Genomic DNA, 72,089 nt, shown 5'->3' on the forward strand with positions numbered 1-72,089 from the left:
ATATATGGAATGTAACAAATGCATTGGTCACTTTTAAGATATATATTGAATGTAACAAACGCATTGGTAACTTTTAAGATATATATGGAATGTAACAAACGCATTGGTCACTTTTAAGATATAGATGGAATGTAACAAATGCATTGGTCACTTTTAAGATATATATGGAATGTAACAAATGCATTGGTCACTTTTAAGATATATATGGAATGTAACAAATGCATTGGTCACTTTTAAGATATATATGGAATGTAACAAATGCATTGGTCACTTTTAAGATATATATGGAATGTAACAAACGCATTGGTCACTTTTAAAATATATATGGAATGTAACAAATGCATTGGTCACTTTTAAGATATATATTGAATGTAACAAATGCATTTGTCACTTTTAAGATATAGATGGAATGTAACAAATGCATTGGTCACTTTTAAGATATATATGGAATGTAACAAATGCATTGGTCACTTTTAAGATATATATGGAATGTAACAAATGCATTGGTCACTTTTAAGATATATATGGAATGTAACAAACGCATTGGTCACTTTTAAAATATATATGGAATGTAACAAATGCATTGGTCACTTTTAAGATATATATGGAATGTAACAAATGCATTGGTCATTAGGGCGTTGGGGTAGCCTAGTGGTTTAAGCGTTCGCTCGTGACGCTGAAGACTAGATTAATTTTAAATCAAGTTACACATTCCTCATTATAAAGACATGCTTTAAGAGTACAGAAACAGCATGGATTATATCAGGATTTTCAGAGTTGAGCAGATTCATCATTAACTGACGGTCTTTAAAATACCTTGCAACATGGGGAGAAATTTATACCTTAAACGGGAATACGTTTCAGATATAAGTAAGACATGGTATTCATCCTCTACTTCTCCGGATGAACAGTTTGTACAAATAGAGTTCACAATATCACCGTCTTTGGACCTGCGACATACATTAACATTAAAATTGCGCAATAAAATTCTAAGTTTACAATAAGTTCTGATTAAACTTTTATCATTTAAACAAGTTAAATATCTTTCAGTTTGTAACACTGATTTTACTTTGCTGTAATTGCTAGGACAAAGTGATTCAGAAATACTTTAGTGCCACTGTTGACAAAATATATCCTTTAGTCTTTGCTAAAATGAATATAAAAATAACTGTGGATCTCCCACATCTTGAGAAATCCATACATATGAAAAGCCACCAACAAATAATAGATTTCTCACATCTGAAACCCAATTATTTTTGCCATTATCATCAAGTCCCTTTAACATTTTGTAACACTGATATGGGTATCTATCAGGCATCATTCTAAGTAACTTAATCCAATACTTAATTACCCTTTATTGGCTGGCTACGAACAATATTACTACGGCCTGGACACTTAGAAAACATTTGAAATAAAAAGTGTGAACTTTTTCAATTGCAGCGTAATACTTAGCACCCCATATTTCAGAACCATACAAAAGAATAGGCATAATTTTGCCTTCAAAAATGGTACATTCTGTGACACACACAACTATTTTTCCTGAATACATTGTAAAGAAGCATAATGGCTTTCGACGCCTGAACAGCTAATTGCTTACATGCCATAGACCATGACAATCTAGAAGAGAACATAAGACCTAAATATATATAGTAAGTGACTACACTCAAGGCAGACGAACCAAGAAACCACTTTTCAGGTTTTGCGACAATACCACCTTTTCTGAAAACTACAACATTGGTTTTATTCAGATTTACTTCAAGGCTCCATTTTGAACAGTAACTCTGTAACAGATTTAACTGTTTTTGCAAGCCATTTACAGAATAGGAAAAAATTACAACAACATCAGCAAAGAGAAGGAGCATAATGTCCATTATTTCTTGTGTTACACATATCCCATGTTGGCAACTATTTTGCAGTTCATTTATGAAAAATATAAACAACAACGGACTTAAAACACAACCTTGTCGTACACCGGAGGATGTTGTAGGGCAGTCCGTACGTTCGTTATTGTTCTTTATACATGCGCTGACTGATGCATACATGTTTTTCAAAAGTACAGACATTTTACCATGACATCCTTTAGTGATAAGTATATCATGAGCATGTGTTTATGAATCACCATGATAGTGATGATACCAGGTGTTCGCATAAAGTTGAACGTACCCTCCCCTACCGGTGGTACCAGTCACAAACACACGCAAAGGGAAGTCAAAACGCCTTCATTACAACAGAGATGTATTTTGAACGGACCACATTTCTTTCCATTTTCTTCATACATCATATTATAACATTAGGTAATCGTAGGTGACATTGCCTTTTAAGCAGTTTTTGCCCATTACGTTAGAAGTCGTAAACGCTCAAATATGTTAAGCCGTACTCGTCCACATTCGCCGTAAACCATGACATTTGTTATTTTTTGTTTTGTCTGTTTAATGTTGACGCCGCACTCAGTAATATTCCAGCTATATGACGGCGGTCTGTAAATGACCGAGTCTTGACCAGACAATCCAGTGATTGACCTCATGAGCATCGATCCACGCAATTGGGATACGATGACATGATTCAACCAAGTCTGACCACCCGATCCCGTTAGTCGCCTCTTACGACAAGCATAGTCGCCTTTTAAGGCAAGCTTTGGTTGCTGAAGGCCCATTCTAACCCGGATCTTCACGGATCTTATCACATTTGACGTACATTGTTTGACACAAAGAAATATTAAGGTGCATATAAGTGAACCATTTCAGAATACCCTGTTCTCGGGTCAGCAGGTTACACAATAAATCCTCAAATAGCGCACACCGTTCTTGCACTTCATCCGAACAGATAGCTCTGAACGTTTCTGCCAAGACTAAGATTATGATTTTAAGAAAAATGATGACCTATTGCTTTGAGATAAGAGTGGACATTTATAGGTGATTATTCGAATGTTGTCCGGGAATATAAATACTGACAAGTACATTAAATATGAGTAAATCGGTAAAATGTATCAACAAGAGCAAAGAAAGCATCCTTTCAATTGCAGTCTAATTAATAAACGTGTTTCAATAAACTTGGCGTTGTTACATCTTACCTCACCTCAACTGTATGGTTATCAAATGGGTGTCTAAAGTTTTATTCTATATAACAAGTTTAACTGTTCGCCTGTAAAAGATTGTTTAGTGTTGGCAACTCCAAGTAATATGGTAAATGGTGAATATGGAAGGTGGCGACTATATATAACATCTTATACTCGATGCCTTCGCTATTGGCTGAAGTTATTAATTAATTATTATCTATTATTAATTATTATCTATTATTAATTATTATCTATTATTAATTATTATCTACTAATGACTTCGTATGTCTGCTGACAAACAAAAATCATAACTGACGTCAGTTGTTATTGTCTTGATACCACACTATTTGTTAACATACCCGTACGTCTATGTGGTTGAGTAAGTTGGTTTTAACGCTGCTTTGAACAGTATTCCAGTCATATCACGGCGAGTCAGCTTAATGTGGAAGGAAAGCCCGAAGTGATACAGGTCTCACTTGCGTGAAAACCATTAGCCCGGGTATGGTGCTGACATGCCTAGGAACATAATCAGGGTAAACCGGGATTCGAACCCACAATCATAGGTTCCTGGAGTGTGCAAGGGACGCAATTCTGCACAGCGAATTACGGCGCGTTAGACTGGGCAACCAGTGCTCCCCTGAATGTTTTCGTAACCCCGCTTAAAACTGGTCCGATGGGCTTCCATACAATAAAGCATTGAATTGAATTGAATAGAAGTGGACTGCATTCAAACAGTATTACAAACACACGCCTTAATGTTAAACACCTAGAAAATCACCGACCGTATCCAGTAATACAATGTTGAGGTGACATCTGGGTCTGTGACAGTAGCAACACGACCAGCAACAAGAAGGGAGTCACCACATAACCCAGTCCAGAAGACTTGTTTATGACGTGTTTCCCCCCATCCTCTGTACCATTGGATTATAACAGGAACACTGTTAACTGCTGACACAACTCCACCTTACGGCTAAGCCTTTTAGCTTCGCCTACAGCATCCTAATAGCTTCACGTCACAGACTTGAGATAAGACGTAAGATATTCGATATGCTCCTTGTACCTTTGCTGGGGATCTTTCTGCCTGCTGTGGTCGTCGGCTTCAGCCTCACCATCCTGCACACCAACGACATCCACGCCAGATTCGAACAGACCAACAAATACAGTGGCCAGTGCCAAACCGATGATGTGGCAGAGGGGAAATGTTTTGGTGGGACAGCGCGACTTGTGACCAAAGTCCGTGAACAGCGCTCCCTCCATTCCAACACCATCCTCATGTCGGCAGGGGACGAATATTCGGGGACGCTGTGGTTCTACAAGTACCAAGGTGTTATTGTGGCTAGATTCATGAACCTGTTGCAGTATGACGTCATGGTGAGTATATCAGTCTACGCCATAGCGAGTATATGAACATGTTGTAATGTGACGTCACTGCGAGTATATGAACTTGTAATGTGACGCCATGGCGAGTATATGAACTTATTGCAATGTGAATGTATGGCGAGTATATAAACATGTTGCAGTTTGACGCCATAATGAGTACAATTATGTGTTTCCGCTTAACAATCCTCATATTCAGAACAAGGCTAATCCCTTACGATGGAATCATTATTGAATATAATGTAATCAAACTTTAGGGTTATGTTTGTATTCATAATGCAGTTTTACGCTGGGGTCTTGAGTCACTATTAACTCTACTCTCATCACATTCCAACAACGAGGTCTAAAGGGATCCTGTCATTTCACACAGAGGTCTCAGAAGAGCGTTAGGTTCTCCTCCACTCATGATATAACGGACAGGCAGAGACAGGAAGTGATGGCCCCACCTTCCCAACACTAAGCTGGCAGTCAAGCATGACAGGCATTTCAGATGCAAATGCAATCTTTGTCCCCTGGCAATACCGGCAACACACTTTCACTGGTGTATATTGTTCACGACAGGAGAGGTTGACTACACGTCCGGGAGTATGACAAAACCCATGAACGTCCTACTTAAATAACAAAAAGGACATTGTTATGTAAACTTGCACAGAAAATACAGCATATGTGGCTGTACCTACTGTGAGACACTGTCAGAACAGAGCTTGTGTTCATTTCAGACCTCGTACAACGGCACATGAAGTACAGCATCATTTAATAGAACATTACGGAATGTCAACACAGAGGTAGAGTTTAGGTTTCCACAGAGTATTTAGAGCTTTTAATTAGAAGTCATCCGAAAACGCTAAGCTTTCTAAAAACGCTGGCTTTTCTACTATTAAAAAGATTACTAAATTTACAAATATTTGGCTTGTTGCGAAACTGATTTGATGTATAATAGCATGTGGTTAATAAATGGGTTCAATGAGAGACAGCCCGATGGTCATTTCCTATTTCATCGAGGTGACTTGGATTGCAGTTTCTTTCTGTGGGTGGGACACATGTGTCAAATACTGCCCGTGTGAGTACAAATATTGTGAAATGTACGGTGTGTGAGATACTGCCATTGTGAGTACAAATATTGTGTAATGTAAGGTGTGTGAGATACCGTCAGTGTTGGTAAAAATATTGTGTAATGTACGGTGTTTGACAAACTGCCCGTGTGAGTACTAATATTGTGTAATGTACGGTGTTTGAGATACCGTCAGTGTTGGAAAAAATATTGTGTAATGTACGCTGCGTGTGAGATACTGCCAGAGTGTTTATAATTATTGTTTAATATACGGTGTGTGTGATATACTGCCAGTGTGAGTTAAAAATATTGTATAATGTAGGGTGAGTGAGATACTGCCAGTGTGAGTACAGATATTGTATAATGTAGGGTGTGTGAGATACTGTCAGTGTGAGTACAATATTGTATAATGTAGGGTGTGTGAGATACTGCCAGTGTGAGTACAGATATTGTATAATGTAGGGTGTGTGAGATACTGCCAGTGTGAGTACAATATTGTATAATGTAGGGTGTGTGAGATACTGCCAGTGTGAGTACAATATTGTATAATGTAGGGTGTGTGAGATACTGCCAGTGTGAGTACAATATTTTATAATGTAGGGTGTGTGAGATACTGCCAGTGTGAGTACAGATATTGTATAATGTAGGGTGTGTGAGATACTGCCAGTGTGAGTACAATATTGTATAATGTACGGTGAGTGAGATACTGCCAGTGTGAGTACAATATTGTATAATGTAGGGTGTGTGAGATACTGCCAGTGTGAGTACAGATATTGTATAATGTACGGTGAGTGAGATGCAGTCAGTGTGAGTACAATATTGTATAATGAACGGTGAGTGAGATGCAGTCAGTGTGAGTACAATATTGTATAATGTACTGTGAGTGAGATACTGCCAATGTGAGTACAGATATTGTGTAATATACGGTGTGTTTGAGATACTGCCAGTGTGAGTACAGATATTGTGTTATATACAGTGTGTGTGAGATACTGCCAGTGTGAGTACAGATATTGTGTAATAAACGGTGTGTGTGAGATACTGCCAGTGTGAGTACATATATTGTGTAATCTAATGTGTGTGTTACTGCCCATGTGGGGGTAGATATTGTGTAATATATTGCTTATGTGAAGTACTGCTTGTTTGAGAAGATCTGTGTTGTGTTCTGCCTGATTAAGAGCAAATATTTTGATGCATAGCGTGTGTAATGCACATATCATGCGATTAACTGCTTAATGCCCAATGTACTGCTTGGGTGAGGGCAGATGTTGCGTGATGCATTACCTGTCCGCGGGTGATGTGCGATATTTAGGGCAAATATTGTGTAAAGCACTGCTTTTTTGTGGCAAATGTTGTATGACGCATCGCTTGATCGAGGGGAACATTGTGTTAGATTTCGACTCATCTATATAACTCAATATTATATAGCACCACCATTTGTGCCTATTTTCTAAATCTAGACACAACATACTATTCTCAGATGACATTTACTTTCATTTTTGACAAATTGTCCTGAACCTTCGAAGATAGAGATGTAACTATATCTATGGTCACAACGTTTTGTGACAAATGCCCCATGGACTAAGGAATGAAGTCTTGCCTTAAGTTTGTCCCGTGGGATGGTTGTGTTACAAAGGTGAAACATCTTGGTTCTTTTCTGAAATTGAATCAGATCCTTTGCGTTTTTGAGAAACCACATGGTTCTCATTCCACTTGTATCATATACCTTCTGTTAATATAAAGAAAGAACTTCCTTGATTGTATGAAGGATTATAGTTTATCTTTTAATACAGGATTTGGTTATGCATTTCCTGGAATATCTCTCTCTTTGAACGGATGTTTATTTAGCTTTGGAATGCCTTACAAAAGAGGACTGGCCATGTCTTCAGGTTTTAAGTCAAACGTTAATTGTACTTATGCGTGGTTTACATATTGGCTAGATTAACATATACATTAACATATGTGGCATTATTTGATGTGACACTTAAAAATTATACATTGTTCTGTAACCAAACAATTAACTGAGTGATGATTACATATACTGGCTCTGTGTTTTGAGGCCTTGTAAGTGGAACCAACTACTTACTGTTCATGTAAGCCTGCCAGGCTTTGGATGGCAGGTGGCTGGGACAGACTGTTTGTTTTAAAATTTTGTTTCCTCTTATTTAGTGTGTGCATTCTACCAATGACAACATCACGCACTGATTTAACCCACTTTGAAAGACATTCAGCAGTTTCCTCTTATTTAGTGTGTGCATTCTACCAATGAAAACATCACGCACTGATTTAACCCACTCTGAAAGACATTCAGCAGTTTCCTCTTATTTAGTGTGTGCATTCTAACAAGGACAACATTACGCACCGATTTAACCCACTCTGAAAGACATTCAGCAGTTTCCTCTTATTTAGTGTGTGCATTCTACCAATGACAACATCACGCACTGATTTAACCCACTCTGAAAGACATTCAGCAGTTTCCTCTTATTTAGTGTGTGCATTCTACCAATGAAAACATCACGCACTGATTTAACCCACTCTAAAAGACATTCAACAGTTTCCTCTTATTTAGTGTGTGCATTCTACCAATGACAGCATTACGCACTGATTTAACCCACTCTGAAAGACATTCAGCAGTTTCCTCTTATTTAGTATGTGCATTCTACCAATGACAACATTACGCTCTGATTTAACCCGCTCTGAAAGACATTCAGCAGTTTCCTCTTATTTAGTGTGTGCATTCTACCAATGACAACATCACACACTGATTTAACCCGCTCTGAAAGACATTCAGCAGTTTCCTCTTATTTAGTGTGTGCATTGTACCAATGCGAACATCACGCACTGATTTAACCCGCTCTGAAAGACATTCAGCAGTTTCCTCTTATTTAGTGTGTGCATTCTACCAATGACAACATCACGCTCTGATTTAACCCGCTCTGAAAGACATTCAGCAGTTTCCTCTTATTTAGTGTGTGCATTCTACCAATGGCAACATCACGCACTGATTTAACCCGCTCTGAAAGACATTCAACAGTTTCCTCTTATTTAGTGTGTGCATTCTACCAATGACAACATCACGCACTGATTTAACACACTCTGAAAGACATTCAGCAGTTTCCTCTTATTTAGTGTGTGCATTCTACCAATGACAACATCACGCACTGATTTAACACACTCTGAAAGACATTCAACAGTTTCCTCTTATTTAGTGTGTGCATTCTACCAATGACAACATCACGCACTGATTTAACCCACTCTGAAAGACATTCAACAGTTTACTCTTATTTAGTGTGTGCATTCTACCAATGACAACATCACGCACTGATTTAACCCGCTCTGAAAGACATTCAGCAGTTTCCTCTTATTTAGTGTGTGCATTCTACCAATGACAACATCACGCACTGATTTAACCCGCTCTGAAAGACATTCAGCAGTTTCCTCTTATTTAGTGTGTGCATTCTACTAATGACAACATCACGCACTTATTTAACCCGCTCTGAAAGACATTCGGCAGTTTCCTCTTATTTAGTGTGTGCATTCTACCAATGACAACATCACGCACTGATTTAACCCGCTCGGAAAGACATTCAGCAGTTTCCTCTTATTTAGTGTGTGCATTCTACCAATGACAACATCACGCACTGATTTAACCGACTCTGAAAGACATTCAGCAGTTTCCTCTTATTTAGTGTGTGCATTCTACCAATGACAACTTCACGCACCGATTTAACCCACTCTGAAAGACATTCAGCAGTTTCCTCTTATTTAGTGTGTGCATTCTACCAATGACAACATCACGCACTGATTTAACCCGCTCTGAAAGACATTCAGCAGTTTCCTCTTATTTAGTGTGTGCATTCTACCAATGACAACATCACGCACTGATTTAACCCACTCTGAAAGACATTCAGCAGTTTCCTCGTATTTAGTGTGTGCATTCTACCAATGACAACATCACGCACTGATTTAACCCACTCTGAAAGACATTCAGCAGTTTCCTCTTATTTAGTGTGTGCATTCTACCAATGACAACTTCACGCACCGATTTAACCCACTCTGAAAGACATTCAGCAGTTTCCTCTTATTTAGTGTGTGCATTCTACCAATGACAACATCACACACTGATTTAACCCACTCTGAAAGACATTCAGCAGTTTCCTCTTATTTAGTGTGTGCATTCTACCAATGACAACATCACGCACTGATTTAACCCACTCTGAAAGACATTCAGCAGTTTCCTCTTATTTAGTGTGTGCATTCTACCAATGAAAACATCACGCACTGATTTAACCCACTCTGAAAGACATTCAGCAGTTTCCTCTTATTTAGTGTGTGCATTCTACCAATGACAACATCACGCACTGATTTAACCCACTCTGAAAGACATTCAGCAGTTTCCTCTTATTTAGTGTGTGCATTCTACCAATGACAACATCACGCACTGGTTTAACCGACTCTGAAAGACATTCAGCAGTTTCCTCTTATTTAGTGTGTGCATTCTACCATTGACAACATCACGCACTGGTTTAACCGACTCTGAAAGACATTCAGCAGTTTCCTCTTATTTAGTGTGTGCATTCTACCAATGACAACATCACACACTGATTTAACCCGCTCTGAAAGACATTCAGCAGTTTCCTCTTATTTAGTGTGTGCATTCTACCAATGACAACTTCACGCACCGATTTAACCCACTCTGAAAGACATTCAGCAGTTTCCTCTTATTTAGTGTGTGCATTCTACCAATGACAACATCACGCACTGATTTAACCCGCTCTGAAAGACATTCAGCAGTTTCCTCTTATTTAGTGTGTGCATTCTACCAATGACAACATCACGCACTGATTTAACCCACTCTGAAAGACATTCAGCAGTTTCCTCTTATTTAGTGTGTGCATTCTACTAATGACAACATCACGCACTGATTTAACCCACTCTGAAAGACATTCAGCAGTTTCCTCTTATTTAGTGTGTGCATTCTACCAATGACAACTTCACGCACCGATTTAACCCACTCTGAAAGACATTCAGCAGTTTCTTCTTATTTAGTGTGTGCATTCTACCAATGACAACATCACACACTGATTTAACCCACTCTGAAAGACATTCAGCAGTTTCCTCTTATTTAGTGTGTGCATTCTACCAATGACAACATCACGCACTGATTTAACCCACTCTGAAAGACATTCAACAGTTTCCTCTTATTTAGTGTGTGCATTCTACCAATGACAACATCACGCACTGATTTAACCCACTCTGAAAGACATTCAGCAGTTTCCTCTTATTTAGTGTGTGCATTCTACCAATGACAACATCACGCACTGATTTAACCCACTCTGAAAGACATTCAGCAGTTTCCTCTTATTTAGTGTGTGCATTCTACCAATGACAACATCACGCACTGGTTTAACCGACTCTGAAAGACATTCAGCAGTTTCCTCTTATTTAGTGTGTGCATTCTACCATTGACAACATCACGCACTGGTTTAACCGACTCTGAAAGACATTCAGCAGTTTCCTCTTATTTAGTGTGTGCATTCTACCAATGACAACATCACACACTGATTTAACCCGCTCTGAAAGACATTCAGCAGTTTCCTCTTATTTAGTGTGTGCATTCTACCAATGACAACATCACGCACTGATTTAACCGACTCTGAAAGACATTCAGCAGTTTCCTCTTATTTAGTGTGTGCATTCTACCAATGACAACATCACGCACTGATTTAACCCACTCTGAAAGACATTCAGCAGTTTCCTCTTATTTAGTGTGTGCATTCTACCAATGACAACTTCACGCACTGATTTAACCCGCTCTGAAAGACATTCAGCAGTTTCCTCTTATTTAGTGTGTGCATTCTACCAATGACAACTTCACGCACTGATTTAACCCGCTCTGAAAGACATTCAGCAGTTTCCTCTTATTTAGTGTGTGCATTCTACCAATGACAACATCACGCACTGATTTAACCCACTCTGAAAGACATTCAGCAGTTTCCTCTTATTTAGTGTGTGCATTCTACCAATGACAACATCACGCACTGATTTAACCCGCTCTGAAAGACATTCAGCAGTTTCCTCTTATTTAGTGTGTGCATTCTACCAATGACAACATCACGCACTGATTTAACCCACTCTGAAAGACATTCAGCAGTTTCCTCTTATTTAGTGTGTGCATTCTACCAATGACAACTTCACGCACCGATTTAACACACTCTGAAAGACATTCGGCAGTTTCCTCTGATATAGTGTGTGCATTCTACCAATGACAACATCACGCACTGATTTAACCCGCTCTGAAAGACATTCAGCAGTTTCCTCTTATTTAGTGTGTGCATTCTACCAATGACAACATCACGCACTGATTTAACCCACTCTGAAAGACATTCAGCAGTTTCCTCTTATTTAGTGTGTGCATTCTACCAATGACAACATCACGCACTGATTTAACCCGCTCGGAAAGACATTCAGCAGTTTCCTCTTATTTAGTGTGTGCATTCTACCAATGACAACATCACGCACTGATTTAACCGACTCTGAAAGACATTCAGCAGTTTCCTCTTATTTAGTGTGTGCATTCTACCAATGACAACTTCACGCACCGATTTAACCCACTCTGAAAGACATTCAGCAGTTTCCTCTTATTTAGTGTGTGCATTCTACCAATGACAACATCACGCACTTATTTAACCCGCTCTGAAAGACATTCGGCAGTTTCCTCTTATTTAGTGTGTGCATTCTACCAATGACAACATCACGCACTGATTTAACCCACTCGGAAAGACATTCAACAGTTTCCTCTTATTTAGTGTGTGCATTCTACCAATGACAACATCACGCACTGATTTAACCCACTCTGAAAGACATTCAACAGTTTCCTCTTATTTAGTGTGTGCATTCTACCAATGACAACTTTACGCACCGATTTAACCCACTCTGAAAGACATTCAGCAGTTTCCTCTTATTTAGTGTGTGCATTCTACCAATGACAACATCACACACTGATTTAACCCGCTCTGAAAGACATTCAGCAGTTTCCTCTTATTCAGTGTGTGCATTCTACCAATGACAACATCACGCACTGATTTAACCCACTCTGAAAGACATTCAGCAGTTTCCTCTTATTTAGTGTGTGCATTCTACCAATGACAACTTCACGCACCGATTTAACACACTCTGAAAGACATTCGGCAGTTTCCTCTTATATAGTGTGTGCATTCTACCAATGACAACATCACGCACTGATTTAACCCGCTCTGAAAGACATTCAGCAGTTTCCTCTTATTCAGTGTGTGCATTCTACCAATGACAACATCACGCACCGATTTAACCCACTCTGAAAGACATTCAGCAGTTTCCTCTTATTTAGTGTGTGCATTCTACCAATGACAACATCACGCACTTATTTAACCTGCTCTGAAAGACATTCAGCAGTTTCCTCTTATTTAGTGTGTGCATTCTACCAATGACAACATCACGCACTGATTTAACCGACTCTGAAAGACATTCAGCAGTTTCCTCTTATTTAGTGTGTGCATTCTACCAATGACAACTTCACGCACCGATTTAACCCACTCTGAAAGACATTCAGCAGTTTCCTCTTATTTAGTGTGTGCATTCTACCAATGACAACATCACGCACTTATTTAACCCGCTCTGAAAGACATTCGGCAGTTTCCTCTTATTTAGTGTGTGCATTCTACCAATGACAACATCACGCACTGATTTAACCCACTCGGAAAGACATTCAACAGTTTCCTCTTATTTAGTGTGTGCATTCTACCAATGACAACATCACGCACTGATTTAACCCACTCTGAAAGACATTCAACAGTTTCCTCTTATTTAGTGTGTGCATTCTACCAATGACAACTTTACGCACCGATTTAACCCACTCTGAAAGACATTCAGCAGTTTCCTCTTATTTAGTGTGTGCATTCTACCAATGACAACATCACACACTGATTTAACCCGCTCTGAAAGACATTCAGCAGTTTCCTCTTATTCAGTGTGTGCATTCTACCAATGACAACATCACGCACTGATTTAACCCACTCTGAAAGACATTCAGCAGTTTCCTCTTATTTAGTGTGTGCATTCTACCAATGACAACTTCACGCACCGATTTAACACACTCTGAAAGACATTCGGCAGTTTCCTCTTATATAGTGTGTGCATTCTACCAATGACAACATCACGCACTGATTTAACCCGCTCTGAAAGACATTCAGCAGTTTCCTCTTATTCAGTGTGTGCATTCTACCAATGACAACATCACGCACCGATTTAACCCACTTTGAAAGACATTCAGCAGTTTCCTCTTATTTAGTGTGTGCATTCTACCAATGACAACATCACGCACTTATTTAACCCGCTCTGAAAGACATTCAGCAGTTTCCTCTTATTTAGTGTGTGCATTCTACCAATGACAACATCACACACTGATTTAACCCGCTCTGAAAGACATTCAGCAGTTTCCTCTTATTTAGTATGTGCATTCTACCAATGACATCATCACGCACTGATTTAACCCACTCTGAAAGACATTCAGCAGTTTCCTCTTATTTAGTGTGTGCATTCTACCAATGACAACATCACGCACTGATTTAACCCGCTCTGAAAGACATTCAGCAGTTTCCTCTTATTCAGTGTGTGCATTCTACCAATGACAACATCACGCACTGATTTAACACACTCTGAAAGACATTCAGCAGTTTCCTCTTATTTAGTGTGTGCATTCTACCAATGACAACATCACGCACTGATTTAACCCACTCTGAAAGACATTCAACAGTTTCCTCTTATTTAGTGTGTGCATTCTACCAATGACAACATCACGCACTGATTTAACCCACTCTGAAAGACATTCAACAGTTTCCTCTTATTTAGTGTGTGCATTCTACCAATGACAACATCACGCACTGGTTTAACCCGCTCTAAAAGACATTCAGCAGTTTCCTCTTATTTAGTGTGTGCATTCTACCAATGACAACATCACGCACCGATTTAACCCACTCTGAAAGACATTCAGCAGTTTCCTCTTATTTAGTGTGTGCATTCTACCAATGACAACATCACGCACTGATTTAACCCACTCTGAAAGACATTCAGCAGTTTCCTCTTATTTAGTGTGTGCATTCTACCAATGACAACATCACGCACTGATTTAACCCACTCTGAAAGACATTCAGCAGTTTCCTCTTATTTAGTGTGTGCATTCTACCAATGACAACATCACGCACTGATTTAACCCACTCTGAAAGACATTCAGCAGTTTCCTCTTATTTAGTGTGTGCATTCTACCAATGACAACATCACGCACTGATTTAACCCACTCTGAAAGACATTCAGCAGTTTCCTCTGATTTAGTGTGTGCATTCTACCAATGACAACATCACGCACCGATTTAACCCACTCTGAAAGACATTCAGCAGTTTCCTCTTATTTAGTGTGTGCATTCTACCAATGACAACATCACGCACTGATTTAACCCACTCTGAAAGACATTCAGCAGTTTCCTCTTATTTAGTGTGTGCATTCTACCAATGACAACATCACGCACTGATTTAACCCACTCTTAAAGACATTCAGCAGTTTCCTCTTATTTAGTGTGTGCATTCTACCAATGACAACATCACGCACCGATTTAACCCACTCTGAAAGACATTCAGCAGTTTCCTCTTATTTAGTGTGTGCATTCTACCAATGACAACTTCACGCACCGATTTAACACACTCTGAAAGACATTCAGCAGTTTCCTCTTATTTAGTGTGTGCATTCTACCAATGACAACATCACGCACCGATTTAACCCACTCTGAAAGACATTCAGCAGTTTCCTCTTATTTAGTGTGTGCATTCTACCAATGACAACATCACGCACTGATTTAACCCACTCTGAAAGACATTCAGCAGTTTCCTCTTATTTAGTGTGTGCATTCTACCAATGACAACATCACGCACTGATTTAACCCACTCTGAAAGACATTCAGCAGTTTCCTCTTATTTAGTGTGTGCATTCTACCAATGACAACATCACGCACTGATTTAACCCACTCTGAAAGACATTCAGCAGTTTCCTCTTATTTAGTGTGTGCATTCTACCAATGACAACATCACGCACTGATTTAACCCACTCTGAAAGACATTCAGCAGTTTCCTCTTATTTAGTGTGTGCATTCTACCAATGACAACATCACACACTGATTTAACCCGCTCTGAAAGACATTCAGCAGTTTAGTCTTATTCAGTGTGTGCATTCTACCAATGACAACATCACGCACCGATTTAACCCACTCTGAAGGACATTCAGCAGTTTCCTCTTATTTAGTGTGTGCATTCTACCAATGACAACATCACGCACTGATTTAACCCACTCTGAAAGACATTCAGCAGTTTCCTCTTATTCAGTGTGTGCATTCTACCAATGACAACATCACGCACCGATTTAACCCACTCTGAAAGACATTCAGCAGTTTCCTCTTATTTAGTGTGTGCATTCTACCAATGACAACATCACGCACTGATTTAACCCGCTCGGAAAGACATTCAACAGTTTCCTCTTATTTAGTGTGTGCATTCTACCAATGACAACATCACGCACTGGTTTAACCCGCTCTGAAAGACATTCAGCAGTTTCCTCTTATTCAGTGTGTGCATTCTACCAATGACAACATCACGCACCGATTTAACCCACTCTGAAAGACATTCAGCAGTTTCCTCTTATTTAGTGTGTGCATTCTACCAATGACAACATCACGCACTGATTTAACCCACTCTGAAAGACATTCAGCAGTTTCCTCTTATTTAGTGTGTGCATTCTACCAATGACAACTTCACGCACCGATTTAACACACTCTGAAAGACATTCAGCAGTTTCCTCTTATTTAGTGTGTGCATTCTACCAATGACAACATCACGCACCGATTTAACCCACTCTGAAAGACATTCAGCAGTTTCCTCTTATTTAGTGTGTGCATTCTACCAATGACAACATCACGCACTGATTTAACCCGCTCGGAAAGACATTCAACAGTTTCCTCTTATTTAGTGTGTGCATTCTACCAATGACAACATCACGCACTGGTTTAACCCGCTCTGAAAGACATTCAGCAGTTTCCTCTTATTCAGTGTGTGCATTCTACCAATGACAACATCACGCACCGATTTAACCCACTCTGAAAGACATTCAGCAGTTTCCTCTTATTTAGTGTGTGCATTCTACCAATGACAACATCACGCACTGATTTAACCCGCTCTGAAAGACATTCAGCAGTTTCCTCTTATTTAGTGTGTGCATTCTACCAATGACAACATCACGCACTGATTTAACCCGCTCTGAAAGACATTCAGCAGTTTCATCGTCTCTTTTGGGCCCATTTCTTGCCATATGCTTCGACGGCATCATGACGATTTTAAAGTTGTGATCTCGACTGGAAGGAGGCTGCTAGCGCTATCATGGTCCAAGTTTCAAAAATAAAGCGACAAAACCTTTCCATATGCAATAGAAATCTCTGCATAAAGCAGAGGCGATTGCACAATTCCGATTATATCATGAGCACTATCCAATAGTAATGATACCAGGTGTTCGCGAAAAGGTGACGGAGGTTTTTATTATCAACAATTGAGTAATCACATGTGATAATATGACCAACATGTTTGAATCAATATCAGCCATTATTGGTAACATGAAAGAGTGAAATTTACATCATGAGCTGCCAAGTCCACGTTCTGCAACACGTCCTTATAACTGAACAACTTGGATGAAATGGTGTTCGTGTAGGTAAATGTATCTGTTGGTTGACCCTGAAATTTGAAATATTGAGGGACATTTAGGGAAACTGAAAATGTTTAGGTATTTTATAGCATCAATTCTCTTGTTTGCAGACTTCTTCAAATTCTGTTTCGGGTTTGGCCAATGTTTCAAAGCAGTATTGATACTATACTCTCTAGTCGAGACTTACTCTTTGTAGAGCCATCCATCAGGAAACATTGCTGAATATGTAGTATAGTATAGTCTTTTTTGTTACTTTGTGCAATCCCAATGGTTCCTGAAAGAGTGGCATTAACTCCTCCAAATCAATTGTATCATTTGGTCTTTTTCATTCCGTGTGACCATCTCTAAAGACGTTGCACCATTAGACGTAGAAGATAATTTAAGATCTGGATATGCTTCTACTGCTCTACTGCTGTTTCCAGGCGCTGGGTAATCATGAGTTTGACCTCGGCATCGAGGGGTTGATACCCTTCCTCAACGACGTCAACTTCACCGTGGCCAGCGCCAACATCGATGCTACAGGCGAGCCGTTGGTGGAAAACAAGCTGATGAAACATACAGTGTTGACGGTCGGGGGTGAACTTATCGGGGTCATCGGGTACACTACAACAGAGACGCCGTTAATCTCGTCACCAGGTAAAACTAGGGCCCCATAACAATGACACACAATTTACGTCCTTTACTTTCGTAAGAACAATAGTACCGTAAAGTAAACGGAAGACCCTTTAATTTTCTCTACTTTAGTATTTTATCATTAATATTATATTAAAAATGTATTCACTTCAGGTCAAAATCTCAAATTTGAAGATGAGGTTGTAGCAGTCCAGAGAGAGGTGGACTCCCTGACGTCACAGGGCATCAACAAGATCATCGCTCTCGGTCACTCGGGATTTGATGTTGACCAACGAATAGCAGCAGAGGTCAATAACCTGGATGTGGTGGTCGGGGGTCACACCAATACCTTCCTCTACACAGGTGAGAACGCACATGCCTACGCGCATGCACACGTAAACGCACACTCACATACATACTTCAGCATATGCAGACCGGTCCAACACTCACCCATATTTGCAGCTGTGTATGCTATGTCATGTTTTGGTCGGAAGGTTCAAACTACTTACTGCCTTTCAATGCAATTAGCGCTTCAAGTCAAACCAGTAATAGATTGCCATTTTTTCAGGCGACCCCCCGTCCAATGAGGAACCGGAAGGAGAGTATCCCCACGTGGTGACCCAGTCGGGAGGGGCCAAGGTGCTCGTGGTGCAGGACTATGCTTACGGAAAGTATCTTGGAGCTCTGGAAGTGACCTTTGACCCGGATGGTGTCATCACGTCATGGGGAGGCAACCCGATCCTACTAGACAACAAAACAGCACAAGGTTGGTTCTGTCTACTGTGTCAATGGTCAAAGTTTACATTCATGGACTACGTGCAAGCACATTTTACTTTTGACATCGGGCACTTGGGGGAGAAACCGTTTTTGCAGGTAATAGCATGGCCACATACTACTGGACCAACGGCATCCATAAATTCAACGAAATATTGAACATTCGGATGTCTTTATCTCCATGGAAACAGAACCACTTCGTCCGCAGTATGGAGAAGAAAGTTTTCTCTCAAATACTGATAAAAAAGATGTACACCTGGAAAATAATCAAGCACCGCTAACAATACATGCCCTCATAAAAGAGCATATATTTTATTTGTATTCTATATATATATTTTCTGACTAAACACATTTGTTATGTTTACAAAGTGAAATACCCATTTAGAAATAGAGAAACCGAAGTCGATTACGTGATGATATATTTTTTAACTATCCCGCTGGTTATAATTCTACCCTCAATTGCTATCTATGCTACTTCTTATCATATGCTATGACACATGTGATCGAGATCATCGGGAGGAGCACATCAGGTATCGGTGGCTTCCTAGATATTTTTGAAAATGAGACCATGGAGATGGTTACAACAGATACGTAATCAGATTTCATGTCCTCGGGTATTCTTTTAGGCTTTTGTTCAACCAATCAGGGATGCGACACACACTTAAATTTACCTCTTTATATATATTGAACAACAAAAGTTCCTGTGACACTGAATAAGATTTAATGCAAAGTTAAGTTTTTTACCAAATCTGAAACATTTCGGTTTGCAACCGATAAAGGACTTCTGTAAGTGTTCAAATGGTTTAATTTTCCATAGTGACTTCAGAAAATGCGTGATTTCATGAAAAAAACTATGAACAAGCCAAAATGTCAATTTATAAATCAATAGCGTGTGTGTCCACCTCTGGTTGCGATGCAAGCAACACATCTTCGTCTCATAGAATGGACCAGGCGTCGCAGAAAGTCCTGTGGGATATCTCTCCATATCTGCTGGAGTATGTTTCGAAGTTCCCGGAGTGTCTATGGAGCACGTGGTTGACGTCGAGGTGCCGATCCATCTCATCCCACATGTGCTCGATTGGTGAGAGATCAGGGGAGCGAGCCATCCAGGGGATGACATTCACGTTGTTTTGTTGAAGAGAACACTGAACAAGTCGAGCAATATGAGGCCGGGCGTTGTCATGTTGAAAGGTAATGCCTGGGCCATGACGACGCAAAAACGGTAGAACAACAGGGCCGATGATCTCGTCGCGGTAGCGCTGTCCATCAGGATTTCCCTCTACCACTATCAAACGGGTCCTCTGTCTTGCTGTAATCCAACCCCATACCATAACGCTGCCGTCCCCCGAATCGATCTTCCTCTATGACACAATGATTGACGTAACGTTCACCTCGACGTCGGTACACTCGAATCCGTCCATCGCTGTGGCTGAGGTGAAAACGAGACTCGTCAGTGAATAGAACTTGTCCCCACTGCATGGCCGTCCAGCGTAGACGCTGTCTGCACCACTGTAGACGTGCTCGACGATGGTTTCCTGTCAAAATGGGACGTCTGGCGGGTCTTCTGGCGACAATCCATGCACTTCTGAGGTGGCGACGTACGGTTTGTGAAAATATTCGTCGAAGGCCAGGGATGCTTCTTGCAGTCACTGTTGCTGGCTGGAATCGATTTCGTAGGTGTGTGGTTCGAATCCAGTTGTCTTGTCGATTATTGGTTGTGGCCTGCCACTCCGAGGATGGTCATTGACTGCATTCGTCTGTTGCCAACGTTGCCATAAACACCAAATGGTGTTTCTGTGGACGTTAAATTGTCTTGCAACATCACGTTAACTCGATCCTGCTTCAAGCATACCAATGGCTCGCAGACGCTCATTTTCGGACAGGCGTGGCATTTCGTAATGTTGAATAATTGCGTAATTTTGTTGTTTTTCTGAGTGGTTGTTGTCAGCACGATGCTAAACAATGCATATGGAATCCCGTTAACGCACATGTTTTTATACCCATTCTTGGGAAGTGAAATGCATGGGGCTTTTGCTTTTGCATGGAATGCATGCTTTTCTGTAGCAGTTGCGTTTTTGTGACTTGATTCCATACATGTACTACAATATTGAAAACCAAACTTTACTTGTTTGAAAAATACACTAAAATATTGGTGTCAAGGGAACTTTTGTTGTTAAGTATATGTCGTCGGAGACCAACAAATGCAACCAATGCCCCTGTGTTTGTCTTCTAGATGAGATGACCCTGGAGCTTATGCAGCCATACAAGGAGGGCGTGGCTAACGAGTCAGGCACGGTGGTGGCCAGAAGCCAAGTGATGCTTGACGGGGACAGGTCCTCCTGTAGGGTCAAAGAGTGTAATTTTGGTAAGTTAAAAACTCGATTTATTCACGTAATGGCCCCAGTTATAACTGTACCTCTGTAAGACTCTTCACGCATAGATCGACATATGAAACAGATGAAGCGATCTCACTGTTCTCCTTTATTCATTAATTTATTTATTTCATATGCTACCTACTCCAAATAACCTATTTCTTAACTCCTCCGCCAGCACAACTTCATCCAGCCCCTAAGGCCCCGTCTTCACATATTTTTGGGATATTGACTCCTCGGACATGCATTCTTTATAGTGTCTAACTAACGTGTATATATATTCATGTATTCCTGGGAGCATTTGGGTAGCCTATTGGTTAAAGCTTTCGCTCGTCACGCCGAAGACCCGGGTTCAATTCCCGACATAGGTACAATGTTTGAAGCCCATTTGTGGTGTCCCGCGCCATGATATTGCTGGAATATTGCTAAAAGCGGTGTAAAACCTCACTCACTCACTCATGTATTCTTGTGCCCTAGGGAACCTGATTGCGGACAGTATGGTGCACAAGAACCTGAAGCACAGCGACTCCCTGGAATGGAACCACGTGGCCATCGCTTTCATGAACGGGGGCGGCATCCGGGCCTCAGTAGAGAGAGGTACTTCTGACTAACACAGTTCTCATACAGGAGGTAACGTTAGATCTCATACAGTGAGGTAACGTTAGATGTCAAACAGGAGGTAACGTTAGATCTCATACAGTGAGGTAACGTTAGATGTCAAACAGGAGGTAACGTTAGATCTCATACAGTGAGGTAACGTTAGATGTCAAACAGGAGGTAACGTTAGATGTCAAACAGGAGGTAACGTTAGATCTCAAACAGGAGGTAACGTTAGATCTCAAACAGGAGGTAACGTTAGATGTCAAACAGGAGGTAACGTTAGATCTCAAACAGGAGGTAACGTTAGATCGCAAACAGGAGGTAACGTTAGATCTCATACAGTCAGGTAACGTTAGATCTCATACAGGAGGTAACGTTAGATCTCATACAGTGAGGTATCGTTAGATCTCAAACAGGAGGTAACGTTAGATCGCAAACAGGAGGTAACGTTAGATGTCATACAGTCAGGTAACGTTAGATCTCATACAGGAGGTAACGTTTGATACAAACAGGAGGTAACGTTAATTCTCAAACAGGAGGTAACGTTAGATCTCAAACAGGAGGTAACTTTAGATCTCAAAGAGGAGGTACCGTTAGATCTCATACAGGAGGTAACGTTAGATCGCAAACAGTGAGGTATCGTTAGATCTCAAACAGGAGGTAACGTTAGATCGCAAACAGGAGGTAACGTGAGATGGCAAACAGGAGATAACGTTTGATACAAACAGGAGGTAACGTTAATTCTCAAACAGCAGGTAACGTTAGATCTCAAACAGGAGGTACCGTTAGATCTCATACAGGAGGTAACGTTAGATCTCAAACAGGAGGTAACGTTAGATCTCAAACAGGAGGTAACGTTAGATCTCAAACAGGAGGTAACGTTAGATCTCAAACAGGAGGTAACGTTAGATCTCAAACAGGAGGTAACGTTAGATCTCATACAGGAGGTAACGTTAGATCTCATACAGGCGGTAACGTTAGATCGCAAACAGGAGGTAACGTAAGATGGCAAACAGGAGATAATGTTTGATACAAACAGGAGGTAACGTTAGATCTCAAACAGAAGGTAACGTTAGATAGCAAACAGGAGGTAACGTTAGATCTCAAACAGGAGGTAACTTTAGATCTCAAACAGGGGGTACCGTTAGATCTCATACAGGAGGTATCGTTAGATCTCAAACAGGAGGTAACGTTAGATCGCAAACAGGAGGTAACATTAGATGGCAAACAGGAGATAACGTTTGATATAAACAGGAGGTAACGTTAGATCCCAAACAGGAGGTAACGTTAGATCTCATACAGTCAGGTAACGTGAGATCTCATACAGTGAGGTAAAGTTAGATCTCAAACAGGAAGTAACGTTAGACCCCAACAGGAGGTAACGTTAGATCTCATACAGTTAGGTAACGTTAGATCTCAAACAGGAGGTGACGTTAGATCTCATACAGTGAGGTAACGTTAGATCTCAAACAGGAGGTAACGTTAGATCTCATACAGTGAGGTAACGTTAGATTTCAAACAGGAGGTAACGTTAGATCTCAAACAGGAGGTAACGTTAGACCTCAAACAGGAGGTAACGTTAGATTGCAAACAGGAGGTAACGTTAGATCTCATACAGGAGGTAACGTTAGATCTCATACAGTGAGGTAACGTTAGATCTCAAACAGGAGGTAACGTTAGATCGCAAACAGGAGGTAACGTTAGATGGCAAACAGGAGATAACGTTTGATACAAACAGGAGGTAACGTTAGATCTCAAACAGGAGGTAACGTTTGATCTCATACAGTCAGGTAACGTTAGATCTCATACAGTGAGGTAAAGTTAGATCTCAAACAGGAGGTAACGTTAGACCCAAACAGGAGGTAACGTTAGATCTCATACAGTTAGGTAACGTTAGATCTCAAACAGAAGGTAACGTTAGATCTCAAACAGGAGGTAACTTTAGATCTCAAACAGGAGGTAACGTTAGATCTCATACAGGAGTTACCGTTAGATCTCATACAGGAGGTAACGTTAGATCGCAAACAGGAGGTAACGTTAGATGGCAAACAGGAGATAACGTTTGATACAAACAGGAGGTAACGTTAGATCTCAAACAGGAGGTAACGTTAGATCTCAAACAGGAGGTAACGTTAGATCTCAAACAGGAGGTAACGTTAGATCTCAAACAGGAGGTACCGTTAGATCTCATACAGGAGGTAACGTTAGATCTCAAACAGGAGGTAACGTTAGATCTCATACAGGAGGTAACGTTAGATCTCAAACAGAAGGTAACGTTAGATCTCATACAGTCATGTAACGTTAGATCTCAAACAGGACGTGACGTTAGATCTCAAACAGGAGGTAACTTTAGATCTCATACAGAAGGTACCGTTAGATCTCATACAGTGAGGTGACTTTAGAACTCATACAGAAGGTAACGTTAGATCTCATACAGGAGGTAACGTTAGATCTCAAACAGGAGGTAACGTTAGATCTCATACAGGAGGTAACGTTAGATCTCAAACAGAAGGTAACGTTAGATCTCATACAGTCAGGTAACGTTAGATCTCAAACAGGACGTAACGTTAGATCTCAAACAGGAGGTAACTTTAGATCTCATACAGAAGGTACCGTTAGATCTCATACAGTGAGGTGACGTTAGAACTCATACAGAAGGTAACGTTAGATCTCATAAAGGAGGTAACGTTAGATCTTAAACAGAAGGTAACGTTAGATCTCAAACAGGAGGTAACGTTAGATCTCATACAGTCAGGTGACGTTAGATCTCAAACAGGAGGTAACGTTAGATCTCATACAGGAGGTAACGTTAGATCTCAAACAGAAGGTAACGTTAGATCTCATACAGGAGGTAACGTTAGATCTCATACAGGAGGTAACTTTAGATCTCATACAGAAGGTACCGTTAGATCTCATACAGTGATGTGACGTTAGAACTCATACAGAAGGTAACGTTAGATCTCATACAGGAGGTAACGTTAGATCTTAAACAGAAGGTAACGTTAGATCTCAAACAGGAGGTAACGTTAGATCTCATACAGGAGGTAACGTTAGATCTCAAACAGAAGGAAGCGTTAGATCTCAAACAGAAGGTAACGTTAGATCTCATACAGTGAGGTGACTTTAGAACTCATACAGAAGGTAACGTTAGATCTCATACAGGAGGTAACGTTAGATCTCAAACAGGAGGTGACGTTAGAACTCAAACAGAAGGTAACGTTAGATCTCATACAGGAGGTAACGTTAGATCTCATACAGTCAGGTGACGTTAGAACTCATGCGGAAGGTAACGTTAGATCTCATACAGGAGGTAACGTTAGATCTCATACAGAAGGTACCGTTAGATCTCATACAGTGAGGTGACGTTAGAACTCATACAGAAGGTAACGTTAGATCTCATACAGGAGGTAACGTTAGATCTTAAACAGGAGGTAACGTTAGATCTCAAACAGGAGGTAACGTTAGATCTCATACAGTCAGGTGACGTTAGATCTCAAACAGGAGGTAACGTTAGATCTCATACAGGAGGTAACGTTAGATCTCAAACAGAAGGTAACGTTAGATCTCATACAGGAGGTAACGTTAGATCTCATACAGGAGGTAACTTTAGATCTCATACAGAAGGTACCGTTAGATCTCATACAGTGATGTGACGTTAGAACTCATACAGAAGGTAACGTTAGATGTCAAACAGGAGGTAACGTTAGATCTTAAACAGAAGGTAACGTTAGATCTCAAACAGGAGGTAACGTTAGATCTCATACAGGAGGTAACGTTAGATCTCAAACAGAAGGAAGCGTTAGATCTCAAACAGAAGGTAACGTTAGATCTCATACAGTGAGGTGACGTTAGATCTCATACAGAAGGTAACGTTAGATCTCATACAGAAGGTACCGTTAGATCTCATACAGCGAGGTGACATTAGAACTCATACAGAAGGTAACGTTAGATCTCATACAGGAGGTAACGTTAGATCTCATACAGTCAGGTGACGTTAGAACTCATACAGGAGGTAACGTTAGATCTCATACAGGAGGTAACGTTAGATCTCAAACAGAAGGTAACGTTAGATCTCAAACAGGAGGTAACGTTAGATCTCAAACAGGAGGTAACTTTAGATCTCATACAGAAGGTACCGTTAGATCTCATACAGTGAGGTGGCGTTAGAACTCATACAGAAGGTAACGTTAGATCTCATACAGGAGGTAACGTTAGATCTTAAACAGAAGGTAACGTTAGATCTCAAACAGGAGGTAACGTTAGATCTCATACAGGAGGTAACGTTAGATCTCAAACAGAAGGAAGCGTTAGATCTCATACAGGAGGTAACGTTAGATCTGAAAGAGGCGGTAACGTTAGATCTCAAACAGGAGGTAACTTTAGATCTCATACAGAAGGTACCGTTAGATCTCATACAGTGAGGTGACGTTAGATCTCATACAGAAGGTAACGTTAGATCTCATACAGGAGGTAACGTTAGATCTCAAACAGAAGGTGACGTTAGATCTCATACAGAAGGTAACGTTAGATCTCATACAGGAGGTAACGTTAGATCTCAAACAGAAGGTCACGTCATATTCTTCTGAATAACCAAGACCCAATACAGAGATGTAACTTCACTGTTTTGACAATACATCTTACAAAGGTCCCAAATGGCAATCATTTCCGTCAATTTTTTGCTGTTATTCTGCTTTACACTGTCCAAATATTCCTTGTGATGAATTGTTTTCGCCTCTTTTTTGTTTGGCCTGCCCAAACAGACTTTCTGAGGACTCTTTTCTCAATCCTTCTATTGATGTTATGTTCAGGTGACGTTTCTATCGGCGACATCCTGACAGTGCTGCCATTCCGGAACTCTGTGGACATCGTTGAGCTGCTTGGGAAACATGTCCGGGAGACGCTGGAGTTCACGGCGTCCAAGTGGGTGGAGAACACGAGTAACTTATTCGGAGGCTTCCTCCAGGTGTCTGGTACGTGTTTCCACATGACGACCGTAAAGGCCATATAAGCAACGTACATTGTCAGCCTTATCAAGGATCAGGACGCAATAGCAATTGGCCTTCTTAAAGTTTTTGAACAGCTACAGAGCTGCCTCTGTATGGTGTAAGACAGCGTTAGGAAGCAGCTGCAAAGCAACATCTTCAACGTTACACAACAGTATTGTTCTATTATCTGTTCATACAATATTAACAAGATTCTGAAAATCACTGTTCGTAAGCACTCCTCGTGTTTACACGGCAGAAATAAATCTCGTTATGTTCAGACACCATTAGAAAGCAACAGATAATCGCAGGTAGCATTGCAAGACATTGTAAGGCATCGTTATAATGTTTAAACAACGTTTAAACCATACATTATCCTTTATTCAATTCTCCTCTCCAGGAATGAAAATTGTGTACGACATGGGGATGCCTGTGGGTCAAAGGGTAATAGAGGTCAAGGTCAGGTGCACCAACTGTTCCGTGCCCCATTACGTGGATCTGAATGACTCGGAGGTATACAAGATCATCATGCCCAACTTCATTGCCAATGGTGGAGACGGATATGACGTCATCAAGAAGAACAAGATGAAACATCATCTGCTTGGTAAGCTTGTCATGGTTCACTGCGTCACGTGTCAAACTATAAACGTGTAAGAATGTTTCAGCTGTGGTTTGCAAAATATGCAAGATAGGCTTAATGTAGCACTTCAAGGAAATATTGGCGCTACGTTTTGTGTAATATCCAACATCTGTCCAGTCGCCATTCTGGCAGTGCGGCTGGTTAGTCTCTGGTAGGTTATAACCTACCACCACACGTTGAAGATTTCAAGAGCGCTTTCAGCACAGTTGACTACGCTCTCCATATTTCACGATTTGGTTGCTTTCAGTGACAATATGTGTGTTATTGTTGCAGGGGATGTGGACGCCGACGTCTTCATTGAGTACGTCAAGAGCTTTTCGCCCCTTACCACAGGCCTGGAGGGTCGCATAACATTGCGGAAGGTGGCCACGTGCCCTTGTCGCGAGACCAGTGACGTCACCCGCCCAACACCACAGCTCCTCGCATCGACAATTGCAATCATAATAATCAGTGTTCTGCTGATATAAGTGACATTTCATGTCATGAAATTTGTATGGTGATCACAGGAACGACGGACGTGTTCTTCTCTTTGTGGGTGTGATATGATGGGTGGCTGGAGATATTGATGGACAGTGTGTTGTGATGTGTGTGTCCATCTTGACATATCATGTGCATACATTTTCGAAAGGCATTTATTCGACTTTGTTGGAGAAATAAGCTGTTGTATGCACTTCTTATGAAGGTGAACATTGACAAATATTTCTAAGTTTAAAAGATATTATATAACTAGATGTCAGCTTGTGTTAGAATCGGAAGTTCGAAAAGTCAAATGTTCACAATATAATATGGAGTACGCCAAAGATGTATGTTGAGTCCTGTTTTATTTGTATTTTTTATACATGAGTTGGTAGATGAAATGAAGCAATGTGCACTGAGGGGTGTTTATGTCAGGGGTGGACTAAACGGTATCATGCTGCTCTTTTTGGCATATGACGAAAGATTGATTGAAGGCCTATAAAGAAAACTTTATACATTGACATGTTATTGCGTTATATCCCTAGGAGTTGACCTAAAGAAGTCATATTTGGTTGTGTTCAGAAATGGTGGATAGCTAAGAAATAGAGAAACATGGATTTATTATGGTAAACATAAGAAAGTAGTATCTCATTATACATATCTGGGTATTGTCTTTACATCCAAGTTCATTTGGTCAAAACGTGTGGAACATTTGCACTACAAGCTGGAAAGGCTCCATTCTTACGTTTTTAAATGAGTATCCAAGCATTTGTCTGACAGTAGCACCTGTAATATCTGATAGTAAAATAGTTCCATATTTTACCATGGTTCGGAAGAATGGAGTGACACTTGTGTGAGTTTTGAGGTTGGTCCGTAAACGATATAAATTTGTTAATGAAATAAAAGATAGAACCTACCAATGAGTTAATTATTTCCTTCGATGTATAACGTTTTGGGCAGACTTGCATACTCTTCAAAAGAAGGTAGGGGATCATAAAATATAACTGTGACCGCTCGCCAGAAGAAGGATCAGCTTTGAAAAATGACTGCCAGAGATTCGCCCAACACCCCCCAGATATTTCGCTGAGACCATGCATTTCCCCCGTACACACGGGTAGGGGGTAATTCTTGATTTTGATACTTCAGTACAAGGTCGTCAAATCGCTTTCGGACATTGGTGATTTTCATTATCCCTAATAACACGTAACCTCTGTACTCTTGCATTTATGCAGTATTTGTGTTCAGGCTGGTGAACGCCTAAATGCTATTGGCATGCTTCAAACTGGTACAACGCAGTGAGAGATATGGTCAATGTGTTTCAGTTTGTGATTTGCAGACTTTGGAACAGGTTTCCGCAGACACAAAATACCAATGGAGGACCATGCACAGGGCAACCTATGTCAACAACACAGGGTCCAGGTTCGAAATCGATCAAATTGCTGTTCAATTGCACCAGGCCACCGGAGTTCAAGTTACTGACCAGATGCCTAGAAATCCTCTGCATGCAGCTAATCTACATGCTCCACGACCACGTGTTGTATAACCGTTCACCAATCACTACATTCTAGCCAGACGTCTATTGTGTTTAGAACCTGGTGTTTAGACACTGTGAGAATCGCCTATGTTCTCATGTAATGCTTTCAGATGCGTCCAGATTCACTCTGGACTTTCTGAATAGTAACTGTTGTGTACATGACATGTCTGTAGGCGTCCTGTGATGGGCAGGAGTACCCGGGTTGAGATATCGGGGTTGTGTTGGGCAGGGGTACCTGGGTGGAGATAGCTGGCTGTTGAACTCGGTTTTCAAATGAAAAGTCAAGTCGTTATGGAAAGGTGAAAACTGTACAGAAGAATGGCATGCCGTCACCGGAGGTTTGGAATTAGAATGAAGGCCCCTGGCCCCAATACATGCTATTTCAATAAATGTACCACATTTTACCACATCATGGTCAACTTACGTTTAACATTTTCCGTCTCTTATCATAGCTTATATAATTAATAGTTTCTTCGGCAATATTTCAGAATTTTCAGATAATATTATTTAAAACTTATTCGGGAATGGGTATTGACAAGCAATATTCTCTAAGGTCACTTCAATATTTACAGATTAAGACAAAATGATATTCACCTCCGATACCAAGTTTACATGACATGACTCTATTCCTCATCATCGATCATCATTTTCCTTCAGTTTTAACAATCTGGCTGAAAGTGGAAAAATAATGTTTCGATGTTCCTTGTCTGCGCTTACAAGGTTCTTTTCGGGCTGTTTTGAACTCTCCCTAAGATAGCAGGTGAAGGCGGATGTAGGCTGTGTTTATCGTCTGTACTTACTAATTTGTTCATTATATTATTTGCGATTGTTTCAAAATCCATGTGATATTCTCCTCATGCCATAAACACTATGGTTTGTGTCCTCCCATTAGTTTCGCGTCCCATTTGTCACACACCTTAAAACATCGTAGGTCATGGCGGAAGGCACTGACTGGTCTACCCTATGTTACCTAAGTATTAGAATGGAGTGATCCAAGAAAAATGTAAAAATAATCTTATACTTAATGTATATAAGACTGTAGAAAAGTAAACTTGTACTTTATTTATGTGAAGTATATGCACACAAAGACATTTTAAATACAAGAGGGTAGCTGACAGTTCCACGTCTGGCATGCAGGGTATAGATGTATCCCAGAGTGCAGGACAGACGGTGGATGTTCCATCCATGTAGATGGTCTGCTGACTGAAGTGCCTCCAGTTGACGTTTTGTTGAGAACGCCAAGATTTTATTGTCTTCTCCGTCACTGAATAGAAGGTAGGGCTGGCTCGCCATGGTCAGTGTCCAATTCTCAGCCACATCCAGCTCACCCTGGTCTGTGGCAGCACTGGAATGGTCTTCTGACGATGTCTTTGGGGATGCATCTCCAGTGTTGTCCATCGAGTGGTGCTCTTGTAGTACAGGTAACCTTCACACAGAACATGTTGTGTGCCTCGCTGCGATGTTACATACGCTACTAACCTTAAACCCGCCATGGTCATGACCCAAGCTACTGAAACAAACCCTATGTACCAAGGTTACATTATTAAATATTTACATTAAAACTGGAGTACAGACTCGAATGCCAAAGAGTCCACACATCGCGCATTCCGCAGTCAGTTACATACTTGACGATAGCAAACCCCTTGATCAAGATTATTAGTGACGGCAACAAACTCCTTTGTTACTATCAAGATATATATTGACAATAACCATTGCCTTGGTCAATCTCAAGATATATACTGACAATAACAAACAACTTGGTCATAATCCAGATATATACTGACGATAAATATCGCCTTGATAATAATCCAGATATATACTGACGATGAAAATCGCCATGGTCACTATTCAGATATATACTGAAGATGAAAATCACCAAGGTCACTATTCAGATAAATACTGACAATAAAATCGTCTTGATAATAATCTAGATATATACTGACGTTAACAAAAGCTTTGGTCACTCCCCAGATAGATACTGACGGTAACAAACGCTTTTGCCACTGTCCAGATATATACTGACAATAACAAACACCTTGGTCATAATCCAGATATATACTGACGATAAATATCGCCTTGATAATAATCCAGATATATACTGACGATGAAAATCGCCATGGTCACTATACAGATATATACTGAAGATGAAAATCACCAAGGTCATATTCAGATATATACTGACGATAAATATCGCCTTGATAATAATCCAGATATATACTGACGATGAAAATCGCCATGGTCACTATACAGATATATACTGACGATGAAAATCGCCATGGTCACTATTCAGATATATACTGAAGATGAAAATCGTCTTCATAATAATCTAGATATATACTGACGTAACAAAAGCTTTGGTCACTCCCCAGATAGATACTGACGGTAACAAACGCTTTTGCCACTGTCCAGATATCTATTGACGGTAACAATCACCTTGATTATAATCCGGATAGATATTGACGGTAAAACACGCCTAGGTCATATTCCGGACATAAATTGATGGCAACAAACGCCTTGGTCACTATCCAGATATATACTGACGGTAACAGACACCCAGGTATATTCACTGGCGGTAAGAAATGCCTTGGTCACTATTCAAATAGATATACGGGCGGTAGCAAACGCGTAGGTCACCATCCATATGCAATGAAGATAATGGTTGTAAAAGGCAGAACAGTGGTGAAGATTAAACGAATGGATGACAGAAAATCCACGATGACACCAGGTGTTCGCGAAAAGGGTGTGCATGTCCTACTATACCATCTTCCCGAGGCAAGAGACTTGACTAAGTCCAGTTTCCACCCTTGCCGAATTTGGTTGGAATTATTACCAGTTATGTCCCATCTAAGCCTCTCATGTTGACCAATCAGATTCCATCTCTCGTATCATTTGCATTTGCTTCAAACAAAATGGCGACGCCCAGTCAGGACGATCTGATCAATAATCAAGATCTGCATTGTGACAAATGGGTCTTACACCGCGAAATGAGGGGCGGTCGGGTAGCCTAGTGGTTAAAGCGTTCGCTCGTCACGCCGAAGACCGAAGATACTGACGGTAACAAACGCTTTTGCCACTGTCCAGATATATACTGACAATAACAAACACCTTGGTCATAATCCAGATATATACTGACGATAAATATCGCCTTGATAATAATCCAGATATATACTGACGATGAAAATCGCCATTTCTGGTGTCCCCCTCCGTGATATTGCTGGAATATTGCTAAAAGCGGCGTAAAACCACTCAGTCAGTCAGTACACCGCGAAATGCATCAAATCACGTCAGCACCTTGATTAAGACCATGAAAAGATTTAGAAAATATCTGCTGACAACGAGTTGGCGGTTTTACGAACCGGATTGCGATTTCGTTGTTCGATTTTCATTGGACCTATGCATAGACTCGTTAGTCCAGTCAAAATGTAACTCCATAATGCCAGCCTAGTTCGGCAAGGGTGGACTTTAAAGTCAGTTAACTCTCTTGCCTCGGGAAGATGTACTATACCGGGAGCATCCAGCACTCGCAAGAAAAGTATATGTTGCTTAAAGCAGCATAACAGTACTCCTGTCATATCACTGTCATATTCCTGTCATATCCCTGTCATACTCCTGTCATATCCCTGCCATACGACGGCGACCAGTAAACCGTCGAGTATTGACGAGACAATTTGTTGAAGCTACAAACAATGGTAATCCTCCACCCACCTCGAGCTTATGATGACACTCGGGGACTTCAGTCCACCATTAGAAACATCGACCCAGTTCAAGTAAATATAAAACGTCAACGCCAGCGAATAACAAGTCTCGATTATCTGCCGAAACAAGGCGTACAAGGCAAAATAGTGGTTAAATAATATACGAATGCTTTTATTACCTCAGTTACTTATGTTGATTGTAACACATTTCTATCACAATTTAGAAATGGTGTGGTCTTCACAAACTCATTTGTAAGATGATTCCAACAAAAGCCTTGTATCGAAAAACCGGGTTAGCAGGTTCCATAATAAATCCTTCTAATGTGCTTGCCGTTCTAGCACTTCATCTGAATTGACAGCTGTGAACGCAACGGCCCAGACTGGAATAAACAAAGACATTCAAACACCACAAACTCACGCCTCAATGATCTGAGCCGCGAAAATCACCGACCGTGTCAATTGATTCAATGGAGAGATGACAACATAGTCTGTGACAGTAGCAATACGACCAGCAACAAGGAGGGTGTCGCCACATAACCCAGACCAGAAGACTTGTTTATGACGTGTTTTTCCCCAATCCTCTGTACCATTGGATTATAACAGGAACGCTGTTAACTGCTGACACAACTTCACGTTACAGCTAAGCCTTATAGCTTCGCCTACAGCAACCTAACAGCTTCACGTCACAGACTTAAGATAAGACGTAAGATATTCGACATGCTCCTTGTACCTCTGCTGGGGATCTTTCTGCCTGCTGTGGTCGTCGGCTTCAACCTCACCATCCTCCACACCAACGACATCCACGCCAGATTCGAACAGACCAACAAATACAGTGGCCAGTGCCAAGCCGATGATGTGACAGAGGGGAAATGTTTTGGTGGGACAGCGCGACTTGTGACCAAAGTCCGTGAACAGCGCCTCCTCCATCCCAACACCATCCTCCTGTCGGCAGGGGACGAATATTCGGGGACGCTGTGGTTCTACAAGTACCGGGGTGCCGTTGTTGCCAGATTCATGAACCTGTTGCAGTATGACGTCATGGCGAGTATTTTTATTTGTTATATTTTGACATCCTTAGAATCAGAACAGAGCTAACCCCTTACGATTAAATCATTATTGAATATATTTATACATTAGGGTTATGTTTGTATTCACAATGCAGTTTTATGCTGGAGTCTGGAGTTACTGTTAACTCTACTCTCATCACACTAGGATAGTGACCAAGGCGTTTGTTGCCATCAATTTAGGTCCGGAATATGACCTAGGCGTGTTTTACCGTCAATAGATATCTGGACAGTGGCAAAAGCCCGAGGTCTCTAAAGGTTCCTGTCCTGTCTCTGAAGAGTGTTACGTTCTCATCCACTCAAGTCATGACGGTCAGTCAGTGACAGTTAGGAATGGCCGTCATTCTTCACTATCCCGCAACACCAAACATGAATTTGAAGACGCGGCCATGACCTTTCCCCATGCAAAGAAACCAGTCAAGCGAAGCCGAATTCGCGGTCGTAAAAGTCGCCCGGGGTGGTCGCCCGGGGTGGGGGGTGAATGGTGAGGGGGGAGGGGTCACGAGACCCACCTTTGCTTAGTTTGGGTCCAAAATAGAAAATAAACAAACTAAAAGGTCGCACTGGTGTGACGGGGGCGTCTCGCGACACCGACCTTTGACTTCTCAAAACAACACAGTATGTCTCACCTGAACGAACTGCGGATTCCTTTGAAGACAACATATGGTTGGATAACTTGAGGGGTCTTCTCATGAACAGAAATCAGTAGGTGAGTGAAAACTTACCACAGGTGGGAACAGAGTAATGTTAATCGGACTGGTCAGGTCTTGATGACCCACTGCCAAAACTTCCATGCATGTTTGGTGTCGTTGCGCCTGTACATGGAACAGTCGCACAATATTCTGTCTCCGCGATGGGAAGCAATATACTGCAAGTCTGTATGTGCATTAGCCAGGTACAAGTGATGAAACATCTTTACTTTTATACAGGGAAATAAGTTCACCGATAAATGTCACATCTGTCTGTCATCGCTTGGTCACTGTTCCTTCTTACGGTGAGTTATTGCTCACATATTGTTCTCGAGGCAAAACATATATAATTCTCAAAGGATGTCGCTGTTCGCTTTGGTAAGACCTGCCGTGTTCTGAAATCGAACGATTGCTCTAGTTACACCCCCCTTCCCCCCCTCCTTCCCCTCCCCCTTCCCCCCTCCCCCCTCCTAGCCGTTCACTGCACTATTGCTGGTACAATTACATAGAGAGTTACCTCCCCTAAGTATAGAGACATGCTGTTGAAGTATCAACAAAGAAAGAAAGAAAGAAACGCGCAGGTAGTATATAGTTTACTGAACCTCACTACACGAAAAGTCCGGGATATGAATCGGATATATTTTATTGGAAAATGTTGGTGGCCTGATGTTCGACAAACGGTGTGTCAAAACGCAGCCATTGTCGATTTGCAATGTCTTAAACGGCATTGTTTTCACAATTGTTCAAAAATGTCATGGCGGAAAACAGTAAAGCAAAATTCACGTGTAAGTTATGGCATTCGTAACTCGCGGTAGTGGTTATAAACAGGCAAGAATAAGTCAACAATGTGTCATTCAATTGTCATCATTTTTCACGTTTTTGCACCAGGTGACGAGGAGGATAATTTAAGATCCTGATATGTTCTTATGGAACTCGTTTTCTATCTGCTCTTTCCAGACGCTGGGTAATCACGAGTTCGATCTCGGCATCGACGGGTTGATTCCCTTACTCAACGACGTCAACTTCACCGTGGCCAGCGCCAACATCGACGCTACTGCCGAGCCACGGGTCAATAACAAGCTGGTGAAACACACGGTGTTGACTGTCGATGGTGAAGGTATCGGGATCATCGGGTACACCTCCAGAGAGACACCGTCAATTTCTGTTCCAGGTCAGTGCCACTATACCGTCGTCAAACAAACAGCACAGTGGGGTAGCCTAGCGGTTAGAGCGTCCGCTCGTCACGCAGAAGGCCCAGGTTCGATTCCCCGCATGGGTATAATGAGTGAAGCCCATTTCTTGTGTAACACCGCCGTGATATTGCTGGAATATTGCTACAAGCGGCGTAAAACCATACCCATTCACTCACTCACTCAATGAAACAGCACCGAGGGGTAAACGACTGACCCTTTCATACTCTCAACACCCTAATGGAGATACTTCAGCATTTACCTTCCATTTATGACATATTCATTCCAGGTCAGAACCTCAAATTTGAAGATGAGGTTGTAGCAGTCCAGAGAGAGGTGGACTCCCTGATGTCACAGGGCATCAACAAGATCATCGCTCTCGGTCACTCGGGATTTGATGTTGACCAACGAATAGCAGCAGAGGTCAATAACCTAGATGTGGTGGTCGGAGGTCACACTAACACCTTCCTCTACACAGGTGAGAACGCACATGCCTACGTCAACGCATATGTCATACTCACATATACATGCATACTGTTCGCACACCCACCCAACAAAACATACGGACAGTTGTGTATGACGTTTTCGTATATTGTTCAAAGTTCAGGCTGCTTTCTACACTTCAAGACAAACCTGTAATAGATTGATATTTTTTCAGGCGACCACCCGTCCAATGAGGAACCGGAAGGAGTGTATCCCCACGTGGTGACCCAGTCGGGAGGGGCCAAGGTGCTCGTGGTGCAGGACTATGCTTACGGGAAATATCTTGGAGCTCTGGAAGTGACCTTTGACCCGGAAGGTGTCATCACGTCATGGGGAGGTAACCCAATCCTTCTGGACAACAACACGGCGCAAGGTGGGTAACTTGGTTGGTATCATAACGTGCTTGGCCATACAACACAAGGTTGGTATCATAACGTGCTTGGCCATACAACGCAGGGTTGGTATCATAACGAGCTTGACCGTACAACACAGGGTTGGTATCATAACGTGCTTGGCCATTCAACACAGGGTTGGTATCATAACGTGCTTGACTGTACAACACAGGGTTGGTATCATAACGTGCTTGGCCATACAACACAGGGTTGGTATCATAACGTGCTTGGCCATACAACACAGGGTTGGTATCATAACGTGCTTGGGCATACAACGCAGGGTTGGTATCATAACGTGCTTGGGCATACAACGCAGGGTTGGTATCATAACGTGCTTGGCCATACAACACAGGGTTGGTATCATGACGTGTTTGGCAACAAAACACAGGGTTGGTATCATAACGTGCTTGGCCATACAACACAAGGTTGGTATCATAACGTGCTTGGCCATACAACGCAGGGTTGGTATCATAACGAGCTTGACCGTACAACACAGGGTTGGTATCATAACGTGCTTGGCCATTCAACACAGGGTTGGTATCATAACGTGCTTGACCGTACAACACAGGGTTGGTATCATAACGTGCTTGGCCATACAACACAGGGTTGGTATCATAACGTGCTTGGCCATACAACACAGGGTTGGTATCATAACGTGCTTGGGCATACAACGCAGGGTTGGTATCATAACGTGCTTGGGCATACAACGCAGGGTTGGTATCATAACGTGCTTGGCCATACAACACAGGGTTGGTATCATGACGTGTTTGGCAACAAAACACAGGGTTGGTATCATAACGTGCTTGGGCATACAACGCAGGGTTGGTATCATAACGTGCTTGGCCATACAACACAGGGTTGGTATCATAACGTGCTTGGGCATACAACGCAGGGTTGGTATCATAACGTGCTTGGGCATACAACGCAGGGTTGGTATCATAACGTGCTTGGCCATACGACACAGGGTTGGTATCATAACGTTCTTGGCCATAGAACACAGGGTTGGTATCATAACGTGCTTTGCAACACAACACAGGGTTGGTATCATAACGTTCTTGGCCATAGAACACAGGGTTGGTATCATAACGTGCTTGCCTATACAACACAGGGTTGGTATCATAACGTGCTTGGCCATACAACACAGGGTTAGTAATACTATCATAACGTTTAGGCATATAACCATATACACAAATCGTGGTATGACATGGTACACAGCCGTACACACAAAGCCTGGTGTTATTCTGACGCTACGATCATCGTTGTGTCAGCACCATTATGCACTGGTGACATTCTTCAACTCCTATATTTGGACTGATATAAACAAAATGTGTTCAACTTCTTTGAGAGGCATTTAGAAGTTTGAGTACTAAGTCAGGATTAGGTATATGGATGAACAACTTCTTTATTACAATTAGGAGCGACGTTTCGGTGTTTTCATCCCCGAATCTTAAGACCAGTAAGTCAGATTATTGACTGCTACATCACTGTCTACAGACCAACACGTCCAGTTATAAGACCACTATATCACTGTCTACAGACCAACACGTCCCTTTACAAGGCCACTATATCACTGTCTACAGACCAACACGTCCCTTTACAAGACCACTATTTCACTGTCTACAGACCAACACGTCCCTTTACAAGGCCACTATATCACTGTCTACAGACCAACACGTCCCTTTACAAGACCACTATTTCACTGTCTACAGACCAACACGTCCAGTTATAAGACCACTATAACCACTATATCTATGTCTACAGACCAACACGTCCCTTTACAAGACCACTATTTCACTGTCTACAGACCAACACGTCCCTTTACAAGACCACTATTTCACTGTATAGGACACGTCACAGTAACAGCCAGCTAATCATTCCATCTCTGGGACTATCAATATGTTTATCATCCCCCGCCACGAAGTGGAAGGGGGATATGGGAATGGATGCTGTCCGTCCGTCCTACCGTCCATCCGTCCTTCACATTTTTTTTCCGGAGCAGATCTAAAAACACATGAGAGATGGCTTAACCAAACTTGGCACATAGATAGGTCTTGTGGTAAACTTGTGCCTTTGAATACTTTGGGATTTTAGAATAAATTACTTTTCGAGTTTACATAGCAACGACTTTGACTTTGGCGATAGTGCTCGTTTTGAAAACCGTAAATATTTCTTGCCTTGCACATAACCGGGCATATCATATTGGCGGGGGATATGAGTATTTCATGCTTGTTCGCAATAGTTAGAGGCCACAGTCCCACAGTATTACAGTGTCTATGTGGAGAGGCTGTTCACACAAACTACTTTCTGATTGACAGAGCATAATAAATATACATTGATAAGTTACGAACAATATTTGTATTGACTGATTGCATCAAAGACACGAATTCATCTACATTTGGATGAACAAAATGGTACCGTTTTAGGTATATTGTTTTCTGTCTAGATGAAGCGATCTTGAAGGTGATGCGCCCCTATAGGGAAGGTGTAGCCGACGAGATGAGCCAGGTGGTCGCGAGAAGTCAGGTGCTGCTGGACGGAGAACGGTCTTCTTGTAGGGTCAGCGAGTGCAACTTAGGTAAGATTTGACCGATGACTCAGACAAAGTGTTCCACCCACTATTCCGTGGTGCTTCTCCCGACAGAGATACGTTACGGCACCCAAGTAAATGGATGGATACGTAATAGGAATCAGTTCGGCCCCAAACGAGGAAAAATAAATATTACTCATCGTCGTGCGGGTCATTCTAAACCTAGCGGATGAAAGATGTTGTCCGGGTTCCGAATTCAACCATTCCAATTTCTCCGCATTTTAGACGTTTCCATGGCGCCTTCGGTCTACAAGGCTGAACGGTCCGGGTAACACTTGACAATTTATCTCCCCAAAAATATGTTTGGAAAGATGGAAAGTTTAAAGCTCTACGCCGATCCCTTATTCTCACTTAGAACTTTCTCAAAACAACGGAGTTCAAGTGGTTGTGGTTGCAAGTGTACACTGAACTTTATACAAAATATCCAAATATTATAAGCATAATCATTCAACTTAATCAACAAAGGTCGTATCAAGAAGTTTACGAATAAAAATGTATTTGAGCAAAATTTAATTTTAGCGGCCCATATGAACATATTTAATGAACGGATATTGATGTATAGATTTGAAACTGATATATAGTGATATATAGTATAGTGAGAATGCTTAATGCTTCAAAATGGGGCAAATGGTTGCAACATTGTTATAACAACCAAAGTACTGACAAACAAATTAGTCTTTGGTCACAGCAAAATATAAATTAATTAATAGGTGCCGTTTATAAAAATTATAGTGAGAGATTTCCAGGTAATATGTATTGAGAACAAAATAAAACTCGTGTACAGTTTCATATATTAGGCATGAAACCAGTCTATTATTGCTCGCCATATGTGAATTACGTGTGCATATATTAACTGATTTACATAGATATTCATCTACCGTCATATATAACACGTCAGTTATTACAGAACTGCGTGCGAAGAAACCTGTTTATTTCAATATATAGTATTTTGCCAGATAGACGGTTTTTATCAGTATTTAAAGGTCACCAGCCCAAAATAAAAACAGAAAAAAGATTGATGAGCACTTAACATATTTGACCCAATAACATTCACAAAAATACATATTCAATGTGTTTTTTTACACATTTAAGACATAGATTTGTTCGGAAAGTACATAAGGGGTAATAAATTGGATACCAATTACTTACTTACTTATATTGGGGATTTAACGTGCGCTTTCCGACTGCAAGCGTATGTCGCACACGGAGGATACCAATACTTACTTACTTACTTACTTTGGAGATTTAACGTGCGCTTTCCGACTGATGCGTATTTCGCACACGGAGGATTCCAGTACTACAAGTGCATTTTTGTATGAAAACACATCACCAAGTGTCGTAAACGAGAATGTATGTCGTAAAATGTCATCGTTCTCATTTTTGACGAAAAGAGTTAATGACATATATCACGTGACTGAAATACTGCTGCTGCGTGTGAAGGGATGGAGAGACAAACTTGGTCCAAGACAGAAGACGAAGTCGAACTTCCAGGTGTCGGCGTTGTTCTCTGGTCGATGCTTACACTATCCTTCACTAGTTTGTCTGGCAGACTTGATGACTTCGCGGGCTGACAGCAGTAATATAACCGACTGCGGCTAGTCAGTATCTAATCTCTCATTGGTATGCAAAGTGTTGCCATGTACTAATAACTGCAGAAAGTAATAGACTTTGGTTAATTCCCAGGGAACCTGATCGCTGATGCCATGGTGCACCAGAACCTGCAACACAGCGACTCCCTGGAATGGAACCACGTGGCCCTCGCTTTTATGAACGGGGGCGGCATCCGGACGTCAATACAGAAAGGTAACACATTAGCACTACTAATAACAATTTCGTTCCAAACATTATAAGGGGCGGTCGGGTGGCCCAGTGGTTAAAGCGTTCGCTCGTCACGCCGAAGACCCGGGTTCGATTCACGACATGGGTACATTGTGTGAAGCCCATTTCTGGTGTCCCCCGCCGTGATATTGCTGGAATATTGCTAAAAGCGGCGTTAAACCATACTCACTCACTCCCCAAACATTATATGAGTATATGTGTGCGTGTGAGTGCGTGCGTGAGTGTGTGTGTGTATGGTTGATTGTACTAGTCGGGACTAATGCCGGTGTTATGGTGCTAGTCCACTGAGATACCATGCCACAGTTTAACTTGAATACCCCACTCAGACACAGTATATTGGCAGGAGCCGACAAGTCCCTGTTTTATCCCCTTAATGCCAAGTTCCAGGAAGGGTAACAACAAGTACCATCTTTGAACGTCTTTTTGTAAGACGCTGCCGGGGATCGAACCCCTGACATTGCGCTCTTCGGGGAGACGCTCTCTGCACCAGACTACACTGGGTCTCTCTATATGCCTGAACGGAGGTAACACATGATTTGGGGTTGAAGATATGACAAGCATTTTGAATATGTAATGTGATACTTATACTTTTACGTAGGTGACGTCACTTTCGGCGACATCACCACCGTGCTGCCTTTCCGGAACACCTTTGACATCGTAGAGTTGCTGGGGAAACATGTGCGGGAATCGCTGGAGTTCGCGGTGTCCAAGTGGGCAAAGACCGGGAGTTTGTCTGGGGCGTTCCTCCAAGTGTCGGGTACGTCAACAGAATACAGCTTCCAGTTAACTGTTGTACCAGTGTCCTGGGAAATCTACAGCGAATTGTCCTAGTGAATGTACAGCATTTGTTTGTTTGTTTGTTGTTAAACGCCGCACTCAGCAATATTCCAGCTCTATGACGGCGATCTGTAAACAATAGAGTCAAGACCATCCAGTGACTGATATCATGAGCATCGATCTACGCAATTGGGATACGCTTGTTACGCGGAGGCCAGGGTTCGATTCTCCTCATGGGTTTGTTTGTTTGTTTGTGCTTAACGCCGCACTCCTGTATTCCAGCTGTATGACTGCGGTCAGTGAATAATACACAGTTGGGATACGATGACATGCAACAGCCAAGTCGGCGAGTCTGACCACCTGATCCTCTTACGACAAGCATAGTCACCTTTTAAGGACCTATACTACCCCGGATCTTTACGGGTATGAATGAACAGCGAATTGTCCTTGTAATGAGTGTGTGGGTTCTATATGATGACGGGGTGTCAGCTTCATGTGGGAGGGGGGGGGGGGGGGGGGGGGGGGGGCGGTCGGGTAGCCTAGTGGTTAAAGCGTTCGCTCGTCACGCCGAAGACCCGGGTTCGATTCCCGACATGGATACAATGTGTGAAGCCCATTTCTGGTGTCCCCCGCCGTGATATTGCTGGAATATTGCTAAAAGCGGCGTAAAACCATACTCACTCACTCCTTCACTCACTCATGTTGGAGGAAAACCCGATGTGATGCAGCCATCGCCCGAGGGAAACGTCCAGTTTCCACCCCTGCCGAACAAGGCTGGAGTTATGTTATGGCTGGACGAACGAGTCTATGCATAGTCCATTTTAAAATTCGTGACGATATCGACATCCGGTTCAGCATGGCAACTGCCGTGCTGAATTCGTTCGATTGCAGGATTTGCAGAACATGCGCACCGTCAACTGGGCGTCAACAGATATTTTAAAAATCTTTTAAAAATCAAGGTGCTCAGGCGATTTCATGCACTTCGTGAAAACCCGTTTTATTACAATAAAGATCTTTATTATTGATGAGATCGTCTTGACTGGGTGCCACCATTTTGTTTAAAGCTAATGCAAGTGATATCAGAGGTGGAATCTGATTGGTCAGTAGGGGGATCCCCCGAACATAGAAGGAACATAACTCGCAATAACCACTGGTGGCGCAACGATCGAACCCCGAAATTAGAGCCTAGTTCGGCAAAGGTGGAAACTTGACTTTTAAAGCAGTCGATTCCCTTGCCTAGGGAAGATGTAACATGAACCACTTTGGTGAACCCACAAACACCGGTATGGTTGCTGACAAACCAAGAAACATAACCCGGGCGAATCTGGAATTTGAATCCAGGGTTTCTGGTACGCTTAAGGGACGCAACTCTACACAGCCAATTGCGGGTTCTCAAACAACTAAGCCCCCAGGCCTTAGGCATATTCCTTGTAAATGTCAGGCTCGCTGACTTGGTTGATACATGTCATCGATCCCAATTGCGTGGATCGATGCTCATGATGTCAATCACTGGATTGTCTGGTCCAGACTCGATTATTTACAGACCGCCGTCATATAGCTGGAATATTTCTGAGTGTTGCGTTAAGCAACAAACCAACCAACCAACCTTGTAAATGTATAACGTTTGACAAAGGTTCAGTGCATTTCCATATACTGTGTCTTTGTGATTGTAAGGGTTCCACAAATTTGATTTGAACTCCACACAAGTCCCGATTAGTATTGCCTCCCTTACTTGTCAGGTCAACAGTATAAAGGCACTGTAAAGAGTTTTTCTATTCACAAGGTTTGAAAGTCGTGTACGACGTGACGATGCCTGTAGGTCAAAGGGTAATAGAGGTCAAGGTCAGATGCACCAACTGCTCCGTGCCCCATTACGTGGATCTCGAGGACACCGAGGTATACAAGATCATCATGCCTTCCTTCACTGCAAATGGTGGCGACGGATATGACGTCATCAACAAGAACAAGATCAAACATCATCTACTTGGTAAGCTTGCTACTGACATGCGCGTTACTAGGTCAACCTACGCGTGGGATGTATTCTCGCAGTGGTCCGCAAGTCTGCATGCCAGGCTTAACACAGCACTCCAAGGTTTCAGCAGCGGTACGACCGCTTTGTGCAAGATGTGTCCTTTTTGCCTGCCTGGAATGTCTATACCATAGGGGTCTGAAATTTTGATCCAAATTATGAAAGCCTTTGTATACTATGAAGAGATGAGATGGTGAGTGAGTTAGTTTTAACGCCGCTTTGATCAGTATACTAGTTATATCACGGCGTGTCAACTTAATGTCGGAGAAAAGCCCGAAGTGATGCAGGTCTCAGACGTTTACAATTTGGTGAAACCCACGAGCACGGGTATGGTACTTACAAACCTAGGAACATAATCGGGGCGAACTGGGATTCGAACCCACCACCATAGGTTTCTGGCGTGCTCTGCACAGCGAAATGCGACGCCTTAGACAGCTGGGCGCCCCGTACCCCCAGAAAAATGTATCGTCTTGTTCGACAAAACGAATTTTGTTCATAGTTTTACAAAAAAAGGCGTCCTGTGTGTTGCTTTGTGAACCTGATCCAAGAATCGCACGAGAGTCCAGGGACTATTTGCACAAAGCGATCCGAGCGCTACGTAGGTGTACGATAGTTAAAGTGCTAATGTCTTGTGCAAGGTGGCCCTGCTCGAGAGTGCACGTCCAGGAGCAATCCTCGTGCCCTGACTCTTTGGGACTAATTGACAGGACGGACAGGCAGCAGTGATTTTAGTTATACTGAGCTATCATTTCTTGTGTATGTGTTGTGTGAGCAGCATCTATTATCCCATCTGTAGTTTCAGCAGATGACGTTGTTGTTGTTGCAGGCGATGTGGATTCATACGTGCTCCTCGAGTACGTAAAAACTGTTTCCCCTCTCACCCACGGACTGGAAGGGCGTATCAGTTTCCGACAGACACCTTTGTGTAACTGCCCCGTCAGTAGTGACGTCACTCGCCCAACAACACATCTAGAGGCTGCGACGGCGACGGTGCTGCTCCTTGTCGTATCAACGTGTATACGTGGCACTGGTTTCTACTGACTGGTGTCTGAGTTTCTCCGGAGAATCAGTTTAGTGGTACTTAACATACAATGAAGCTGGTGGGAGCTAGTCTTCACAATAGTCTATGTCACTATATTCAAATAAAATATTTTTCTACAATTTCTAAACACGTCTTCACCTGATCATTTGGACAGGAAGGTATTATTAATGTATTGTTCGTGTATTATCAATATATTGTATTTAATCGCACGTTTCGGGGTGTTCACAATGGGATCTCTTATCCTCTACATCCATTTTGTAAACTCTCCTCTACATCCATTTTGTAAACTCTCCTCTACATCCATTTTGTAAACTCTCATGCGTGCCCTTGAACATGCTGAATGTCTGAGATGCTGCCTTATTTCACATTTTGAATAATATGCATGATATGTTTCACTTTGTCACAACCGGAACGTTGACATTTTAATCATATTGAGACGCATAGAAGCACTTAACTCCACTCCTCTCTTGAAGATTCCAGGTGTACATGTGTTTCATTGGATGAAGATGAAGATGAATGATTTTGAATTATTCTAAATTAATACAAGAAGAAAGCATTATTTGAATTTTGAATTCTTAACCTGTTAACCACAATGCACTGTTATAGCACAGAACTCAGAATCCCCTGTTATAGCGCCGTACCGCAATGCCCTGTTATATCACAGGTCCCACAATGCACTGTTATAGCTCCGGTCCCACAATGCCCTGTTATAGCAACGAACCCAGAATTCCTTGCTATGACAAGGTAGACACAATTTTATGGATAACAACTTCTTTAATACTGTAAAAAGCGACGTTTCGGCATAGATCCTTATACCGTTGTCAAGCATGAACATCAAGTCATTCATGCTAGACAACCTAGGATCATGCTAGGATCTATACCGAAACGTCGCTTTTTACAGTATTAAAGAAGCTGTTATCCATAAAATTGTGTCTACCTTGTCATCCGTCAACTTCTAACTAATGCCTATCAAACAATTTGTTCCTTCCTATGGCACCGGTCCCACAATGCCCCGTTATAGCACCAGTTCCACCGTTCCCGAACACAGAAGTCCTTATTACAGCACCGGTCCCGAAATACCCTGATATAACACCGGCCCCACAATTCTCTGTTATAGCACCGATTCCACAGTGCCCTGATATAGTACCGGCCCCACTGTGCCCTGTTCTAGCACCGGTCCCACACTGACCCGTTATAGCACCGATCCCGGAATGCCCTGTTATACGTCCGGTCCCACAATGCCTTGCTGCAGCACCGGTTCAACAGATAAAATTTAAAGTCACATCAGTAGTATTTCAGCCATATCGTGAATACAACAAATTATGTTTAAATAACAATTCAATATAGAATACATAAAACAACAAAGGACAGTAAAGTAAACAGATTTTCACAAATTTATATTAAAAACCGGTTGGGAAACATAAAAAGGAATCACAATACCTAACAATACATTATAAAAATGGGCTACAGATCACCAGGAACAAAGTGAGGCAACCTAACTATGGACCATGGGGACTCATAGTACTTCAGCTACCTGCATGGTCACCCAGCAGGATTTACACCATCCCTCTTGCTGCTGGCGATTGCCATCAAGTTTCGTCGAAACTTAAAACGATTACAATAGTAGCAGGAATAAACGGAATGAAGTGGCCTCACATGTCCTCTCAGTGTGACAATCATTTCACGCTACGTTTGACGATATATATCCACTAACAATCTCAGTTACAACTTAGACACTAGCTACTAATATTGTAAAATGTAAACTATGCACACAAATTGAAATTCTCAATCATATCAATTTCTTTCAAAAAGCCAAATATTAAATGAGACGGAACATTATTAGAAAGGTCCATAGTTGATGTTGCGCTGAAATATGTATCCGTTGTGATGGGAAACTCTAAACAGTCAAGCAGGATACGACTGACTGTGATTCTCTCGTCACAACGATACAGAACGAACGATACTCACCTTTCAATAAATATTCATGTTCATATCTGGAGTGGCCAATATGACATCGTCGCACAATGACCTCTTCAAATCTGGACTGACAACCCAAGTAGGTGTCACCAATAGTTGGTTTTATTGCATGTAATATACTACTCAAAAGAAGTTAAGGATACCTGATTCTTTCATATTACTATAGTTAATCTCTCATGTCATGACAGATTAACTTTACCATTATGAAAGAATCGGGTGATCCTTAACATCTTTTGAGTAGTATATATTTATACCTAATTGGGTGTCCCACTTCTTTTGCATTAGATATCTGATGTAACGTCTAGTCACAGGTTTATAATCAATGTATGGGAATCATACGTCACAGATTTGTTGAGCGCTGCTCTTGTTGCAGCGTCAGACATTGTGTTAGCAATGATTCCAACACGACTGGGTAACCAACAGTAGCACGATCATTATGTAGTTCTATTATTTCAAGACAAAGTGGAACATACTCATATTCACCTGAAGACAGAAAAGCGAATCAAAAACGGCAGGATATATTTTTATTCCAAGTGGTGGAATAAGTGATGCCTATTTAGTATTTATCGTACAAGTCCACATAAGGAGGATTATAACATAGGCGGGATTAAATTTATTTGTATATAGTTTTGCGATATATTTCACGGCCAGTTTCATGCGACGTTGTTTCAGAAAGGGCTCATCAGCTCATCAGATTATTAATGAGAGTTATGTTATTAAGTTATGAAGGCACCAAGGAAAGCCTCAGGCCTTTGTTACAATGGCGATATTTTTATTATTGATCATAGCATGCTCAACTGTTTCCTTCGCCTCCTGGCTTGTTTGCAGTCATCTTTAAAGCATGGTTTGCGTATATAGGGAATTGCAGATGACTTTGGATACATTCATCAGCTATTTCGTTTCGTTCATCAGAGAAACAGAGTTAAAGGTTCAGGAACATCCACAAAGAGACTTAAGTTTGTTTGTGCAGAGAAGTTCATATAAAGGTCAGATAGCCTTAGTAAACATCCATCATGATGATTTAGGAACATAAGATGGGATCACAGCTATAAGCATGAAAGGAAAATGGTCACTTCCATGGAGGTCGTGGTGCTTTGTTTGTTTGTTTGTTGTTTAACGCCGCACTCAGAAATATTCCAGCTTTATGGCGGCGGTCTGTAAATAATCGAGTCTGGACCCGACAATCCAGTATTTGACATTGTGAGCATCGATCCATGTTATTGGGAAGGTCGTGGTGCTATCAAAGAACGTTGCAGCGCTGCTTGCCGGAAGCAATACGCGACCTGTCGTAAGATGGGAACAGTTATGTTTGATATGCTACGCTTTTTGAGACCATTTGTCTATGATTCTCGCTTCATTGCTTTGTTTTGGTGATAATTGACTTGAAATACGCCGTCATAGGATCGCGATTTACGATAGTTCGTGTTGAGCAGTGAACAAAAATTCAAACCGGAATACATCCTTATAATCTTTGTACACTGAATTACATGGTACGGGACAGTGGCGAACGTTTTGTACCCATCATTGTGTGTTGGATAAGGGCATAACGTGCATGCGCGTGCATGTGTGCGGGCTTGCGTACGTACGTACGTGCGTACGTAGAATTTGACGGGTTAGAATAGGTCATGCTTGTCGTAAGAGGCGACTAATTGGATCAGGTGGTCAGGCTCGCTGACTTGGTTGATGTATGTCATTGCATGGATCGATGCTCATGATGTCAATCACTGGATTATCTGGTCCAGACTCGATTATTTACAGACCGCAGTCAATTTGCTCGAATATTGCTGAGTGGGGCGTTAAACAACAAACAAACAAACAATGCGGGTATATACAGATATATTCGTGTTAAGTATTGGTAAAATATGACTTATATACGGGTACAAAGTGTATGTTAGACACGTGCAGGTCTCAGACGAGCAACAAACCTAGAAACATAATTGGGGCGACCCGGGATTCGAACCCACAATCATAGGTTTCTGGCGTGCATAAGGGACGCAACTCTGCACAGCGAATTACGGCGTCTGAGACGACCTAACCACTCATGCCCCCAAAACATGTGGACGATATATGGGTGATATGGTAATTGTGGGTAAAAGAATGGGCAATATCTGCAGGGTCAACTTGTTCACAGTGTGCTGTGATCTATTCGGTTAACATGACTTGTGTGCATACACGGACGGAACGCGATATTGTTGATGAAATATTGCATGCAATAGTACAGTCAATATTCATCTAAAGGTCAAAGTGACCTGGGAATATTCAAATTTAGGTTGTATTTTTGGCCAGTGGATTAACGTGAGAAATATGAGCAGGTTATGGGTCCTATCTGTGTGAAAAAATCTTTACCGGGCGTGACTTATATATTGTTCACACACATATTTACATATATGTCAAATGTTATGTATAAGACCCACAAAAGTAAAATAAATAAATGTGGGAGTCAAGCAGTTGAGAGCAAAAATAAAAATGGAGGCTTGGTAACTGATGATTATGACGTCTACTGTCCAAGAAAGACTAGTGTATGAAACTGAGAGACATAAATGAACGATTTGATCGGCACTAGTGGATGAATATTCACTAATGGACATGGGATGGATACAGGCTGGGTTCCGTCTCTTGACAGGTAGATATCTCTTCCAAGCGCTGGCGACACAGGTTACCCTATACATAGTACATGTACGATGTAATATTGTCCCCTTCATTGTCAAGTGGTGTTATTTAGAGAGGCGGGTAGGATACGTGGGCGTGCATTAACTGGACTCTCTGTCACGCAACTTCATTTACGACTGTCAATAAATAATAACAGCAGAAAGTCCTGAATAAGTGCCACAATCTGTCTAGACAAGATTGAAAGACGCCATCATGACACGTTCACTATGTCGCCTTTCCCTGTACGTCATCCTTCTGCCTGCTCTAGTCGTCGGCTTCAACCTCACCATCCTCCACACCAACGACATCCACGCCAGATTCGAACAGACCAACAAGTTTGGTGGTGCTTGTCCAGCTGATGATGTGGCAGAGGGGAAATGTTTTGGTGGGACAGCGAGACTTGTGACCAAAGTCCGTGAACAGCGCTCCCTCCATCCCAACACCATCCTCCTGTCGGCAGGAGACGAGTTCTCGGGGACGTTGTGGTTCTACAAGTACGGCAGTGCCGTTGTGGCCAGATTCATGAACCTGTTGCAGTATGACGTCATGGTGAGTATATAGAGGATATTAGATGAGTGAAGGAAATATCGGAATTTAGCCACGAGTTTCGTAAACATGGTATGACATGAACACGAATATAACGAATATAATATATATCTATTTATTACGGAAGAAGATGTCTACAAAAAGAAACGAATTTTAGTGTTTACCTGTAAGGACAGCAAGTCGCAACATCAGCGGAACGACAATTTGTCGAATGAGGTCAATAAATCTTCAGTTCGTTTCTAGTGTGACGTCATTCCGACCTCACGTAACAATAAGATTCGAATGACTTCAACAATGTCGCCCGGATGACGGAACCAATACACTGTTGTCTCGTGACGTGATATGAGCCTAGGACGCATGTGCTTTTCATGAACCCCGATATGTTTGTCCTCGTAGGTAATAAATGAAACTATTGCAATATGACGTCATTGTGACTGTATGAACATGCTGCAATGCGACGTCATGGTGAATATATGATGACCATGTTTCAATGTTGCGGTATGGTCACTATATGAACATGTTGCACTGTGACGTCATGGTGAGTATACGAGCCTATTGCAATGTGACATCATGGTGAGTTTATGAACCTATTCCAATGTGACGTCATGGTGAGGATATGACCATCTTTTAATGTGACGTTCTGGGGAGTTCACATATCTATTTCAGTATATTATCATGGTGATTATATGTACCTTTTGCAATATTACGTCATGGTGAGTAAATGTACCTTTTGTAGTGTGACGTCATGGTGACGACATTAACCTGTTGCCATGTGACGTTATGCTAAGTAAACGTATCTATGCATCACGTCATCGTGCCGGGTCGTGTACAATTTATGCTTTATATCTGTAAGACTCTGGGAAATCACGAGTTTGACCTCGGCATCGAGGGGTTGATACCCTTCCTCAACGCCGTCAACTTCACCGTGGCCATCGCCAACATCGATGCTACAGGCGAGCCTTTGGTGGAAAACAAGCTGATGAAACATACAGTGTTGACGGTCGGGGATGAACGTATCGGGGTCATCGGGTACACTACCACAGAGACGCCGTTAGTCACGTCAACAGGTAAGACAGCATCTGTTAACGAACATGGCTGCGTTTGTGAGGGTCGCTCCCCTTCTTTATGCATATGAATCGGTAAATACTGTTCGCACTGGCAAAGGCAAAACAAGGTAATTTGGCCAAGAAGGCATCAATTCTGTTAATTCCTTCCTCATGCGTATGGATAGGAATTTCAACTAAAGCTTCAGGTATATCGATGATCTGATATCGTTCAATAACGATCGAATAGCCAATTCCCTTCCACTGATTTACCCACCTGAACTAGAAATAAAGGAGACCAGTCAGACCGCCTCATCTGTTTCATATTTAGATCTATGTATAAAGATTCAAAGTGACAAAACACTCTCCACCAGACTGTATGACAAGAGGGATGACTTCAACTTTCCAATAGTCAACTTTCCCTTCATGTCGAGCAATATTCCAGCAGCTCCAGCCTTTGGTGTTTACATTTCACAACTTTTGAGTTGCAATCGTGCATGCTCTTTCTTCCAAGATTTCAAAGAGCATCATAATACTCCTGCTCAGAAGTTGTTTGTTCAAGGTTACAACATTCAAGGCCTACGTAAAGCTTTCAAAAAGTTTTATGGTAGACATGTGGAGGACATATCCAAATTTGACGCATCAGTGACCAAAATGTACCATATGTTGCCCTGTTTTTTTTTAAGTGAACAATTGACTTGTCTTTGCATGTGTTTGTGACGGGTGCCACCGGTGGGTCAGGATACTGTCCCCTTCTCGCGAACACCTGGTATCATTAAATGATAGTGATGCATAAACACACGCTCATGATACAGTCGGAATTGTACACTCGACTCTACTTAATGCAGAGATTTCTATTGGATATGGAAAGGGTTTTGTCACTTTATGTAACAATATTCTGGCGGAGGACACCAGAGATTAGCTTCATTAAATGTACCCATGTTTGGAATCGAACCTAACCTTTCGACGTGATGAGTAACCACAAGGCTACCCCCATCGCCATTGACTGAATTTAATTTTATATTATATAAGGGTTTTGATAGAAGATATTTACTAAATGCAGATATCATAGAGGTTATTTTCTGCACGTAGATAGAGGGAATGAATATTTTCCCCCAACTCAGAATTAGGGCATAAAGTACTTTTATTCATTGGATCTTTTCAGTTATGTACTCTGGATGAGAACTAACTGATGACACCCATTTTGGGGCATTTTAAAATATTCAAGATTGCCACCGAAACATATTGTACGTGTACAATTATACAATCTGATGCTTAACTTGCGCACTTTAAATTAATCTTTGTGGAGTCAGACAGCATTTCATGTACCTTAAATAAAATAAGATAGAAAATAAACAACAACAATAAATAGAACTACAAAATTGGTGCCAGTGCTTGGATGTCAAGTTCTTTCTTTGAAACAGTCATCTTTAATTCCTTTCTTTTTACCCAATTACATTTCGCGCATGAATTCTTAAAATTATTTAACACATTTAAGCACGACCATGTATTTGTATAACATGCATGCAGGGTTTTAATTTATTTGTACCATCAATTTTACCTCTTATCATTATGAGCTTTATTATTTTCTTATGGTTTCATTTCAACCAGCACAGTGAATGTATCTTATTTTTGTATCTAAATTACATTGATTTTCCTTAGAAAACCCACAGGCATCTCCGTTTTCACTGAATTACATAGTAACAAATGTATATATACTGATTTTTTTACACATGTTGCTTATTATTTTGCTCAATAGCATTTCCAAATGAATCTAGTTAATTGAGAAAAACATATTCCAATATGCTGAGGGCAACATAATTGTGATTTGCACCAAAAGTAGTCACATAGGCAATTAAATTGGCAAGGAAGACATGTTTCAGGTTGCGGCGGCCATCTTGGCGGCCATCTTGAATATTTTAAAATGCCGAAAGATGACAGCGTGTCATCAGTCAGTTTCACAACCTAGAATGTGTGCTTAAACAAGTACAGCAATAAAAAACCCACTTTATCCCCAAATTCTAGGGGTTTGTCCTTTCTGACGAACAAAACTACCTGTAAGGATAAAAGAATGTATTTATAGATGACATATACTGCATGCAGAGATTATGTAAAATGAGATTTACTGCATTTAAAGATTATATAGATTTATTGCATGCGGAGATTATATAAAAGATTTACTACATGTAGAGATTATATTAACGAAAAGTTACTGCATGCGGAGATTATAGAAAGGGAGAATACATATATAAAAAGAGGGCATTTACTGGGGCACTGTCTGAGGCACATTGTTGACAGATGGCGTAGGCTGTGAAACAAGAACAGCAAGAGTACCTAACGCTCTCACTACACTATGTAAAATGACTTCCCAGACAAATAAATTATGTTGTAGGTAAAAACCTCAAATTTGAAGATGAGGTTGTAGCAGTCCAGAGAGAGGTGGACTCCCTGACGTCACAGGGCATCAACAAGATCATCGCTCTCGGTCACTCGGGTTTCACTATTGACAAAAGAATAGCAGCAGAGGTCAATAACCTGGATGTGGTGGTCGGGGGTCACACCAATACCTTCCTCTACACAGGTGAAAAAAACCTATAGATATCTATAGCAACGTGCACATCCTCATCAAGCACATCTGTCGTCCTCTATATCTCCCTCTATATCCCCAGCGCTCGCATTATTAAGCCTTCACTAATTCCTGGATCCATTCGGACCCTGGTTCTCGCGGTTTCAAATTACCCGCTCTAGACGTTCTTAACATTTTACCGACCAATGTAAACGTCGAGATAAGAAAAAGGGAAATGGGAAAGGGAGGTAGACATCAAGACATCCTTGCCATCAAAAGGATTGTTGAGGGCTTTCCATTGCGTGTCAGTAAGGATCCCGTGGTTAGTGCAGATTTACCGACATGTGAGCCCTGGTATGTCGAGCATGACACAACTGTATGCGCATCAACGCGCACATTTTTAAAGCTACACTAGTATTACCCGGTCACAACAGTGTGCACTCGACTTCATTCTCAGCTCTCTGTTGAGTCAACAACCTAACCTGTCTGTGAGGCGCAAGAAGGTTAACATCCACATTACCGTCTCATCCTACCGGGTACCCATTCCCATCTGGATGAAAAGAGGCATATTTTACAAAGTAAAATGCCTAAAGAGACACCACGTGTGTTACATGTGCTTCAATCCTGTTGGGACTCCAGGTTATATTAGGTCCTCAGCAACCTATGCTTGTCGTACAACGCGACCTTAGGGATGAGGTGGTCTGGGTATCTGTGACACGAGGACGTGGATAGCTGGCCATAATACAGTAAACTACGTTTAACGAACACGCTTATAACGAACTGGGGGATATAACGAAGTTATTTTTTTGTCCTGACCATGTGCCGTATATATACTGCAAATATGCTAATAACGAACTACGGTTATTACTGCAACTATCAATGGTTTGTCTGGTACAGAATCGATTATTTACAGGCCCCAGTCATTTAGCTGGAATACTGTTGACAACACAAACAAAACAACAATTCTCGTTGGCGTGCCCATGAGGGGAATCGAACCCAGGCCTACGCGTAACAAGCGATCGCCTACACCACCGTCCCTTTGTTATAGTCCTATTCCGGAACTGACTGCTGAAATAAAACCTGAACGTTTGCAAAGAAATCTCGCCTCCTTAACTCGAAGGAAATGCCCTCACATATATAGTCCTTCCCAAGGTACTTTGACTCGAGTCTGCAACTATTTTCTTTATCCAGCCAACTTTCCAATGAGATTTCCATACTGTCTTAGGCCAGCCACCGTCCAGTGAGAAGCCGAAGGGAGAGTATCCCCACGTGGTGACCCAGTCGGGAGGGGCCAAGGTGCTCGTGGTGCAAGACTATTGCTACGGGAAATATCTTGGTGCTTTGGAAGTGACATTTGACCCGGATGGTGTCATCACGTCATGGGGAGGCAACCCAATCCTACTAGACAACAACACGGCGCAAGGTTGGTTTTGGCGTAGGACTACAGTTCCAAACTGTGGAACTTTATCTGTACTTAAGTTATTTTTAACAAATCAGATTTAGTCTTGGAAGAGTTTTGTCCCTTTTATTTACACCTGTCGGAAGAGACCAACAAATGAGATTATTGTCTCCCTTTTTGTCTTCTAGATGAGATGACCCTAGAGCTGATGCAGCCATACAAGGAGGGCGTGGCTAACGAGTCAGGCACGGTGGTGGCCAGAAGCTATGTGATGCTTGACGGAGGGAAATCATCATGTAGGCTCAAAGAGTGCAGTCTTGGTAGGACGTTATGGAAGAGCGCATTTGAATCCTCACGTAATGATTATCTTAGAGTGAGTGAGTTTAACACCGTTCTTAACAGTATTCCAGTAATATCACGGCGTGTCAGCTTAATGTGGGAGGAAAGCCCGAAGTGATGCAGGTCTCAGACATTTACCACTTCAGTGAAATTCACGAGCACGGGAATGGTGCTGACAAACCTAGAAACATAATTGGGGCGAACCGGGATTCGAACCCACAATCATAGGTTTCTGGTATGCCCAAGGGACGCAACTCTGCACAGCGAATCGCGGCGCCTTAGACGACTGGGCCACCCATGCCCTTGATTATCTAAGATGAGTAAATATATCCTAGTTGCGCAGTATTGTTTGATTTTCTTTTCCGCTCCGTGACCTTCTTCTATTTACCTTACTTCACCAAGTTCCACCCTTTATTCAATCCCTCACCATTACAACCAGTCAATTCGTCAATCTTTAATCCAGCTCTCATCGCCTGACGTCGGCTCCTCAACTATTATGGTCATTCAGTTCAAAGTTTAACACCTTCGCACACACCCACAGCTACCTCGCTCTCCGACTCTCGAGTCACCCGATCCCCACCAATGTCAATACCCCAACCCTTTCGCTACGTCTTTAGCGTAATCCACTTAACACCAGTATCTAATCCACCCATAGCCACGACTGTGGTCTTACGATTCATCCGCCCTTACCTCACCACCACTCATCTTCCCAGCCCATACAGATCCTACAACAGTTTCAAAACCTGCTTCGTTGTTTCCTAGGTAACATGATTACGGATGCAATGGTGCACCAGAACCTGAAGCAAAGCGACTCCTTGGAATGGAGCCACGTGGCCATTGCCTTCATGCACGGAGGCGGCATCCGAGCGTCCATCCCTCCAGGTACTGCTGTAGCCAGGTGAACTTCGACGGTACTCCACCTACCCAGCCAGACCTGTATCACTTTTTATGAAATTTATAGACAAGTATAGCAATAACAAAGCAAACGGAACAATAGTGAGTCTACAAGGACTTTAATCAAAATAAAAAAACATGTTCAGCGACAGCGATTCGTCACAGTTTAGCCAAATTGAATATAAAATAATGTCAATGGAAGAGAGTAACCAGTCTTGATTATCCACCGAAACAGATTTCATCTGGCGCAACAGGCAAAATGACTGTGAATGAACCATATGAATGGACCACTGAAAATCAGTAATGACACGCTCCAGAAGAGCTTAAGACACGTTAAAGAAAAAGGCTGATACTTTGGTTTGAAGCGCAGTTATTCAACGTGCAGGTGACGTCACAATGGGAGACTTGCAAACCGTGCTGCCATACCGGAACACCGTGGACATCGTGGAACTGCGTGGGAAACATGTCCGGGAGACTCTGGAGTTCACGGCGTCCAAGTGGGTCAACACGGGGAGATTGTTCTGGGGGTTCCTCCAGGTGTCAGGTACGTCCAGGTGTCAGGTACGTCCAGGTGTCAGGTCCGTCCAGGTGTGTGTTGACAGAGGTAATACGTAACCGCATGCCAGACTGAGCGTTACACATACGGCAATAGCCGCGATACATCAGATATTCCGGTAGTTCCTTCAGCTGCAGACGCTTCAACACTGTGAGAGGCGAAAGTGTTGGAACACCATATGTCATACACATCAGATATACTGGGGGTTCCTGCGTCAACAATGCACATCAGTAATGTACGGTGGGTGACATGTTCTTATGGCGGTGTAAAGGAATTCTCTCTGACTTGAGACATTTAATCGTACCGTAAATCAAATTCTTCTCACCAGGAATGAAAATCGTGTACGATATGCAGATGCCTGTCGGTCAAAGAGTGATAGCGGTCAAGGTCACATGCACTAACTGTTCCGTGCCCCATTACGTGGATCTCGAAGATACCGAGGTATACAAGATCCTCATGCCCTCCTTCTTGTCAAACGGCGGAAGCGGATATGACGTCATCAATGACAACAAGGTTCGCCAACATCAGATAGGTAAGATTTGTCGCCCGTTAAATAAGATTCATTGGTGAATCAGATGACTTAATTAGTGACCATCTTTGTTGCCAGTAGTGTCTCTGTGGCGCATGTTGGTATTATGTAGTCTGATGTTGTTGTTGATGTTGCTGGTGCTGTTGATGTTACAGGAGATCTGGACGCCGACGTCTTGATTGAGTACGCAAGGCGGGTCTCGCTCCTGACCAACGTGATAGAGGGAAGGATCAGTTTCCAGGAGACTCCGTTGTGCCCTTATCGCGTCAGTAGTGACGTCTCCCGTCCCGCACTACAACTCTTCACATCGATGACGTCTGTCGTACTCGTATTGTTTTATTCCCGCAGTCTGTGTGTTGGCATCGGTGAAAGCAGTGTTTGAAGCTCGTGATGGATTTTGCATCATAGAAATGTGTACTGTCACACTTTGATCACACCATTAAAGAAACATGTCAGTTTACTTGTGTTGTTATGCTAACTATGTATTTGTAGTTTGTAGTGTCATTGAGTGAGTGGGTGGTTTAGTGGGACGGTCAGAGGATGGGTCAGTGGGTGGTTTGAGTGGGTTGGTGGGTAAGTAAGTGTGTGTGTGGTTTGAGGGAGTTAGTGAGTTAGTCAGTCATGGAGTGAGTGAGTGAATATCATTTTACGCCGCTTTTAGCAATATTCCTGCAATATCTCGGCGGGGACACCAGAAATGGGCTTCACACATTGTACCCATTTCGGGAATCGAACCCGGATCTTCAGCGTGACGAGCGAACGCTTTCCCCACTAGGCTACCCGACCGCCCGAGTCAGTCATAGAGCCTGGTCCCCTAATCCAATTCAGTCGGTACTTACGACCCGCAACAGAGTGATGGAGGCCTATACTAACGCCAGTAAGTTTGTTAATGTTAGTAAACGTCGCACCAAGCAACACGCAATTGGGATACGATGACATGCATCAACCAGGTCAGCGAGCCTGACCACCCGATCCTGTGAGTCGACTCTTACGACAAGCATAGTCGCCATTTACGGTTGCTGAAGACCTATTCTACCCCGGATCTTCACGGGAGCCGATAACTGTGAAATGTGGCGTTAAGACGTCTAGGCAAGAAGTGGGCATCCCCATGGGCACCAATTCTGTTGATTCCTCCCTTAAGCTTCAGGTATATCGATGCTCTGATATCGTTCAATAACGGCCAAACAGCCACTTCCCTTCCACTGATTTACCCACCTCAACTAGAAATACAGCAGACATGGGAGCCTCATCTGTTTCATATTTAGATCTATGCATAAAGCTTCGGAGTGACAAAACGCCCTCTACATAACTGAGAAAAGAGGGATGACTTAAACCTTCCAATAGTCAACTTTCCCTTTATGTCGACCAATAGTCTAACAGCTCCAACCTTTCGTGTCTACATTTTACAACTTTTGACGTACAATAGAGCATGCTCTATTTACGAAGGTTTTAAAGAGTGTCACACAACAGAAGTTGTTCGATCAAGGTTACAACATTCAAGGACTTGTATCGTAAACATATGGACGACATTTCCAAATTTGACGCATCAGTGACAAAAATTGTAGCCAGTCGACCTGCAACGCAAAAGCCAACTGCTGCAACGTTTTGGGTTGTGGTTGACATCGGCGTCGCCGTCTATCAATTTCATCCCACAGGTGCTCTATCGGGTTCAAAACCGGGGATCTGGAGGGCCAGGGTAGAACATCAACGTTGTTGTTGTGTAGACAGACTCTTGTGATCTGTGCTGTATGTGGTCGAGCGTTGTCCTGCTGGGACACACCGTTGCCATTGGCTGCAATTGGGAGGACGTGTGGTAGGAGAATTTCGCTGATGTATGGTTCTCAAGTGAGAACCTTTATTGATGTCCGTGGTAGGCACAATTTGTGACAATCATGCCAGCAGGACTAAATAGTTAAACCTACCTATTGTGCCCCTTTTCCCGTTATTTCCTTTGTCTGTTCATGTAAAAGTGTGTATTTTGGCAATTCACACTTTCATTTCTCAACTGTCTTGTCTCCTTTTTCATTGATCGTCATATCTTGCTTCGCATGGTTTCTTTTGCCCGTGAGTGTATATCTGGATAGTGATCAGAGTGTTCTGGATTAATCAGAATTGTTTAGGCCAATAATACATACAGCCACATCTTGAACTTGTGTTTATTGCAGGAAATGACGTATCACAGAGTTACCATTGCAATTACTAAGGACATAATCAACTAGTGAGTGAGTACAGACCATTAACACAACCCACATCGTGCCAAGTTGACAATACAGGGGAAACAACTCAGTAGCTCGGTCACAAATCGCCCTGATATCTCCTGCTACTGCAACAGATATGATTTCACTTCGGAAAATGATAAATTAGATAATTATCATATTTGACACATTCCCGTGAAGATCCGGACTAGAATTGGTCTTCAGCAACTAATGCTTGCAGTAAGAAGCGACTAATGACATCTGGTGGTCCTACTCGCTGACCGGGCATTGCATCACAGCTTATGGTTTTGACTGTACCATCCACATGCACATCCACTCTACACAACCCAGTCACATCTGGTGATGGTGACTCACATCCACTCTACACAACCCAGGCACATCTGGTGATGGTGACTCACATCCACTCTACACAACCCAGGCACATCTCGAGATGGTGACACACATTCACTCTACACAACCCAGTCACATCTGGTGATGGTGACTCACATCCACTCTACACAACCCAGTCACATCTGGTGATGGTGACTCACATCCACTCTACACAACCCAGTCACATCTCGAGATGGTGACACACATTCACTCTACACAACCCAGTCACATCTGGTAATGGTGACACACATACACTCTACACAACCCAGTCACATCTGGTGATGGTGACACACATTCACTCTACACAACCCAGTCACATCTGGTGATGCAGACACACATCCACTCTACACAACCCAGTCACATCTCGAGATGGTGACACACATCTATCATGATGTACGAATTAATTAGCACTTTGAACTTGACGCATTATTACTATGACGCCATGGCCTCAGTGGTGTAATGACAGAGTGTCTTTCCGGAGAGCGGAAGCTCAGAGGTTCGATCCCCGGCCACCAAAAGACGTCAAAAGATTGTACATGTTGTTAAACACCATTTCCATTGACTCATTCCTATCGGGATTGCCCCGTTTTACTCATTCCTATCGGGATTGCCCCGTTTTACTCATTCCTATCGGGATTGCCCCGTTTTACTCATTCCTATCGGGATTGCCCCGTTTTACTGTAACGCTCGCCAGATTGTTCCTCGGATGGCTGTGACCATGTCGTCTGCTGGCGCAGGGGTCCCGGATGTAGGAAGCTTCATCAAGTGAGTCGGCGGGTGGGTGTGTCGTGGCTTCACCATCGGATGGGTGTATCGTGGCTTCACCATCGGGTGGGTGTGTCGTGGCTTCACCATCGGATGGGTGTATCGTGGCTTCACCATCGGGTGGGTGTGTCGTGGCTTCACCATCGGGTGGGTGTATCGTGGCTTCACCATCGGGTGGGTGTGTCGTGGCTTCACCATCGGGTGGGTGTGTCGTGGCTTCACCATCGGGGGGGGTGTATCGTGGCTTCACCATCGGGTGGGTGTATCGTGGCTTCACCATCGGGTGGGTGTGTCGTGGCTTCACCATCGGGTGGGTGTATCGTGGCTTCACCATCGGGTGGGTGTGACCATGTCGGCGGGTGGGTGTATCGTGGCTTCACCATCGGGTGGGTGTATCGTGGCTTCACCATCGGGTGGGTGTATCGTGGCTTCACCATCCGGTGGGTGTATCGTGGCTTCACCATCGGATGGGTGTGTCGTGGCTTCACCATCGGGTGGCTGTGACCATGTCGGCGGGTGGGTGTATCGTGGCTTCACCATCGGGTGGGTGTGTCGTGGCTTCACCATCGGGTGGGTGTATCGTGGCTTCACCATCGGGTGGCTGTGACCATGTCGGCGGGTGGGTGTGTCGTGGCTTCACCATCGGGTGGGTGTGACCATATCGGCGGGTGGGTGTATCGTGGGTACACCATCGGGTGGGTGTTTTTTTCCCAGTCGTATTTTTAAGGCACGTGTTTCGCCACCAGCGTGACGTATGTAAGATAACAATTGTCACCTTTGTCTCGATGCTCTTTCACACACTCTCCTAGCACCCCCCTGACGTGTCTTACACTCTGTAGAGTCTGGACAGACACAGACACATGTTCTTTCACACACTCTCCTAGCACCCTCCTGGCGTGTCTTACACTCTGTAGAGTCTGGACAGACACAGACACATGTTCTTTCACACACTCTCCTAGCACCCTCCTCGCGTGTCTTACACCCTGTAGAGTCTGGACAGACACAGACACATGTTCTTTCACACACTCTCCTAGCACCCTCCTCGCGTATCTTACACTCTGTAGAGTCTGGACAGACACAGACACATGTACTTTCACACACTCTCCTAGCACCCTCCTCGCGTGTCTTACACTCTGTAGAGTCTGGACAGACACAGACACATGTACTTTCACACACTCTCCTAGCACCCTCCTGGCGTGTCTTACACTCTGTAGAGTCTGGACAGACACAGACACATGTACTTTCACACACTCTCCTAGCACCCTCCTGGCGTGTCTTACACTCTGTAGAGTCAGGACAGACACAGACACATGTACTTTCACACACTCTCCTAGCACCCTCCTGACGTATCTTACACTCTGTAGAGTCTGGACAGACACAGACACATGTTCTTTCACACACTCTCCTAGCACCCTCCTCGCGTGTCTTACACCCTGTCGAGTCTGGACAGACACATGTTCTTTCACACACTCTCCTAGCACCCTCCTGGCGTGTCTTACACCCTGTAGAGTCTGGACAGACACAGACACATGTACTTTCACACACTCTCCCAGCACCCTCCTCGCGTGTCTTACACTCTGTAGAGTCTAGACAGACACAGACACATGTACTTTCACACACTCTCCTAGCACCCTCCTGACGTGTCTTACACCCTGTAGAGTCTGGACAGACACAGACACATGTACTTTCACACACTCTCCTAGCACCCTCCTCGCGTGTCTTACACTCTGTAGAGTTTGGACAGACACAGACACATGTACTTTCACACACTCTCCTAGCACCCTCCTGGCGTGTCTTACACTCTGTAGAGTCTGGACAGACACAGACACATGTACTTTCACACACTCTCCTAGCACCCTCCTCGCGTGTCTTACACTCTGTAGAGTCTGGACAGACACAGACACATGTACTTTCACACACTCTCCTAGCACCCTCCTCGCGTGTCTTACACTCTGTAGAGTCTGGACAGACACAGACACATGTTCTTTCACACACTCTCCTAGCACCCTCCTGGCGTGTCTTACACCCTGTAGAGTCTGGACAGACACAGACACATGTACTTTCACACACTCTCCTAGCACCCTCCTGACGTGTCTTACACTCTGTAGAGTCTGGACAGACACAGACACATGTACTTTCAAACACTCTCCTAGCACCCTCCTGGCGTGTCTTACACCCTGTAGAGTCTGGACAGACACAGACACATGTACTTTCACACACTCTCCTAGCACCCTCCTGGCTTGTCTTACACCCTGTAGAGTCTGGACAGACACAGACACATGTTCTTTCACACGCTCTCCTAGCACCCTCCTCGCGTGTCTTACACCCTGTAGAGTCTGGACAGACACAAACACATGTACTTTCACACACTCTCCTAGCACCCTCCTCGCGTATCTTACACCCTGTAGAGTCTGGACAGACACAGACACATGTTCTTTCACACACTCTCCTAGCACCCTCCTCGCGTGTCTTACACCCTGTAGAGTCTGGACAGACACAGACACATGTTCTTTCACACACTCTCCTGGCACCCTCCTCGCGTGTCTTACACTCTGTAGAGTCTGGACAGACACAGACACATGTACTTTCACACACTCTCCTAGCACCCTCCTCGCGTATCTTACACCCTGTAGAGTCTGGACAGACACAGACACATGTTCTTTCACACACTCTCCTAGCACCCTCCTCGCGTGTCTTACACCCTGTAGAGTCTGGACAGACACAGACACATGTACTTTCACACACTCTCCTAGCACCCTCCTCGCGTGTCTTACACTCTGTAGAGTCTGGACAGACACAGACACATGTACTTTCACACACTCTCCTAGCACCCTCCTGACGTGTCTTACACCCTGTAGAGTCTGGACAGACACAGACACATGTTCTTTCACACGCTCTCCTAGCACCCTCCTCGCGTGTCTTACACTCTGTAGAGTCTGGACAGACACAGACACATGTTCTTTCACACACTCTCCTAGCACCCTCCTGGCGTGTCTTACACCCTGTAGAGTCTGGACAGACACAGACACATGTACTTTCACACACTCTCCCAGCACCCTCCTCGCGTGTCTTACACTCTGTAGAGTCTAGACAGACACAGACACATGTACTTTCACACACTCTCCTAGCACCCTCCTGACGTGTCTTACACCCTGTAGAGTCTGGACAGACACAGACACATGTACTTTCACACACTCTCCTAGCACCCTCCTCGCGTGTCTTACACTCTGTAGAGTCTGGACAGACACAGACACATGTACTTTCACACACTCTCCTAGCACCCTCCTCGCGTGTCTTACACTCTGTAGAGTCTGGACAGACACAGACACATGTACTTTCACACACTCTCCTAGCACCCTCCTCGCGTGTCTTACACTCTGTAGAGTCTGGACAGACACAGACACATGTACTTTCACACACTCTCCTAGCACCCTCCTCGCGTGTCTTACACTCTGTAGAGTCTGGACAGACACAGACACATGTTCTTTCACACACTCTCCTAGCACCCTCCTGGCGTGTCTTACACCCTGTAGAGTCTGGACAGACACAGACACATGTACTTTCACACACTCTCCTAGCACCCTCCAGACGTGTCTTACACTCTGTAGAGTCTGGACAGACACAGACACATGTACTTTCAAACACTCTCCTAGCACCCTCCTCGCGTGTCTTACACCCTGTAGAGTCTGGACAGACACAGACACATGTACTTTCACACACTCTCCTAGCACCCTCCTGGCTTGTCTTACACCCTGTAGAGTCTGGACAGACACAGACACATGTTCTTTCACACGCTCTCCTAGCACCCTCCTCGCGTGTCTTACACCCTGTAGAGTCTGGACAGACACAAACACATGTACTTTCACACACTCTCCTAGCACCCTCCTCGCGTATCTTACACCCTGTAGAGTCTGGACAGACACAGACACATGTTCTTTCACACACTCTCCTAGCACCCTCCTGGCGTGTCTTACACCCTGTAGAGTCTGGACAGACACAGACACATGTTCTTTCACACACTCTCCTGGCACCCTCCTCGCGTGTCTTACACTCTGTAGAGTCTGGACAGACACAGACACATGTACTTTCACACACTCTCCTAGCACCCTCCTCGCGTATCTTACACCCTGTAGAGTCTGGACAGACACAGACACATGTTCTTTCACACACTCTCCTAGCACCCTCCTCGCGTGTCTTACACTCTGTAGAGTCTGGACAGACACAGACACATGTACTTTCACACACTCTCCTAGCACCCTCCTCGCGTGTCTTACACTCTGTAGAGTCTGGACAGACACAGACACATGTACTTTCACACACTCTCCTAGCACCCTCCTGACGTGTCTTACACCCTGTAGAGTCTGGACAGACACAGAAACATGTTCTTTCACACGCTCTCCTAGCACCCTCCTCGCGTGTCTTACACTCTGTAGAGTCTGGACAGACACAGACACATGTTCTTTCACACACTCTCCTAGCACCCTCCTGGCGTGTCTTACACCCTGTAGAGTCTGGACAGACACAGACACATGTACTTTCACACACTCTCCTAGCACCCTCCTCGCGTGTCTTACACTCTGTAGAGTCTGGACAGACACAGACACATGTTCTTTCACACACTCTCCTAGCACCCTCCTCGCGTGTCTTACACCCTGTAGAGTCTGGACAGACACAGACACATGTACTTTCACACACTCTCCTAGCACCCTCCTCGCGTGTCTTACACCCTGTAGAGTCTGGACAGACACAGACACATGTACTTTCACACACTCTCCTAGCACCCTCCTCGCGTGTCTTACACTCTGTAGAGTCTGGACAGACACAGACACATGTTCTTTCACACACTCTCCTAGCACCCTCCTCGCGTGTCTTACACTCTGTAGAGTCTGGACAGACACAGACACATGTACTTTCACACACTCTCCTAGCACCCTCCTCGCGTGTCTTACACTCTGTAGAGTCTGGACAGACACAGACACATGTACTTTCACACACTCTCCTAGCACCCTCCTGACGTGTCTTACACCCTGTAGAGTCTGGACAGACACAGACACATGTTCTTTCACACACTCTCCTAGCACCCTCCTCGCGTGTCTTACACTCTGTAGAGTCTGGACAGACACAGACACATGTTCTTTCACACACTCTCCTAGCACCCTCCTGGCGTGTCTTACACCCTGTAGAGTCCGGACAGACACAGACACATGTACTTTCACACACTCTCCTAGCACCCTCCTCGCGTGTCTTACACTCTGTAGAGTCTGGACAGACACAGACACATGTTCTTTCACACACTCTCCTAGCACCCTCCTGGCGTGTCTTACACCCTGTAGAGTCTGGACAGACACAGACACATGTACTTTCACACACTCTCCTAGCACCCTCCTCGCGTGTCTTACACCCTGTAGAGTCTGGACAGACACAGACACATGTACTTTCACACACTCTCCTAGCACCCTCCTGGCGTGTCTTACACCCTGTAGAGTCTGGACAGACACAGACACATGTTCTTTCACACACTCTCCTAGCACCCTCCTCGCGTGTCTTACACTCTGTAGAGTCTGGACAGACACAGACACATGTACTTTCACACACTCTCCTAGCACCCTCCTCGCGTGTCTTACACTCTGTAGAGTCTGGACAGACACAGACACATGTACTTTCACACACTCTCCTAGCACCCTCCTGACGTGTCTTACACCCTGTAGAGTCTAGACAGACACAGACACATGTTCTTTCACACGCTCTCCTAGCACCCTCCTCGCGTGTCTTACACTCTGTAGAGTCTGGACAGACACAGACACATGTACTTTCACACACTCTCCTAGCACCCTCCTGACGTGTCTTACACCCTGTAGAGTCTGGACAGACACAGACACATGTACTTTCACACACTCTTCTAGCACCCTCCTCGCGTGTCTTACACTCTGTAGAGTCTGGACAGACACAGACACATGTACTTTCACACACTCTCCTAGCACCCTCCTGGCGTGTCTTACACTCTGTAGAGTCTGGACAGACACAGACACATGTACTTTCACACACTCTCCTAGCACCCTCCTCGCGTGTCTTACACTCTGTAGAGTCTGGACAGACACAGACACATGTACTTTCACACACTCTCCTAGCACCCTCCTCGCGTGTCTTACACTCTGTAGAGTCTGGACAGACACAGACACATGTTCTTTCACACACTCTCCTAGCACCCTCCTCGCGTGTCTTACACTCTGTAGAGTCTGGACAGACACAGACACATGTTCTTTCACACACTCTCCTAGCACCCTCCTGGCGTGTCTTACACCCTGTAGAGTCTGGACAGACACAGACACATGTACTTTCACACACTCTCCTAGCACCCTCCTCGCGTGTCTTACACCCTGTAGAGTCTGGACAGACACAGACACATGTACTTTCACACACTCTCCTAGCACCCTCCTGGCTTGTCTTACACCCTGTAGAGTCTGGACAGACACAGACACATGTTCTTTCACACACTCTCCTAGCACCCTCCTCGCGTGTCTTACACTCTGTAGAGTCTGGACAGACACAGACACATGTTCTTTCACACACTCTCCTAGCACCCTCCTGACGTGTCTTACACCCTGTAGAGTCTAGACAGACACAGACACATGTTCTTTCACACGCTCTCCTAGCACCCTCCTCGCGTGTCTTACACTCTGTAGAGTCTGGACAGACACAGACACATGTTCTTTCACACACTCTCCTAGCACCCTCCTGGCGTGTCTTACACCCTGTAGAGTCTGGACAGACACAGACACATGTACTTTCACACACTCTCCTAGCACCCTCCTCGCGTGTCTTACACCCTGTAGAGTCTGGACAGACACAGACACATGTACTTTCACACACTCTCCTAGCACCCTCCTGGCGTGTCTTACACCCTGTAGAGTCTGGACAGACACAGACACATGTTCTTTCACACACTCTCCTAGCACCCTCCTCACGTGTCTTACACTCTGTAGAGTCTGGACAGACACAGACACATGTACTTTCACACACTCTCCTAGCACCCTCCTCGCGTGTCTTACACTCTGTAGAGTCTGGACAGACACAGACACATGTACTTTCACACACTCTCCTAGCACCCTCCTGACGTGTCTTACACCCTGTAAAGTCTAGACAGACACAGACACATGTTCTTTCACACGCTCTCCTAGCACCCTCCTCGCGTGTCTTACACTCTGTAGAGTCTGGACAGACACAGACACATGTACTTTCACACACTCTCCTAGCACCCTCCTGACGTGTCTTACACCCTGTAGAGTCTGGACAGACACAGACACATGTACTTTCACACACTCTCCTAGCACCCTCCTCGCGTGTCTTACACTCTGTAGAGTCTGGACAGACACAGACACATGTACTTTCACACACTCTCCTAGCACCCTCCTGGCGTGTCTTACACTCTGTAGAGTCTGGACAGACACAGACACATGTACTTTCACACACTCTCCTAGCACCCTCCTCGCGTGTCTTACACTCTGTAGAGTCTGGACAGACACAGACACATGTACTTTCACACACTCTCCTAGCACCCTCCTCGCGTGTCTTACACTCTGTAGAGTCTGGACAGACACAGACACATGTTCTTTCACACACTCTCCTAGCACCCTACTCGCGTGTCTTACACTCTGTAGAGTCTGGACAGACACAGACACATGTTCTTTCACACACTCTCCTAGCACCCTCCTTGCGTGTCTTACACCCTGTAGAGTCTGGACAGACACAGACACATGTACTTTCACACACTCTCCTAGCACCCTCCTGGCGTGTCTTACACCCTGTAGAGTCTGGACAGACACAGACACATGTACTTTCACACACTCTCCTAGCACCCTCCTGGCGTGTCTTACACCCTGTAGAGTCTGGACAGACACAGACACATGTTCTTTCACACACTCTCCTGGCACCCTCCTCGCGTGTCTTACACTCTGTAGAGTCTGGACAGACACAGACACATGTACTTTCACACACTCTCCTAGCACCCTCCTCGCGTGTCTTACACTCTGTAGAGTCTGGACAGACACAGACACATGTACTTTCACACACTCTCCTAGCACCCTCCTGACGTGTCTTACACCCTGTAGAGTCTAGACAGACACAGACACATGTTCTTTCACACGCTCTCCTAGCACCCTCCTCGCGTGTCTTACACTCTGTAGAGTCTGGACAGACACAGACGCATGTACTTTCACACACTCTCCTAGCACCCTCCTGACGTGTCTTACACCCTGTAGAGTCTGGACAGACACAGACACATGTACTTTCACACACTCTCCTAGCACCCTCCTCGCGTGTCTTACACTCTGTAGAGTCTGGACAGACACAGACACATGTACTTTCACACACTCTCCTAGCACCCTCCTGGCGTGTCTTACACTCTGTAGAGTCTGGACAGACACAGACACATGTACTTTCACACACTCTCCTAGCACCCTCCTCGCGTGTCTTACACTCTGTAGAGTCTGGACAGACACAGACACATGTACTTTCACACACTCTCCTAGCACCCTCCTCGCGTGTCTTACACTCTGTAGAGTCTGGACAGACACAGACACATGTTCTTTCACACACTCTCCTAGCACCCTCCTGGCGTGTCTTACACCCTGTAGAGTCTGGACAGACACAGACACATGTACTTTCACACACTCTCCTAACACCCTCCTGACGTGTCTTACACTCTGTAGAGTCTGGACAGACACAGACACATGTACTTTCAAACACTCTCCTAGCACCCTCCTCGCGTGTCTTACACCCTGTAGAGTCTGGACAGACACAGACACATGTACTTTCACACACTCTCCTAGCACCCTCCTGGCGTGTCTTACACCCTGTAGAGTCTGGACAGACACAGACACATGTTCTTTCACACCCTCTCCTAGCACCCTCCTGGCGTGTCTTACACTCTGTAGAGTCTGGACAGACACAGACACATGTACTTTCACACACTCTCCTAGCACCCTCCTGCCGTGTCTTACACTCTGTAGAGTCTGGACAGACACAGACACATGTACTTTCACACACTCTCCTAGCACCCTCCTCGCGTGTCTTACACCCTGTAGAGTCTGGACAGACACAGACACATGTTCTTTCACACACTCTCCTAGCACCCTCCTCGCGTGTCTTACACTCTGTCGAGTCTGGACAGACACAGACACATGTTCTTTCACACTCTCTCCTAGCACCCTCCTGACGTGTCTTACACCCTGTAGAGTCTGGACAGACACAGACACATGTACTTTCACACACTCTCCTAGCACCCTCCTCGCGTGTCTTACACTCTGTAGAGTCTGGACAGACACAGACACATGTACTTTCACACACTCTCCTAGCACCCTCCTCGCGTATCTTACACCCTGTAGAGTCTGGACAGACACAGACACATGTTCTTTCACACACTCTCCTAGCACCCTCCTCGCGTGTCTTACACTCTGTAGAGTCTGGACAGACACAGACACATGTACTTTCACACACTCTCCTAGCACCCTCCTCGCGTATCTTACACCCTGAAGAGTCTGGACAGACACAGACACATGTTCTTTCATACACTCTCCTAGCACCCTCCTCGCGTGTCTTACACTCTGTAGAGTCTGGACAGACACAGACACATGTACTTTCACACACTCTCCTAGCACCCTCCTGACGTGTCTTACACCCTGTAGAGTCTGGACAGACACAGACACATGTACTTTCACACACTCTCCTAGCACCCTCCTCGCGTGTCTTACACTCTGTAGAGTCTGGACAGACACAGACACATGTACTTTCACACACTCTCCTAGCACCCTCCTGGCGTGTCTTACACTCTGTAGAGTCTGGACAGACACAGACACATGTACTTTCACACACTCTCCTAGCACCCTCCTGGCGTGTCTTACACCCTGTAGAGTCTGGACAGACACAGACACATGTTCTTTCACACACTCTCCTAGCACCCTCCTCGCGTGTCTTACACTCTGTAGATTCTGGACAGACACAGACACATGTACTTTCACACACTCTCCTAGCACCCTCCTCGCGTGTCTTACACTCTGTAAAGTCTGGACAGACACAGACACATGTACTTTCACACACTCTCCTAGCACCGACCTGGCGTGTCTTACACTCTGTAGAGTCTGGACAGACACAGACACATGTACTTTCACACACTCTCCTAGCACCCTCCTCGCGTGTCTTACACCCTGTAGAGTCTGGACAGACACAGACACATGTTCTTTCACACACTCTCCTAGCACCCTCCTGGCGTGTCTTACACCCTGTAGAGTCTGGACAGACACAGACACATGTACTTTCACACACTCTCCTAGCACCCTCCTCGCGTGTCTTACACCCTGTAGAGTCTGGACAGACACAGACACATGTTCTTTCACACACTCTCCTAGCACCCTCCTGGCGTGTCTTACACTCTGTAGAGTCTGGACAGACACAGACACATGTACTTTCACACACTCTCCTAGCACCCTCCTCGCGTGTCTTACACCCTGTAGAGTCTGGACAGACACAGACACATGTACTTTCACACACTCTCCTAGCACCCTCCTGACGTGTCTTACACCCTGTAGAGTCTGGACAGACACAGACACATGTTCTTTCACACACTCTCCTAGCACCCTCCTCGCGTGTCTTACACCCTGTAGAGTCTGGACAGACACAGACACATGTTCTTTCACACACTCTCCTAGCACCCTCCTGGCGTGTCTTACACCCTGTAGAGTCTGGACAGACACAGACACATGTACTTTCACACACTCTCCTAGCACCCTCCTCGCGTGTCTTACACCCTGTAGAGTCTGGACAGACACAGACACATGTTCTTTCACACACTCTCCTAGCACCCTCCTCGCGTGTCTTACACTCTGTAGAGTCTGGACAGACACAGACACATGTACTTTCACACACTCTCCTAGCACCCTCCTCGCGTGTCTTACACTCTGTAGAGTCTGGACAGACACAGACACATGTACTTTCACACACTCTCCTAGCACCCTCCTCGCGTGTCTTACACCCTGTAGAGTCTGGACAGACACAGACACATGTTCTTTCACACACTCTCCTAGCACCCTCCTGGCGTGTCTTACACCCTGTAGAGTCTGGACAGACACAGACACATGTACTTTCACACACTCTCCTAGCACCCTCCTCGCGTGTCTTACACTCTGTAGAGTCTGGACAGACACAGACACATGTACTTTCACACACTCTCCTAGC

At 43.5% G+C, this 72,089-nt stretch overlaps 3 protein-coding genes across 3 annotated transcripts; all 3 read left to right on the forward strand.

Moving 5' to 3' along the window:
- The first annotated feature begins 3,815 nt into the window (after positions 1 to 3,815).
- Positions 3,816 to 28,607, forward strand: LOC124147357 (snake venom 5'-nucleotidase-like). Its single transcript, XM_046518049.2, has 9 exons — positions 3,816 to 4,426; positions 17,678 to 17,891; positions 18,042 to 18,230; positions 18,436 to 18,633; positions 20,875 to 21,006; positions 21,491 to 21,610; positions 26,422 to 26,583; positions 26,996 to 27,199; positions 27,509 to 28,607. The coding sequence occupies exons 1-9, from the start codon at positions 4,103 to 4,105 to the stop codon at positions 27,700 to 27,702; spliced, it is 1,737 nt and encodes a 578-aa protein (XP_046374005.2). The 5' UTR covers positions 3,816 to 4,102; the 3' UTR covers positions 27,703 to 28,607.
- A 4,796-nt stretch (positions 28,608 to 33,403) lies between these two features.
- On the forward strand, positions 33,404 to 45,139 carry LOC124147354 (snake venom 5'-nucleotidase-like). Its single transcript, XM_046518045.2, has 9 exons — positions 33,404 to 33,961; positions 35,631 to 35,844; positions 36,153 to 36,341; positions 36,522 to 36,719; positions 39,182 to 39,313; positions 41,009 to 41,128; positions 41,763 to 41,921; positions 43,725 to 43,928; positions 44,797 to 45,139. The coding sequence occupies exons 1-9, from the start codon at positions 33,638 to 33,640 to the stop codon at positions 45,009 to 45,011; spliced, it is 1,755 nt and encodes a 584-aa protein (XP_046374001.2). The 5' UTR covers positions 33,404 to 33,637; the 3' UTR covers positions 45,012 to 45,139.
- A 4,659-nt stretch (positions 45,140 to 49,798) lies between these two features.
- On the forward strand, positions 49,799 to 57,968 carry LOC124147353 (snake venom 5'-nucleotidase-like). The gene is made up of 9 exons (XM_046518044.2): positions 49,799 to 50,187; positions 51,038 to 51,251; positions 53,620 to 53,808; positions 55,019 to 55,216; positions 55,381 to 55,512; positions 56,294 to 56,413; positions 56,811 to 56,969; positions 57,310 to 57,513; positions 57,666 to 57,968. Exons 1-9 carry the CDS (start codon positions 49,852 to 49,854, stop codon positions 57,890 to 57,892), a joined length of 1,779 nt encoding a protein of 592 aa, XP_046374000.2. The 5' UTR covers positions 49,799 to 49,851; the 3' UTR covers positions 57,893 to 57,968.
- Positions 57,969 to 72,089: the final 14,121 nt, after the last annotated feature.

Source organism: Haliotis rufescens, unplaced genomic scaffold (genome assembly GCF_023055435.1).
Source record: "Haliotis rufescens isolate VD_foot unplaced genomic scaffold, xgHalRufe1.0.p SCAF_26, whole genome shotgun sequence".
Lineage (NCBI taxonomy): Eukaryota > Metazoa > Mollusca > Gastropoda > Lepetellida > Haliotidae > Haliotis > Haliotis rufescens.

Coding starts and splice junctions, on each gene's coding strand:
- LOC124147354 (XM_046518045.2), top strand. CDS start 33,638: ATGCTCCTTGTACCTCTGCTGGGGATCTTTCTGCCTGCTGTGGTCGTC. Junction 39,314..41,008: donor GGTCAGCGAGTGCAACTTAG/GTAAGATTTGAC, acceptor GTTAATTCCCAG/GGAACCTGATCGCTGATGCC. Junction 41,129..41,762: donor CCGGACGTCAATACAGAAAG/GTAACACATTAG, acceptor ACTTTTACGTAG/GTGACGTCACTTTCGGCGAC.
- LOC124147357 (XM_046518049.2), top strand. CDS start 4,103: ATGCTCCTTGTACCTTTGCTGGGGATCTTTCTGCCTGCTGTGGTCGTC. Junction 18,231..18,435: donor CAATACCTTCCTCTACACAG/GTGAGAACGCAC, acceptor CCATTTTTTCAG/GCGACCCCCCGTCCAATGAG. Junction 18,634..20,874: donor AGACAACAAAACAGCACAAG/GTTGGTTCTGTC, acceptor TTTGTCTTCTAG/ATGAGATGACCCTGGAGCTT.
- LOC124147353 (XM_046518044.2), top strand. CDS start 49,852: ATGACACGTTCACTATGTCGCCTTTCCCTGTACGTCATCCTTCTGCCT. Junction 50,188..51,037: donor TGTTGCAGTATGACGTCATG/GTGAGTATATAG, acceptor TATATCTGTAAG/ACTCTGGGAAATCACGAGTT. Junction 56,970..57,309: donor GGGGTTCCTCCAGGTGTCAG/GTACGTCCAGGT, acceptor TCTTCTCACCAG/GAATGAAAATCGTGTACGAT.